The sequence below is a fragment of the Humulus lupulus genome, chromosome 8 (assembly GCF_963169125.1).
Source record: "Humulus lupulus chromosome 8, drHumLupu1.1, whole genome shotgun sequence".
NCBI lineage: Eukaryota > Viridiplantae > Streptophyta > Magnoliopsida > Rosales > Cannabaceae > Humulus > Humulus lupulus.
Genome location: NC_084800.1, coordinates 40,032,725 through 40,104,813, shown reverse-complemented (window position 1 = coordinate 40,104,813; position 72,089 = coordinate 40,032,725). Strand labels below are relative to the sequence as shown.

General features: G+C 38.2%; 5 protein-coding genes across 5 annotated transcripts; 4 read left to right on the top strand and 1 right to left on the bottom strand.

Annotated features, from left to right (window-relative positions):
- The first annotated feature begins 5,543 nt into the window (after positions 1–5,543).
- On the top strand, positions 5,544–6,725 carry LOC133795293 (uncharacterized). Its single transcript, XM_062232748.1, has one exon. The coding sequence runs from the start codon at positions 5,544–5,546 to the stop codon at positions 6,723–6,725; it is 1,182 nt and encodes a 393-aa protein (XP_062088732.1).
- A 505-nt stretch (positions 6,726–7,230) lies between these two features.
- LOC133795292 (uncharacterized) lies at positions 7,231–8,163 on the top strand. Its single transcript, XM_062232747.1, has 2 exons — positions 7,231–7,692; positions 7,837–8,163. Exons 1-2 carry the CDS (start codon positions 7,231–7,233, stop codon positions 8,161–8,163), a joined length of 789 nt encoding a protein of 262 aa, XP_062088731.1.
- An 11,027-nt stretch (positions 8,164–19,190) lies between these two features.
- Positions 19,191–19,858, top strand: LOC133793721 (putative RING-H2 finger protein ATL19). Its single transcript, XM_062231018.1, has one exon. It carries the CDS (start codon positions 19,191–19,193, stop codon positions 19,791–19,793), a length of 603 nt encoding a protein of 200 aa, XP_062087002.1. The 3' UTR covers positions 19,794–19,858.
- Positions 19,859–43,069: 23,211 nt separating this feature from the next.
- Positions 43,070–43,846, top strand: LOC133795290 (putative RING-H2 finger protein ATL19). The gene has a single exon (XM_062232745.1). It carries the CDS (start codon positions 43,070–43,072, stop codon positions 43,844–43,846), a length of 777 nt encoding a protein of 258 aa, XP_062088729.1.
- A 2,630-nt stretch (positions 43,847–46,476) lies between these two features.
- Positions 46,477–46,872, bottom strand: LOC133795289 (uncharacterized). The gene has a single exon (XM_062232744.1). It carries the CDS (start codon positions 46,870–46,872, stop codon positions 46,477–46,479), a length of 396 nt encoding a protein of 131 aa, XP_062088728.1.
- Positions 46,873–72,089: the final 25,217 nt, after the last annotated feature.

The following is a 72,089-nucleotide window of genomic DNA, read 5'->3' as shown; positions in this document are numbered from 1 at the left end:
TTTGTTGGCTTGCGTGGATCACGCTAAGGCTGTCCTGACTAGTGAGTTAGCATAATGTGACCAGTGCCCAGTACCACTGCCGAACCTGACTAGTGAGTCACAGCTTCACAGTTGATACTGACACCTTTGCCAATTCTGACTAGTTAGTCAGAGCCATGCACAAGTAAGCAATGCTATCAATATGTCATTTATCCAAGAGTAGAACATTCAGCATGCTTACCTAACAGTTGCGAGCATAATAATGATCGTGCACAAACACAGAGGCTCAAGCTCTGACCAATCCCATATTCATCATTCATGGCATGCACTAATCATATGTTTCTCGTGCATCACATGCATCACACTTAATCATCCAGCATGCCTCAATAATAATCATATGCAAATGGGAAAAATTGCCAAGCATTCATTATGCTATCAATGTTTACATTTAAACATCCAACATGCATCAAACATAACCATGCATGTCACACATGGGGTGCAGTTTTCTTACCTTCGGTCCAAGCACAGGTTACCAACAAATGAGCCACAAGCAAGATCCTGATTCCAAGCCTCTAAAGATAACCTAGTCACAACCATAATACAAAATCTCATCAAAATGAGTAAATAAATACTTCCAAGCCCAACCCAAGCCTTTGGGACAACAAATCCCACTCAACTAGGCAGTAGGATCGATCATAAGCCCTTAGAGTTAAGTTCCCATGCTCAAAACATTAATTTGCCAAAAAAATGACCACAAGCGCCGCGGCCCTCCCGGAAAGCGCCGCGAACCTTAGGCAAAATAGAACCTCCACTTGTTTCTTCAAGCCTGGGCCGCGGCGCCCAAGAACAGGGCCGCGACCCTACCTCGAACCAGCCATTTTTCTCCGTTTTTAACCTTTAAAACCTTCCAAAAACCTATCCAAACATTCCCAAATCACCAAATCAAAGTTCCCAAACTCCCCAATGGTCCAAAACCACCAAAACCTAAGGCTCAAACGAACTAAAAACTCAACGATTCACAAAGTCCAATTCAAGCTTAAAAACTTTTAAAAACTTAAAACTTAAACTTGAATTACCTCTGATTGAGTTGTTTCCAACTAAATCCTCTGGCTAATAATCTTCTAATTCTCCTTAGGATTGCTATGCCTCGATCCTCGCTTGATTCCGAGTCCTAGAACTCAAGTTATCTTCGAAAACGCGATCGGGAGACAAAAAGGGAACTTTTCGAGAGAGAGAACGTACAGAACGTTCTTTTTATTTTTCTTAAAAGGTTACTTCAAGCTTAAGTAGCTTAGTGCTCGGGGTCCCGAAAACACCCCCGGGGATATTATAGTTAAAACTTCCAGAATTTCCTCCTGATCTTACTAACTCTCAATTTATCACCAAATATTAATTCCCATTACCCAATAACCCGATAATGCTCTAAATACCCCTTGACTTACTCCAAGTCAAGCTTAAATCCCATTGTGACTTTCCACTAGCTTACCTCCTAGGATCGTCTTGTGCTGGGTAACATTGGCATAACCAAATAAAGTAACAAAGCACCACGCCCATTTCACATATATGCCAAAAATGCCCGAAATGGCCAAAATATGAAAATCACCAAATTAATCACAAATGGGTTCACATGCATATTTAATACACCTAAACATGCATATTATCATTAAATAACATAATAAGTCAATTATGGCCCTCTCGCCCTCCTAATAAAGGTCCTAAACCTTATTAGGAAATTTGGGACATTACAACAATAGTCGAACCATTTACAATGGGGTATCCCCGCCCTATTTATAGTGGGTGGGGATAATTAAATGGGGTATTAATAATTAACATCTCTTATAATTATGGGAATTTAGTCTCAATTATTACAATTGTCATGATACTCAACTGAAAGGCCCGTACAGATCACACTGGGCTCATTTACGAGGTATCAGCCCACCACTTTTTGGGGGACACATTGCTGACAGTGTCAGAGAGTGGCTACACATCTTCCCATGTCAGGCGGCGCATTGGGACATGTTATTTGTCTCGTGTACGCAAATGACACCACTACACGCGGAGCATGGCACTTGTCGGGAGGCTGGTGGTGGTCTCAAGATGTTGTGCTTGACAGTTGGCATCGTTCTCTGGGGTGGAGAACCATCATGCTATAAATCTTTGAGTAAGAGACTAAAGAATACTTCATAGGACCTAAGGAACCTTCTCCGGGGATGGAGCACGCATATCTCCCGAGAATCTTCAGTTAACTAACTTCCCGAGAACCATGAACACTCAACGTGTACCACGTGTCGTCTTGACGAAAACATGGACAACATCTATTTTATAAATCTCTCCGTAGTTAAAGTTGTTATATTAACAACTATAGAGACTAAAATGCTCAAGCCTTTGTAGAATTATTATGTGATAATTTTATTGAAAAAGATGGAAAGTCGTGGTATTTATTTCACTCAAAATTAAGTATCGGATCTGACTTACTCTAATTGGAGTTGAACTTGTTTTGTTAAAGGTAGAGATGCACATAGATTCTATAGGAATTCGCTCATAATAGGGCAAGGATGGGGTTGATTTCCCGTCCCTGACTCAAGGCCGAGGCACAACCAACAATGTTACTCCTTGTACAGATTTAACCCTGATTAGATACATATAAATAAAAGTTTTTTTATATAATATATATAAAAAATGAAATACATATATAAATGTAATAATATAAAAATAAACCCTATTGTTTTTTTATGACAAATAAAAAAACCCAATTGTTATACAATACATTCATGCCGCCACCCTCTCCTTGTAGAGGGGAAAGCTGAAACATCGCTCTCCTCCTTCTCATTTCATCTCTGTCTCTTAACCTATGTTTGGTACCAATGAAAGAAAATATGGGAGGGATTAAACATTAGAAAGAAATAAATTAAAATATATTTCTTTCTTAGTTGTTTGGTATGTAGGAAGGAAATAAAATTAGTATATTGTAAAATACTATATTATCCTTAAAAATATTAGTATAATAATTTTTTGTAAAAATATTAAATACTATGTTTGGTAGAGAGGAAAGCAATTAGGATTGAGGGAAATAAAATTTCTAAGATAGAAAAAAAAGATTGTTTTCACTATCATTGTTTGGTTAAGAGGAAGGAAAGAAAATTAGGTTATTTTATAATTACTTTTATACCCCTTTATTATTATTTAAAAATTAAATGAGTAAGGATATAGTATATACTAGTAATTTAATCTTCTCATTAGTAAGAAAAAGTAGGGGTGTTTAAAGTTGCGGTTTGTATTTTTGTCAAACTGTGCGGTGCGGTGCAGTTTGCGGTTTTAAATTTTATAAATTCGGTTCCAACCTCATTGCACCGCATCGTTATATATATTTCATTTTTTATATATTTTTCTTCAATTTTACTACATTTAAACTTAATGCATATATATTTATATAGTATAATATACACAATATCTAAAAAGTTATTATGTTTTATAGGATGCTAATGCAAATTATACTTCAACCTAAGATGTTCCTCCTTAATCGAATTATTTACTTCTATATCACATTTTTTCTTTGTTATTAGTTTGTTGTATTTTTATTGTTTTGCTAAAAGTTTATTAATTTGTTGTATATTTATTGTTTTGTTATATACTCTTTAGTTATGAGTTTTATTATGATGTTTAATTGTTAAATTATTTGGTTATAGGTATAAACCGCCCACAATGCACATCATTTTTAAGGTGCAGTTTATGCAGTTTGAGGTTATGCGGTGTAGGTTGCGGTTTGGAAAATTGCTCAAACCGCATTTGGGGTGCAATCCAAAAATTTGGCAAAAAATCGCACTGTGAACACCCCTGAGAAAAAGTTTTCCACTCATTTTTCCTTTCCACTATCTTTTCACTTTTCTATCCAAAATTTTATTTCCACTCACTTTTTCTCCTTACCAAACATAAGGTAGTCTTTTTACTTTTATTTATTTGTAGGAGACTTTTACCTCCATTTTTCTTTCTTAATTTGAGAGGAAAAAATTTGGTGGGTCCCACTCACTTATTTCTTCTTCCCATTTTTATTTCTTACCAAACAACTCAATTTTATATTTCTTTTCACTTTTCTCTCCTCTATTTTCTTTCCTCCCACTTTTCATCTTCACCAAACATAGGGTTAGTCTCTTCTCTCTCTCTAACTCCTCTGCAACTCTTTCCCGCGACCAAGGTCCATTCCCTTCCTAGTTCCCAAGGTCCACCCTTTGTCCACTCCCTTCCTAGCTCCCACGATCCACCCTTTCCCATACCAAGCATTACGTATTAAACTGACCCAAATACACCAACATTGACGAAGAGGAAACAATCTCGTCTCCGATTTGTGCACTGGTGAGTAGTGGCTCCAAAATGCTGCGAATATTTGAGGGAAATCGTTGGGGTAAGTGATGTATTGCATTAATGACACGTTTACTAGACTGTAATCAAAATCAGAATAAATCAATAGAGAAATGAATGAGAATAAAATTTTGAGGAAATGAAATCATTATTTGTATAATGTTGTTTACTAAAGCTTATTGGAAATAGAATCATAATTATTTTATCTTGTTTACATAATCATAAAATGGAAACATAATGCTAATATTGACTAAATTGTCCCTTTTTATTAAAAAAATATAGTATTTTGGTAATATAGGGTTTTAAATGATAAAAATGTATTTTGATTTTTAATTTTTAAAACTTTAAAATAAAAAGAAAGAAAAGTCATTGAGGATAATGGGATTCATGTTTGGAGAGAGAGGTATTCCCATTATTTTCCCTATTACCCCATATAATTCTCATTAATTTAGTAAACATATGAATGAGAATATTACCACATATATTATTCTCATTCCTGATAGTTAAACATTCCATAGCTTTTTTTGTTTATGAAAAAGTGTAGACTTTTGGGTTTAAAAATTGTGGGTCAATGTATGTGGTCCCTGGCATGAATTGCGATGTGTTTTTGGGTTATTTTCAATGCTTCTAGTCACTGGTTGATTTTTTTATTTTTTTGGTATGTGATGAAAATGCTTGTTTTATTGTTTAGGGGTGTTGGGCCCAAAATGCTCGGCCCGAAAACACTTGCCTCATTTATCAAATATTCAAAACGGAGCGTTTATACACAGGAATGATCCGAAGGCAGAAGCTGTAGGTCAGAGGCAATCCGCGCCTCTGACCTCTGAGCGAGACATTTTAAAAGTTGGTATTTTTGGAGGGAAATTTAGTTATTCTCCTTCCTCCTTTTCAGGGTCCACTTGAACCAACTAACTGTTTTGTATATTTCATCCTATAAATATGAGATTTTAAGAGGAAAAAGGGGATCGAACTTTGAACTGACTTAAGCATCGGAATGTCTTTCTTGCAGGAAATCCCGACGAGTCAAAGGCAGATTTCACCACCGGAGAAGAAGCAAGTCGCCAAACGTTGTTGGGTCTTTACCTCCATATATAGAAAGACAAATTGTTGCTCCAACAATTGGCGCCGTCTGTGGGAAACGATAAACGTATTGGCCTTAGCCACGTCGTCGAACCAAGAAATCAAGATCCACTGCAAACCCAGAAATTATGCCACCCAAAGGCAACGGAGTTTCGGGCCCAGTTGCACAAAGCGTCCCTCCGACGGACATGAGCGACCAGATCGAAAGGATGTGTCGTCTGTTGGAGGCAAGCCAGCAGCGGTCCGACGAGGCAATCAAGACATTAACCGAAGCCCAAGCTAGGCTCGAAGCAGAGATTGCTGAGCTGCGTAGGTCCGCTGACACAACTTGCAACACCCAAGCCCATGAGAATCTTGATTCTAACAGATCTGACGTTCTAGTCGACCGTGTTAATTCCCCACCTCACAACATGAACCCGGGTAATGGGCAATCACAAGCCATCCCCCCATCCTCTGGGACCGACAGGCGACGAGCCCCAACCTCTGGCACGCAAGGGCGGGCCGAAGCAGAACCCACTGGACCCACTCAGCCAACAACCGACGTCCGGCCTCAACACACCGTACCTCAAGTCGCACACGATTCTCCCTCTGAAGGTCGCGTTCCCTCGATCTGTTTCTTGGACAGTTGGAAAAAAGACATGATGAGGGAAATGATGCAGAAGTTCTCAGATGGGCGATCCGCCTACGCCACCGAACATTTGGATCTTGTATCAAGAACCACTGAAAAATCGCCTTTCTCGGAATGGATTCTGAATGAGCCAAAGCCTCGGGACTTCATCATCCCTTCCCTGCCTGCATTCAATGGAAAGGGAGACCCGCTAAACCACCTATTACAATTTCAACAAAAGATGGCGTTAGAAGCTAATAACGAAGCCATACAATGCAAAGTCTTTTCAACAACTTTCTCCGGGCCGGCTCTATTATGGTTCCGACAATTAAAAGTCGGATCACTCAACAGTTTTAGTGATCTCCGACGGTCCTTCTTACAGCAGTACAGCGCGAACCGAGAGGCTCCCAGAACAATGGTCGATCTCTATCGAATTGAACAAGGGGAGAATGAACATCCAAAGGCATACTTACAGCGTTTCATTGACCTCGTGCATCAAATCCACGACGTCGACCCACTCACCGCAGCAAATCTCTTCGTCAAAAGCTTGCAGATGGGGTCACTCTTGCATGAGAATCTCACTATAACACCACCATACGACATGGCAGACGTGCAAACCCGAGCCGAGGGCGTCTTCAGGGTATTAGAATTTCGAGCGTGCGCAGAAGAAGACTGCACTCATCTCTGCTCCCCCAGCAAATAATCCTCCACCACCTGCCAGGGATGACAAGAGGAAGCGGAACCAAACAGATCATACGAAGGAAGGAAAAAGGCCAAGACAGGATCGACAACCATCGTGGTACCCATCCTTCGAATACACCGTCCCGCAAGAAGTCATTTATGAAGAAAATAAAGATAGGCCTATCTGGCGAGAGCCCTACAAAATTAACACTCCATCTGACAGAAGGGATAAAAGCAGATACTGTCTCTTCCACAAAGATCACGGTCATACGATCGCTGAATGCCACAATCTGAACAATCAGATCCAAGCCCTCATGAGGAGTGGGCGGCTTACCCAATACATCAAGGAGACAGGCAGACCGAGCGCCTCGCGGCAGAACACAGCTTCTGCCCCCACTCCGCAGGCGTCAGACCCCGTACACACAACCACTGACAGCACCCTGGAGCCTCATAAACAATTCCCTATGATCCACGGGATCATAGAATCCACCGATAATCAAGAGCACGCAACTAAAATCCATAAGAGGATGGAAGAACGAGTGAAGCGGTACAAATCATTAGGCCATGTGGTCAATCTTGTCACTTCAATAGAAAGAAGCTACACAGCCTCTGCTATCACCTTCACTGACGAAGACCTGAAAGGCGTCCACCTGCCTCATGACGATCCACTCGTCATTTCCTTACAAGTTAACCACTGCCAGCTGGGCAGAGTTCTAATCGATGGGGGCAGTGGGGTTGACATCCTCTTCTGGGAAGCCTTCCAGAAAATGGGACTGGAGGAGAATCAGATCCGACCCTCCGCCATGCCCATTTTGGGATTCAATAGCCACAGAGTCTATCCGAAGGGCGTCGTTCGATTAACTGTGGTAGCTGCAGAACGTGCCCTTCTAGTAGACTTCCTCATTATAGACTCCACCACGAGCTACAATGCCATCATGGGGAGAGGTTGGATCCACCGGATGCAGGGGGTAGTGTCCACTCTACATCAGGTGATGCAGTGTCAATCACTCAACGACCGATACACCGTCGACATCAAAGGCTGCCAGAAGCAGGCCAAAAAGTGCTTCCTTACCTTAAAAGAAATAAATAGCTCTGCCTCCCATGAACACTCTCCTGACAAATAACAATTACAGCAGTACCTATCAGCGTGCCTAAAAGGAACCAATCTAGAAGAGGACCAAGAAAAACCCCAAGTTACACTAGATACCTTAGAACAAGTGGGTCTAGACGACGCTGACCCTACAAAAACAGTCCTGGTAAGTACCAAGCTCTCTGAAGATGAGAGGCAGACCCTCATACGATTTCTCCAAACCAGAATGAGAACTTTTGCCTGGACACCACATGACATACCCGGAATAGACCCTTCTGTCATGAGCCACAGCTTGAATATCTCCAACTACTTCCCACCCGTCAAACAGAAGCAGAGGCGATTCGCTCCAGAGGTGAATCAAGTCATATAAGAGGAGGTCCAACGGCTCCTGAGCACGGGGGCAATCGAAAAATGTTTATACCCCAGTTGGCTTGCCAACCCCGTCGTGGTCCCAAAGAAGAATGGGAAAAAGAGAGTATGTGTAGACTACACAAATCTAAACAAAGCCTGTCCCAAAGATAGCTACCCTCTACCAAAGATCGATCAGATGATAGACGCCACGGCAGGATATGAAAGGATGAGCTTCCTCGACACCTACTCTGAATACAATCAGATCCCCATGAAATCAGAGGATAGGATTCATACAGCATTCATAACAGAAGATGGTTTATATTGCTACAAAGTTATGCCCTTCGGTCTAAAGAATGCAGGCGCGACATATCAGAGATTGATGCACAAGCTGTTTTCCTCATTACTCGGGAGAAATATGGAGATTTATATTGACGATATGGTCATCAAGTCCAAACAAAGCTCTTCACATATAGACGACTTGACGGAATGTTTCGACATCCTTGATGCTTATAAAATGAAATTAAACCCCACAAAATGTGTCTTTGGGGTGTCCTCCGGACAGTTCTTGGGATACATCGTCAGTCAGAGGGGCATCGAGGCGAACCCAACACAGATTGCGTCCCTCTCAGAAATTAAGGAACCCCGAACCATCCGAGACATACAGGCTCTGACCGGCAAAATAGTAGCATTAAGTCGATTCATATCACGAATGTCAGACCGCTGCCAACCCTTCTTACAGTGCATAAAGAAGTCTACGAACACCACCTGGGGACCAGAACAGCAAAAAGCATTGGACGAGTTGAAGACTTATTTGAGCTCTCCTCCTATATTGAGCTCTCCTATTGCTAATGAAGATTTATTCTTATATTTGTCTGTCTCACAATTCGCTGTAAGTTCTGTTCTTTTTCGAGAAGAAGCCAATCGTCAGAGGCCAGTGTTCTACTGCAGTAAGATGTTGTTAGATGCTGAAACCCGATACAGTATGATGGAAAAATTGGCACTCGCACTCCTCACGGCCAAAAAGAAGTTACGACAATACTTCGAAAGCCACACGATCATCGTATATACGGACTATCCATTAAAGCAGGTACTGAGTAAGCCCGACCTTTCTAGAAGATTATCTAAATGGGCCATTGAGCTTGGGACATACGATATTCAGTTTTTGCCACGAAAAGCTAAAAAAGGGCAGGTACTCGCTGACTTCCTGGTTGAAATTCAGTCATTCACTCCTGACGCCCTGCCAGAATTATTAGAATCAGAAGATCAATGGCTGTGGACAATGTACACTGACGGAGCATCCAATTCCCAAGGGGCTGGTATTGGCGTCGTATTAGAAGCTCCCTCAGGACTCAAAATCGAAGAAGCTATCCGTTTAGAGAAATCCGCAATGAATAATGAAGCAGAATATGAGGCATTAATCTACGGTTTGGAACTCGCACGAGAAATGGGAATCCAACGTCTGAACGTCAGAGGCGATTCGCAGCTTATGATAGAACAAGTGGCTGGAAATTTCGACACCAAAGCACCCCATCTGGCTAGCCTTCTACAGAAGGTAACTGACTTACGATCGCATTTTCGCCAGTTTGAACTCATACTAGTACCCAGGGAGAAAAATCAGAAGGCCGACGCCCTTGCCAAATTAGCTTCTGCAGGAGGATGCACACACCAGTCCTCCATATCCATAAGCCGATCAAGCAAAGATATGGAAGTCTATTCCACTTCGTCAGAACCTGAATGCTGGATAGATCCGATCATCAAGTACTTAACCACCTCCGAGCTCCCACCTAATCCAAAAGATGCAAAACTTATGCGCCTTCAGGCACAACGCTATTCCATGATCCATGGGACGTTGTACCGAAAATCCTTCAATGGCCCATACCTACGATGTTTGCGCCCATCAGAAGCTAAAAAATTGTTAGAAGAAATACATGAGGGGACATGTGGAAATCACACAGGGGGACGGAGCTTGGCACACAAGGCACTTACAGCAGGGTATTACTGGCCATACATGATGACAGAAGCGCGGGATTATGCCAAAAAATGCGACAAATGCCAACGATTTGCACCCACCATCCATCAACCTGCTCAAACCCTACACTCCATCGTTGCACCTTGGCCATTTGCAAAATGGGGTATGGATGTGGTAGGTGAACTACCTAAGGCTGCTGGAGGAAGAAGGTATGCTCTTGTAGCCACTGACTACTTCACAAAATGGGTTGTGGCAGAGGCGTACGTCACGGTCAACAAAACAGACACTATGTCCTTCATCTGGAAGCATATTATATATCAATTTGGAATACCCTGGGAGATAGTCGTCGACAACGGTACTCCATTCCAAAATGCAAAGGTACAAGAGCTATGCAACACGTACAAGATCAAGCTAAGCTTCGCCTCTGTCACTTACCCACAGGGCAATGGTCAAGCAGAGGCTTCCAACAAAGTCATCTTTGCCAACATTAAGAAGAATTTGGAAGACAAAAAAGGAGCATGGGTAGAAGAATTACCGAAAGTGTTATGGGCTTACAGAACAACAAAAAGATCCTCCACGGGGGAATCTCCCTACGCCATGGTTTATGGAACAGAAGCTATCATCCCAACAGAAGTCGGTCTGCCTACACTTTGGACAGAGATCGCATCTGACCCAACAACGAACACCATTCAATTACTGCACAACCTAGACCTTCTAGAAGAAACACGTACAATGGCACAATTGCGACTGGAAAATTATCAGAAGGTAGCAGAACGCTACTACAACAAAAGGGTCCACTTACGCACATTTCGAGAAGGAGATTGGGTTCTGCGTAAGGTCATAGGCAATAAAAAGAAGCTAGAGCCTAACTGGGAAGGTCCTTTCCAAATCATTAAAGTATTAGGCAGAGGGTCTTACACTCTAAAGAATGTACGTAGTGGGAAAATTGTACCCCGTACTTGGAATTCAATGTCTTTAAAGCAATATTATTGCTAATAGTTGTACTGTGCAATTCAAAAGTAATACAACAACTTTCCATTTTTTCACATTCTTTTAAATTTCTCTTATGTACTCAATTCCTTGGCATTATTATCAACCATATTTCACCAAGTCAGACGCGTGACAATTAACTTTTTATTCGAAAGGGTTCCTCAATAATATCCTCACCTAACTTTGTAGCATTATTCACGTGTACTCAAACACCACCTACCACAATGACTATAAATAAACAATCATCTAATGTTTGAAGTTGCCAACACCCCCTGGCAATACACCGTATGTCTTTGATCTCAAAACATACACCTACAATTCAATAGACAAAGAGCAATGATGAAGTATAGCGAGGATCACGCCCCACACGTTGGAACCAGGCTGAATCTCAACAGTTTGTGGCAACAAGGCCACTACACACAGTCTGCGTGCAAGATCCTATCGCTTCTGCATGCACGTTTCACTGGGTTTTATACCGCATTCTAATCTGACTTGACTAAACTCACAGGAAACTACGGCCAGCCATTTTGCAGTCTAATCTGCCCTGACTACACCGATCTGGTCGTCCAATGGAGGTGCACTGCAAACCCTACCCTCTTACCCGCATAAGAGGACCACCTCCTACAGTCTAATCTGCCTTGACTATCACAGCAGAACCATCTGCTGTCATGCTTCGGATCCCCCACCGATGTACACCAACTGGTTTGGCAATCCAAGGCTGGGAGGAACTTTTCCCGCAGTCGCACCCATATCCTGCACAATGGGTGCCTCTGAGAGGATGCGTGACAGCCCAAACGACCCCCACCACACTATACGGTATGGGTGCATTGGAAAGATACCTGCCTCACAACCCTCACCTCTTTGCATCTGCTTCGATGCCCTGCTTTACGCTTTGTCCTTCGCATTCGGTCTGGATCACATCAATCCCTCTACCCTAATGGGAAAATTTCCATCCCCGGGGGTCGGACCAGTCCCGAATAAGACCACTACAACAACTCCACGTGCGTAAGAAGGTCCGCCACCCAGCAATAATGGCAACATCGCAGGAGTAAGACACACCTATCACAACAATTTAAATTGACGGATGCTAAGTACGGGCACACATATTTACTCAATTCCTCTCTCAATATTTGTATAGTAACTTAAATTGACAGATGCTAAGCATGAATCAAAAGGCAATGTATACTCAAAAATAACAATAAATCAGAAGTTGTTATTTATAAGTTATATTACATTGATTGATTTTCACTCCTGATTTTATAATTGATCTATTTTCTTGCCCATAATTAATCCCACTCAATACGACGCATGTACTCTGCTATCGCACTCTCTAGCTTCGGATAACCTAACCCATAGCGTTCACACGATATATAGTATGGGATGCCACTTCTGATAAGCTCTTCCATCGCCCACGTTGAGTAAAGCCACTGTGGGTTGTCAAAGATTCTCCTCAAAAAGGGAACTTTCGTCCACTCACGGTGCTCACCTGCAACGACAATGTTGTCAGCCCCAACCCATCACCAAAACACAAAGATGGATCAATCATACAACACTTAACTGGGCATCCTCTCCCACCATCTGTATAATCTTTCGCTGTATTTCGCACGCAAAGGCCTAAAGGATCTATGAAGCTTCTGATCCAAGTACATCATACGACATACACCTGTCATCACGCATTCAATTAAGCCCTAAACGACAACAAACCCATACAGTACACACACCAAGACAACTAACAAGAAACAAAGTTCTACTTGTATTAACAATGTGTTCTATTACAATCAATTACAAACTAACGGCCTGAAGAGCCCAAAGAATTTATATACAGAAGTTAATGACAAAAGTTAACAAAACAAAAGTGAGTCGTTCATTCTACGGCACCTCTTTCACCCTCTGACTTGCCCTCAGCTACAGAGGCAGAACCTGATGCTTTTTTATCAGAAGCCACGTTGGCAACAATATCTTCAACGGCTTCCACGTTGGCATTATACATCGATCCCAGCATATCGCCCCTCAGCTTCAATTTCTTCAGATGACACGGCGGATAAGACATCTGCAAATCCCCAAGCTCGTTCAAATACTTGTCGATGTCATACTCTTCTATCTTTACATCAACGCTCTTACAATACATCTCCAGTTTTGCCCATTTCTCCTCTGGGGTCTGCTTCTTATTACGTAATGCCAAATCCAGATACTTGGTAGTATCTACCTCAGCCACTCTCGCAAGCTTGCGTTCGGTGAACTCTCGATCTCGAATACGCTGCCTAGTGGCTTCAACAGCTGCCTCTGCTGCCCTCAGCAAAAACAAAAAAAAAAACATCACGAAATCAACACACATGTTTTATGGGCCCATTAACTTTCTAATGCATCAATAACAAAAGAAGAGTCACATACCTCTTCTGCTTCTTTCAACTTCTTCCCTAAGAGGAGATCAGCCTCCAACTTCTGCTTCTTGGCCTCCGCTGCGCTGGCCTCAAGACTGTTCGCCCTTTGCTCCAGCTCTTTTTTCTCCTTCTCTAAGGTCTCCTTATCAGTCTGCAACGACACAATATCTTCTTCAAGGTCGCTCATCATACTGCTAAGCTTCTCCATGCGGGCTTCATGCTGAACGCAGAATTGGCTTTTCTCCATCCACTTATTGGTCATATCCACCAAGTCAGCTTTCAGTTTGTCTCGCTCTACTTCAAGCCCGACAGTGCTTACCAGCTTCTCCTCCGTGGCGTCCACCCTCTTTTTCGCCTCTGCCAACTCTGTTTCTAACCTCTTGATGGCCTCCACCAGCACATCTCGATTCGCCTCAGCCATCTTTCTCCCCGACCGCTCCTCTTCTAATTTCGCCATCTGCTCTGCCAATTTGGCTCCATTCTGCATAGCCGCCGCATACTCTCGCCTTGCAGCCGAAGCACATACATAGCTCTGTGACAAATCGATTATGCCCATTACAAATAACATTACACACATATAACGAAATGCAAAAAGAGCCTAATTTTTTAATTAACTTACCATCCAGATATGGTCTGATACTTGCTGCAACAAATCGCCTTGTCCACTTAAAAATCCGATTGCTTCCGTAGGTAGATGGGGTCTGCTTATACGTAGCATTTCCTCCATAACTTCGTTAGACGCAGAGGGGCCATATTCCGACATTACTCCTGTTCTGTCACTTGCTTCTCCTCCTGCAGATGCAGCCGCAGAAGCAACAGGGGCAACTGGCTTCTCACCTTCTTCTAACGTCGATACCATAATGCTATCAGACGCCAACGCAACTGTCCCCGTGCCAGAAGAATATGTCTTCAAAGGGCGTACAAACAAGCTATCATCCTCACCCAAATCACTAGGGAGGTACACTGGCGTCTGCACGGCAGAAGACGTGAGCTGCTCCAAGAAAGCGCTAGGAGATTCAAAAGAGTTAGTACCCTTCGGGGACACAGCAGTGAGATCTCCTGGATGAAACTCAGAAGCGGTAGGTAGCAATGAAGAAATGTCAACACCAAGACTGTCAACACTTGTTACTTTGACAGCCCCTGATTCCTGGCCCCCAGGGATAGTTTCGGGCTCAACGACCTTACTTGCCTCAACTGGCAGAGGAATGATATCCGCAGATTCAAAACCCTCCCCGAAGGCATCCTCTAGAAGCTTGTTTTTACGAGAGGCAGAGGAAGGGCGTCTCCCCTCTGAGCCACGTTTATGGCCAACGGCAGACCCTTCAGCTAAATCAGAAGCAGAGGTCAATGCCTCTGACAGCTTCGCGCAGATAGCAGGCGACTTCACCTCCATCGGTAAGCCATCCTGCACTCCATCTCCAGTCGCCTCTCCTGGTAATTTGGAATAAGAAGAGGAAGCGCCCTCTACATGAGCCACCCCTTCTGAGCCCGCTGCCAAGAAGGATCCAATTACAGGAGTAACAGAAGATGCCCCAGGTAAATGCCCAACAGGGGCAAATCCCCGTGGATTTTTGCACAACGAGAGGGCCTGACCTGTTGGTAATTTACCGGGGGAAAGTTTGGGGATTGCTAGAGCAGATCCTTGAGGAGTGGGGGCAGAGCCTTTCGGGATCCGAAGCTTCGACGAAATGCACTTCCCGTCGTCCGAATCTTCGGAAGAGGACTCCTCACGCTCCTTTCTTTTTCCCAAGGCGTCTGTAGGCAAAGGCACTTGCTGAAAAGGCTTAATTTGCAGAGCGTCAGAAGGCGTGGACGACCGCCCTTGGATGCGAGAAGACCTGCGCGATAAGCCGGATTTGTCAGGGGAAGACTCTGCAGCCAGGACAGAACCCTCCTTCTTTTTACCCTCTGGGACCCCCTGACGCTTGGCACACGCAGCGAAGGTTTCGGTGCACGCCCTTTCGAACTCGGCTTTCGTCAGTGACAGAGTTGAAGGAGTAGGAGGAGATTTCTTCAGGAAAGCTCCCAGCTGCTTCACGCATGCTGCAGTAATCTTGCCTAGGGTCATATCACCCTTCTGCGATCTAACCCGCACAGCTCCAGGATCGACTCGATCCACGAAGCAAAGCCGAGTCATAATATGCATACAGTAGGAGTTCAGTACACCCCTGATGCTAATGGCATTCTCCTTAGATTCATGAAGGAGCCCCTTCTCTGTCAGCTTGCTCTGTCGCTCAGAAATCATGCTGACCTGAGGCCAAGAAAAATCTGGTACGAAAAACTGAAGCAGCAGTTCAGAAAGTTAAACTACTTGACAATCATCCAGATTTGATTAATTCACATTAAAATTACTGAAAAACATGACTCACCTTTTATAAACACCCTGGCCAGAGGAAAAATTTCCTGAGGCACGTACTCAGGGTACCATGCTCCTCCAACAGCAAAGAAGTATTTATCCCAATTTCGATGGGAGCTATCGAAATCGGTGAAGATTGTCCGATCCTTTTTGGGAGAGAGGTAGAAAGTTTTCCAAGGCTTTCCCTCTATCACCTTGCTCGTAGACTTGGTGAAGCATGCATAAATGTCGTCCGATTGGATATTGACATTCCTAAGGCTCCCTATCATTTGAGCCCTGACTATAGACTGAATGGCATTTGGGAGAAATTGCGAAATGTGAGCCCCGGAGTTTGAAATTATCTGAACAAGTAGAGCTGGGAGAGGGAAACAGAGCCATTCAATGTGTCTCAAGCTCATGACTATCTCAGTAGGCTTCACTACGTCCTTAAATCGCCATTCTCGAAGTTCGGCCTCCGAGAGCATCCTCACCGTGACATTATCTGGAATGTCGAACGATTTACGCATGCGTTCGAACGCATTTTTTGTATCCATCACGATCCGTAGGGTCAGGAGATGAACGAGAAGACATTATTAAAGGTTGAGCTGAAGAAAATCTCTAGGGTTTCTTTGAAGCTTCTCTCTGGAAGATGGAACAAAGTTTGGGAATTTGAATGAGAATTATTTTGAAACAGAATCTACTTAAATGAGAGGTGAAATTTTGAGCCAAACGTTTTACTCGATAATTGTGTATGCATTAAGTATAACTTGTCAGGTAATCAAGTAATCATGTACCTACGGATTGCCTCGGTTTACGGAGAATGACGGCTTTAGCCGAACCTTTTGGTATTGAAGATTCGGCCCAAGATTCTAACAGATTAACATGCCACACTTGTCCGAAGCTTGGGCCAGGGGGCATCTGTTGGGCCCAAAATGCTCGGCCCGAAAACACTTGCCTCATTTATCAAATATTCAAAACGGAGCGTTTATACACAGGAATGATCCGAAGGCAGAAGCTGTAGGTCAGAGGCAATCCGCGCCTCTGACCTCTGAGCGAGACATTTTAAAAGTTGGTATTTTTGGAGGGAAATTTAGTTATTCTCCTTCCTCCTTTTCAGGGTCCACTTGAACCAACTAACTGTTTTGTATATTTCATCCTATAAATATGAGATTTTAAGAGGAAAAAGGGGATCGAACTTTGAACTGACTTAAGCATCGGAATGTCTTTCTTACAGGAAATCCCGACGAGTCAAAGGCAGATTTCACCACCGGAGAAGAAGCAAGTCGCCAAACGTTGTCGGGTCTTTACCTCCATATATAGAAAGACAAAGTGTTGCTCCAACAAGGGGTATTTAGACTGTGGGTTTGTTTGTTTTTTTTGTTTTTTTTTTCTCAAAATATCTAGCTGATTCTTATTAAGCTTTACTATTCATATAACAAAGAGCTTGTTTACAAGGATCTTTATATGTCAAGGGGGTTGTTGATGAAGGTGTAAATGAAGGTCCTGCCATCGTTTCTTTTAAGTTAGGTTAAGTTAGTTACTTATATTTTAATGTTTAAAAAGTTTTAATTTTTTTAATTTTTATGTTTTAACTTAATTTTATAAAAAACCATTGCAAATAAAAAATGAATTTAAGAAATATCTTTAAAAAAATAAAATTTTAAAAGAATTTACACAGTGAACAAATTACACGGCGTCACGTATCTTTTGACTAGTCAAATTTAACACTTAATTGAGTGTATCTCTAATGCAAGTAAACTTAACATTTGAGTATTTTAGCCACCAAAAAATCAATTTAAATATTTAAATGTTAATAATCAATAACTTTAAGTATTTTAGGCGCAAATATCCCTTCGAATAAAAAGATTGGTTGCAATGCTCTTTAATTGTGAATTACACCCTTAATTAGTCAATATTCTTTTTAAAAAATAAAAACAAATCTCTATTATTGGAATATTACTAAAGGGCACTAGCCGTGCCTAACACTATAAATATATCCCTATTAGTACAATTCAATATTAAATTTTATATATTTTAATTTAATAAATATTATAAAATATCGCTAATAAACTATAGCACGTGGTACTTCATTTTAAGAGCACTCTCAATAGGTATTCCTCTCTATCCATTAAAATATGTCACTAAAACTCAATTTTTTTTTATTTTAACTCAAATTTTTACATCATATATCATATTCTTTATATTTTTCTTACATTATTTATTTATTTAAATAGAAAATAATGAAAGAGAAAGAAAGAGACAAAAAAGTAAAGTGCAGAAAATTAATTAAAAAAATTTGAAAAATGCCGTAACTTGTCTCCAAACCTGGAGATGTAATTATAAAATCTCTCATAAAGCATGCTTTTGGCCATGATTCTTCAAAATTTTAAGGATGATGTACACCCATTGAGAATGCTCTAAAAAGTCAAATATCAACACTCTTGCTATAGACATGAATGCCCTTTTTGAGAATTAAACGGGGACAAGACTAATTAAAAGAGATAAGAATTTACCGTGAAATGGCAAAATATTACTAAAAAGGCCTAATTAATGCAAGTAGTTGTTCTACATGTCCCCTACTTGCAAATTCACGCCAGTTATTACTGTATTGTAATTGATATTATTTGGCAGAGATCTTGGCAATATTCTAATTGGACTCTTTTGTTCTGTTATACTTTCTTTTCAGCCTTCGTTATTATTAGAAGGTTTGGATGGTGCCAATCTAGTTCGATCTTCCCTTTGATCTCAAAAAAATAGAAGATTAAACATGAAACCTAATCTAATCTAATCTCATTTATACCATACCAAACATGGAATCTTTTCACCAAAATCTTATCCGACCTAATCTATAATTATCAACAAAAACTGCCTATTTGACTAATGCCGTTTTAAAGTTCATAAAAAAAACTAAAAAAATGAATACTCACATGTACTTGCCACAAGAATTGAGCCAAAACAGGCAAGCATGGCTTCTTTATCACCCTACCAGATATTTTTTGGTTATCCCCTTAAGGATTAGTTGGAGGGTTTTTTTAATAATTTCGCAATTATCAACTCAACCCAATTTTTTTCCCTTAAAATCTCCGAAAAGATTATAACGACACTAAATGCATACGTGGGCTCAATCCAAATACTTTGTTTTATATTACTTTAGGACACAACAAAAAGATTTGATCTTTGACAAGTCATCATCATAAGATTGTTAGCTGTCATCTTCAAGCCCAAGTTTCTATACTTGGTAAAATCTAGATTCTCAATCGGTCCATTATCACTTTTAGCACTTAACTCAAAAATGTTATAAAACCAAATATGTTATATCTTCTCATTGTGATCAACATTACATTCAAAATTGGCATTGGACAGAAAAACAAATGGGCAACATTCTGTTCATAAATTCAACAAAATCCCAATTCAACGACATGCTTATATTTTCTCAAGGCCTTTCAATCCAATACACCATAACCTTGGATCTCCTAACCACTCTTACTCTATGCCTCACAATAGCTTTGTGCGTCGTTCTTCTCTACCAAATTCTCTTCAACTTCCTTTCATGGCTTCTCGACGTGAGGCCAGACCGATCAACAGAAGACGTAATGTACACCCCAAGGTTAAACCACACCAACATGTCTCACCAGGCAGCGTTTTATAGAACTTTTGTCCAGTACAATGTCGTACAGGTAGTTGACATGTTGGAGAGGTTTGTTCGAGACATTGATGAAAGACGAGGACCAAGGTTGAGGGCCTTGAACAGGTTGCCTCCATTGATAAGTTATGGCAGCCATGAAAGAATGTGTGGTAGGTCTAGTCGAGGGGACGATGATGAGTGCGTAATCTGTTTGGAGGATTTTGAAGAAGGCGAGTCGTGTCAAGTTTTTCCTGTTTGTAACCATATTTTCCATACAAATTGTATCGATCATTGGTTGAAGAACAGGCCAACTTGTCCTGTTTGTCGCCATTGCATCTTGGATGTTTGACTTTGCAGAATATTATTTGTGTATATAAATACACGTGTATACGTGTATAGTAAGGAAATTATTCTTTTAGGACTTATTGCCATATATTTATGGCTTTATTATATATTCTTCTTTGATATTATTAATTAAAAATAGTTGAGTGGCGAACCTTTTTCCAGATCATTTTTCATATGGTGTTTTTGATTTTTAAGATAACGGCTGTGCTCATAAGCTTGCAAAATGGGCATTGATGAACTACTGAATTCTGAACCTTATTCTTCTGATATTTTTTTTGTAATCCATTGTCATTAAAATCTCAGATTTATGAAGGTTAAATGATGAACTTTAATTAAAAAATAAAGTCTTTAGAGTCTGAATTAAAATTGAGGTTGACGCATTCATGGATTTGTGTAGCATGATATGAACAAGCAAACATTGAGAGCAACTTCAACAAAACTTTGCATAGTGAGCATACATTGGCATACATACGATAAAAATGGAAATATGTGCTTCAATGATAGGTCCACCGCATAAAATAAGGTAAAAGAGCCATAATATTACTCTTCTCTCAATTTTAGCCATAGAAGGATTTTTTGGGCACGGTGAAAAATTAAAAATAATACACCACACCACCCGTTAGCTCAGCTCGGTCGGACGGCGGCGGTGCGCGTGTGTGGTGGTCAAGTGTGTGAGTCCTCACCTATTCACACAAAACTGGGTACCCCTTGGGACACACCCCAAGACATAGACTTTGCAACTTATATACACTCTATGAAGAGTGTTCCAATTCCATGTGGGACTTTTCCCATATCACACACAACTCAATTGTTTCAATTTTTTAAATAATTCATAATAAGTTCCAACAATCCCCCACTTGAATTTTTAAAAATATTTTCTCGAGCAATTTCAGAATCTATAAGATTGTGCATAAACAAATGTATCTTTCGATTTGAACATTTGCGTAGTGAATACGATTTAGATTATACTAGAGTGACACGTAGTCTTGAACTCTATTTCTAACATCGTACCACGCACAAACCTTTCAAGGGTATAATAAAAAAAAGCCCGTGCGTTAATGGCCATGCACGTCTATCCCAGTATAGTGAATGCTCTAGAAATTTTGCCCAAATTCCATAGGAAGCAGCCCCACTTCCACATTCACATAGGTGAGTCTATCAAGAGTACTCCTGTAGCTCGGTAATCCACTCCACATAGAGTATAGATCTCATTAAGAGTTTCTATTAACTCATCCTCTCATCGCTTCAGGAATTCATGCTTCTATTTGCTTTAACGTAAATAGCATGATTCAACTCATATCACTTCACAACTTGTTATTACCCATTGAACCTAGTTCTTGGGATCTCCAGTCTTTAGGTTGGGTTACCATCATGAGTGATTCATCATTCCAAGGGAAATAGTCCCATTCCCTTCGATGTTTTATGGACTTTCTCTCTAGCTAATCCTTTCGTCAAAGGATCTGCTAAGTTATCATCAGTGCGTACATGATCCACTCTAATAGCTCCTGTTGAGAGAAACTCTCTAACAGTACTATGCTTACGACGTATCTGTCGTCTCTTACCATTGTAATAACGGTTCTGAATTTTTGCAATAGCCGCGGTACTATCGCAGTGGATCAACACAGCTGGTATCGGTTTTTCCCATAAAGGGATCTCAGCTAGCAGGCTTCTCAGCCAACCTGCTTCTTCACTAGCTGTAGCTAGTGCTATCATTTCTGACTCCATGGTGGACTGTGCCAAAATAGTCTGTTTCTTAGATTTCCAAGAAACAGCTCCACCAGCTATACTAAAGATATAGCCACTTGTTGCTTTGGAGTCATCAGACAGAGAGTTCCAGTCTACATCACTATAACCTTCGAGAACAGCTGGAAACTTCTGATAATGTAATCCAAGGTTCATGGTTCTCTTTAGGTATCTCATGACCCTTTCAATAGCATGTCAATGCTCTATACTAGGTCTGCTAGTAAACCTGCACAATAATCCCACGACATAGGCAATGTCGGGTCTCGTACAATCAGTGGCATATCGAAGACTGCCAATGATGCTCGCATAGTCAGATTGTCTTACACCGTCACCAGTGTTCTTAAATAACTTTACACTTGGATCATATGGTGTGCAAGCAGGTTTACAATCAAAGTAATTGTATTTCTTTAGAATCTTCTCAATATAGTGAGATTGATCCAAAGAAATTCCCTTTTCGGACCTAGTAATCTTAATACCAAGGATTACATTCGCTTCTCCGAGGTCCTTCATATCAAAGTTAGCACACAACAGAGATTTCACAGCATTCACAGCATGGATATTCGAACCAAATATGAGCAAGTCATCCACATATAAACATACAATAGTGCAAATGTCATTATCAGATTTATAATAAATGCATTTGTCACTTTCATTCACTTTAAATCCATGTGAGATAACTAAATTGTCAAATTTCTCATGCCATTGCTTAGGTGCCTGCTTAAGACCATACAGAGATTTATCTAACTTGCAAACCTTATGTTCCTGGCCATGGATTACAAACCCTTCCGGTTGATCCATATAGATCTCTTCTTCTAATTCACCATTCAAAAATGCAGTCTTAACATCCATTTGGTGTACAACTAGATTGTGAATTGCAGCTAGGGAAATCAAAACTCTAATGGATGTTATCCTCGTAACAGGTGAAAAGGTGTCAAAGAAATCTATGTTTTCTCTCTGCCTAAAACCCTTGGCTACCAAACGAGCCTTGTATTTTTCAACAGTACCATCGGGTTTCAATTTCTTTTTCAAGATCCACTTACAACCTATAGGCTTACAACCAGGAGGTAAATCAATTAAGTGCCACGTTTTGTTAGACTCAAGAGACTCCATCTCATCATTTATTGCTTCTTGCCAGAGGTCAGCCTCTAAAGAGCACAAGGCTTCTTGGAGGTTAGCAGGATCTTCCTCTAATGTATAGACACAGAAATCAGAACCATAATCTTTAGCAACTCTAGTTCTCTTACTTCTCCTAGGTTCTGATTCTCTATCCTCAATATGTTCATTATTCCTAATCACAGGAATGTTGCTAGTAGATGCGCCCACACTATTTCTCAATTTAAAAGGGAATCTATGTTCATAAAAATCAGCATCATTTGATTCCACAATAACATGCGCATTTAAATCATAGAACCTATATGCTTTACTATTAATTGCATATCTGATAAATACACATTCATAGGCTCTACTTGCTAGTTTAATTCTCTTAGGATCAGGAATACGAACATAAGCCAGACAACCCCAAGTTCTAAAATAAGACAGGTTAGGTTGCCTATTTTTCAAGATCTCATAAGGTGAAACTTTACTTTTAGACTTAGGAACTCTATTCAGCACATAACAAACAGTCAAAAGAATTTCACCCCACCAATGAGATGCAGCACCAGAATTCAATAAAATAGCCACAACAGATTCAGTGAAAGTTCGATTCTTCCTTTCAGCTTTACCGTTCATTTCAGGTAAATATGGTGCAGTGGTTTCGTGTACAATGCCATGTGAATTATAAAACTCAATAAACATGTTTGAATCATATTCAGTTCCTCTATCACTACGAAACCTTTTAATTTTCTTATTGAATTGATTCTCAATTTCAGTCACAAATAATTTGAACATGTCAAGCGCATCACTTTTATTTTTCATCAAGCACACATAAGTAAAGTCAGAACAATCATCAATAAAAGTGATAAAATAACGTTTACCATTCCTAGTTAATGTTCCGTCAAGTTCACAAATATCTGAATGAATTAAATCTAGTGGCTCAGATTCTCTAGTAACAGATTTATGAGGAGTCTTAGTTATTTTTGCTTGACTACAAAAATCACATTTTTCAAAATCGTTATCTGACACTTTAGGAATCAGTCCTATGTTACTCATGTTCTTAATAATGCGCTTATTAACATGACAAAGTCTAGCGTGCCAAACATTAAAATCACACAACATATAAGCAAAAGGAGAAACTTTATTGGATTCAACATTTAACTTAAACATACCATCAGTAGCATAACCCTTCCCAACAAAAATACCATTCTTAGTGATGGTGTACAAATCAGCCCCAATAGTTTGAGTAAACCCAACCTTATTAAGCAGAAAACCAGAAACCAGATTCTTTCTCATCTTAGGAGTATGCATTACATCTTTCAGTAATAAAGTCTTTCCTGAGGTAAACTTAAGCTCCACATTTCCCATCCCAGCAACAATAGTGGTGTGGGAATCTCCCAACAGCACTTTCTTATCATCAGCAGCAGTGTATGTTTTAAACATAGCACGATCATAGCAGACATGGCGAGAAGCGCCAGTGTCTACCCACCACCCATCTGATCCACCAATAAGGTTGATCTCAGAAATCATAGCTATAAAAGCTTCTTCAGTCAAGTTAGCCTGTGGAGCAGTGCTTGGCTTGTTCCTACACTTACGTGCCATATGACCTGGCTTGTTACAAACGTAACAAAGGAATTGTCCAGAGTCATTCTATTTAGGTGGAGGCTGCTGCCTTCCATGTTGGTTCCTGTTATGGTTCCAATTCTAATTGTTGTTTCGAGGATTGTGCTGGTTGTTGTGGTTGGAATTTGAATTCGCGTTGCGGTTGGAATTTGAATTCGAGTTGCGGTTCTGATTCTTAAAGGTTTTGCCATTTGGCTTCAGAACCGCAGGTGTGGGCTTCTTAGGGATGCTGTTAGAGACAACAAGCACCTCTTCTTTCTGGTCTTGTTTCCTTGCTTCCTCCTCGATACGAAGGCGGGTGATCAAACTTTCTAAGGAAAATTCCTTAGTCTTATGCCTGAGAACATTTTTAAAGTCCTTCCAGGAAGGAGGTAATTTGTCAATTAAAACAGCAACTTGAAACTGTTCATCAAGGGCCATACCTTCTGAGATAATCTCATGAGCAATTTTCTGAATTTCGTGAGATTGGGCCTCCACAGATTTATCATCAACCATCTGATACTTCAGGTAGCGACTAACAGCGTATTTTTTAGTCCCCGCCTCCTCTGTATCATATTTCTTTTGCAGCGCCTCCCAAATCTCCTTTGCTGACTTGTCTGAGTTATAATAGTCATAAAGATCATCAGATAAACCGTTAAGAATAAAATTCTTACATAGGAAATCGTTTTCCACCCAGGAGTCCAAGTCCTTCTGTTGCTTCTCACGTTCAGTCTGATTGTCCTTGTCGGTGGAGGCTTCAGGGACAACCGGCTTCAAAGCAGTGAGCACAAACGCCACCTTCTTCATGGTCAGATAAAAAAGCATCTTCTGTTTCCAACGCTTAAAGTGCAATCCCTCAAAGCGAAATGGCTTGTTAATATCATCAGAGGTAGAACCAGAAAAATCATCGGTCGCAGCCATAGCAGAACAGAACGTCTTAAAATTGATGTTCCACAATAGAAAAATAAAATGGAACGAAATTACCGATCAATATTTCTGGCTGAGTCACGGACAAAGTTGCTCTCTTTAAGACGTTTCGCGGCTCTGCCCTAAGTGTGCACGGCAGTCTATCAACCACACCGTCCCCAGGATATAACAACCTCTGTACGATCCCTCTCTACACCGAGAATATCGTTCTTGTACACCCTTTATAAAAATTGCTCTGAGAAATATCGTAGAACCAAGAAAGAACAAAAAGAACTCTGTATTTTTTTTTCAAAAGAACTCTATCTAACTTATACACAGAAGAAAATCCCAAAACGTCTAAAAACGTTTTTTCATTAAATCAGAGGAGGATATAAACGACAAAAAACGTTTATCTTCATTTAATCAAAATAAAAACCGTTTTGGTATTATTAAAATGAACGTTTTTTTAAAATTAATTTAATTAAAAAATGATAAACGTTTAGATATCGTGTTGAAAGAAAAAAAAATTAAAACTTAAAAATAATACACCACACCACCCACCCGCCAGCCAGCTCAGCTCGGCTCGGTCGGACGGACGGCGGCGGCGGTGCGCGCGCGCGTGTGTGGTGGTCAAGTGTGTGAGTCCTCACCCAAAAAAAAATTAAAACTTAAAAATAATACACCACACCACCCACCCGCCAGCTCAGCTCGGCTCGGTCGGCGGCGGCGGTGCGCGCGTGTGTGGTGGTCAAGTGTGTGAGTCCTCACCCATTCGCACAAAACTCGGTACCCCTTGGGGCACACCCCAAGACATAGACTTTGCAACTTATATACACTCTATGAAGAGTGTTCCAATTCCATGTGGGACTTTTCCCATATCACACACAACTCAATTGTTTCAATTTTTTAAATAATTCATAATAAGTTCCAACAAATCTCAATCCTGGGAAGATTCAATATCATATCCTATGCCTGAGCTACATATAATATTACGCACGTATTGATCAGGAAATCACATTATGGACATTGAGAAAGGGTTTTCATCACTAATAAACAAGTTACTGCAGAGGCAAGGCATTGTAATAGAGCAGAGGAATAGGGTGTGGGAAACGAGTTTTGATGGATCAACAATTCCCTGTCACCGTTATTACCAAATCATTTTATTCCCAAGCAAAACAAAGTAAGAATTATGTGACTTATAATCAACTAAACAAAAAACACAGGTATAAAAAGACAACCCAGATCATAATTTACCTTTTGAAGGAAAGGTATCTTTCATTCTCCCCCAAGTCTTTTTCTAATATCATCTACATAGTCTTGGCATTGCATACTTAATTTTAGCACCACAACCTTCGGCTGGGGCTATTAGCAACCAACCAACCGAAAAAGTTACAAAATCAGTTAGGCCTTTTTAAGAACCCACCCATAATTAGGCCATGTTTAAAAACTATAAGAATATATTACACAAACTTTAGAATAAATAGGATTTTTATCCCGAATTATTATCACTTTCAAATCGTGCCCCTCAAATTTTTTTACGTTGTTAAAAGTTCCCCCAACTAAATTATGTCCCTTTGTTTGAAATTCGGAGGACACATTTTGGTAGTTGTAATAATTCGAGGGGCACAACTCTACATTTCAATAATAATTTAGAGAGCACAACTCTACAATGTGATACTTCAGGAGGTGTGAAAAAATTATGTGTCAATTCCTCAGTATGTCATGTCATCTCATTTAGACAAGAGGATACGATTTGGTAGTGGTAATAGATCGAATATAATTTTTAACAACGCAAAAAATTCAGGGGGCGCGATTTTAAAGTGGTAATAATTCGAGAGGTAAAATCTTATTTATTCTAAATTTTATAATGTGTTTTAATTATGTAATTGGACATAAAAAAGCTTAATCCCGATCTAGATAATTCACTAAGATGATATATTTTTATCTCGTTAAAAATTAAAAATAGTTTTATTTTACTTACTACATCTTCATAAATGTCATCAACAAGAAATTTTCTCCAAAATGTAATTGACTAATTAAATCAAATATTTTGCTATATAAAAGGGAAATTTCACTATTTATGCTTAATAATCTCTATTATTACCAAAAAATACCACCATTATTCACTCTTTCATTTTGATGCCAAACATTCCTCATCTACCCAAAATACATCCCCCATTATATCAAGAACACCAAAACCCTCTCTCCTCTCTCTTCTCTCTCTCTCTCACGAAACCCTCACCAAAACCCACGATGTGTGCCAAATTTCTTGCTGAAATAGATTTTAGTTTTAATGGCCCGAAATCTCTAATGCGGTCTAATGGTTGGATTAGTAGGCCGGGAGAGCCATAATTTTTTTTATTATGCCATTAAACTATTATATGCATGTTTATGTGAATTATATTATAATATGATGTTAAATGCATGCATGTGGGTCCATATTTCATCGCAAGGATATTTTGGTAATTTGGCCCGTTGAGGGCGTAATTGTACATTTGTATGCATGTCGTTGATCTATTGTTGAGGCCACATTATAATGTGGATTTGTTCGAGCTATTCGGCATGAGACGATCTTGAGTGCAGATTAGCGGTCTAGTCATAACGGGATTAAGTTCGAGGCTCGAGGTGAGTCTCGAGGTGATTTTAATGAATAAAGTGTTGCCGGGAATTAAAGGGTAACAGGGTATGAATCATTGGTAATTGAGAATATCGAGAATAGCGGGAATTGGAGGGTGTTAATTATGATTAACTAAATAGGTGGAAAATGACGATTTTACCCTTGGGAGCCTTTAGAAAACTATATATGACCTAGGGGCATTTTAGTCGTTTCACCCCTAGGATTGATTTAAGCCATTGAAGGCTGTAGAACTTGTAAGAAACATAGTATCAAAAACACCTCTCCCATATACCATTTCTCTTTCTTTTCTTCTTGAATTTTTGAGCTTAATTTGAGGAACCAAGCAAGGGAAGTAAGTCTTGAGGGCTTAGGAATGTGTTCCACCATTGAAGAGGGTCCTAATTTGAGCTTGAGGTAAGTTTCTAGCCATTAAAACTCTAGCTTTGCTCTGTTTTTGCTATATTTTTTAGCTTGTTTTTCTTGATTGGTTGATGGGAGTTTTTGGCTAGGGTTCTTGGGGTTGTGACGCCTAGGACATGTGGGGGTGGTTTTTGGGTTCATTTGGGACTTAAAATGAAGTTGGGAAGCTTTTGGTTCAGGTTGGAAATGGTGGAGTCGAAGGGGAAAGATTTCTGGCCATTTCAGTCTGGGTGTAGCGCTCTAGCGCCCACTAGGGGGCGCTACAGCGCTACTCAAGAGGCTCTGGGTTTGAGTATAGCGCTGGGGCGCTAGTGGGGTAGCGCTGGGGCGCTACCTTGTTTCATAAAATTCCCATTTTAGGCATTTTTAAGGGTTTTTGGCTCGGGGATTCAATCCTTAAGGCTCAGGATCGAATTTACTCATTGTTTGGGTACAATTCGGGGTCCCGAGAGTGAGGTTTAGGTGAAGACCCTATTATTGTTGATTTTCATTAATGAAGGTTATAATTGGTTATGGCTAGGTAACTGCTAAGGAATCAAAATGTCGACCGTTCTCAAGGGTCATTCTGTTACTATCTCTTGCTCGAACCAGAGGTAAGAAAACTACACCCCATATGTGACATGCATGGTTGTTCATGAGGCATGTTGAATGTTTAAATGTGGACATTGATTTCATATCGAATGCTTAGCAATTCTTGCTCACTTGTGCATGGCACTGACTAATTAGTCAGAATTGACAATGGTGTCAGTATTAACTGTGAAGCTGTGACTCATTAGTCAAGTTCGGCAGTAGTACTGAGCACTGGTCATATGGTACTGACTCATAAGTCAAGAACGATCTTAGCATGTTTAACGCAAGCCGACAAAGATTATATCTAATCGACATCTGCATTGAATGACTCAAATGAGCATTAATGCTAGACTGACCTCAAGTTCAATGGATATTAAAAGCGTTTGTCTAGCCTAAGGCTAGTCACTTAGAGCCAAGGCCAGAGGGCTCCAGTGACGGTTTAGTCACATGGCTATGGGTGCTGAGCCCTATAGTGACTTACTCATCAATCACTCATCTGTTTATGCTAGTGACTTACTCATCAGTCACTCATATGGTTTACGTTAGTGACTTACTCATCAGTCACTCATTTGATTAGGGCTAGAAACCCCATTATGGTTAAATAGAACCTCAAAGTGATATTCACTCATCTGTTCAGGGTTATAAGTTCTGTATGATTACAATGTTCATCATTTGATAATATTTATATGCAGTATTGAGTTTTCTTGCTAGGCTTTGGCTCATGGGTGCTATATGGTGCAAGTAAAGGGAAAGAAAAGCTCACCCAGCCTTGAGTGGAGAGCTTAGGTGGCGATGTGTACATATGCGGCCGCTTGACCACCACGACCAAGGAGTTTCTCAGAGGAACTAGGGGATTTACCCTATTTTGTCACTTAGGTCGGTGGGTTGTAAATTTTACACTGTATTTACCATTTTGTATTGTAAATAACTTGTAAACGCTTTTATGGGTCCATGAACAATTTTATGTTTTAAATAAAACATATCATTCCTTTTTTATTGGTTTTCACCTTAACCTATTAATGATACCTAGATGCACGTTTATAACTAAAGAACTCGATTAGCGAGATAAGCACAGTTCAAAGATCACAGTAACGGTCTTGGAGTAACCAGGGCGTTACATTAGTCATCTCTATTGTCTCTGTAAATATCACAATATCAAAGGCAACATCCATTTTGATGAATTTTGGAGGAGAAAAACAATGGGTAAGAAGATTGTTCATTTTTTTGTGTTGGGTATTGTTCGTTTACTTTTTTTTTTCTTTCTATTTCAAACAGATTTGAGTCTATATTGGTGTGTTTTTTGGGTTTGCTAGAGAGATTTTGCCATCTACATTTTTCAGGGTTTTCTGCAACATTTTTGCTCGATAGGGGCTCGATGATATGTAGAAGACTGTTAAGTTGTGAGCTCAAGGCTGCTCGATAGTGGCTTGATGATAGCTCGATAGGTTTAGCATTTATTTCTCGATGGTAACTCGATAAGAGTTTGATTGAACCCTAGACTATTTGGTTTAGTAGTTTCTTGATATGTGCTTGATGTGAGCTCGACAGGGGTTCGATAATGGGCAGATGGTGTAGGTTCTGTTAAGATATCGATGCTGCTTGATTGGTGCTCGATATATGGTGCTTGATAGGTGCTCAATGAAATTTTTGGTTAGGGTTATGTTCGGTTTAAAAACTTCTTGCTCGATGTAGGTTTGATAGAAGCTCGATAAGAGCTCAATGTAGGTTTGATTACAGCTCGATAGATTTCTTTTTAAAACCTAAAAAAAATACAATTTTTTTAACAATTTCTTGGTTTTTTTTTCATCACAGGTTCCATTGTTTACGTTTTTGTATCTTACAATCGTACGGACAACATCATCAAAAATGTTCGCTGCCTAGGCAACCTGAGAAACCATCTTGGCCATTTTCTAAATATCAATGGCCGCCTCCTCCTCCCTACCAAACTCCTCGAGATCCTGGCCATGCCCGGGATACAGGGGAACATTTCCCAGAGTCAAGGAGCTTTAATAATCAACCTTTGATGGTCGGGGCTTCAACAATGGAAGGACGATCAACTGCAAACAACATAAAACATTGACTTAGCTCAAATAATCATAAAAGATAAATATATAGCTAAACATAACCACTTAACTTCAATAAAATAAAACTTACAGTGCTCTTTGATAACATTGGTGATAGGACAAACTTGGTGAAATCCTTATTCTTGATGTGCGACTAACTAAGCATCATCGGGACCATATTTCCCAAGCTCACAACAAACTCCATCGCAAGCTGCGGAATGACCTCATATGCCCAATATTGTAACGCGAGGCATAACCATAAAAACTGTACTTCGATTCTTGTTTCACCTTCGCATCCTTCTTCTTTTCATAGTTAGCCTTCTGGCGTTGCATGTCCTTCTTAGAAGAATTTAAAAGCCTCTTGTAAGAGAGCTTCCCCCATGGATAGCTAAAAAATTAGTATATGTCCTCAAACATCTTCAGTATATCTCGCCATATATTCAACTTTCCCTCTATGGCATTTTGATACCCTCAACCAACTACAAAGACTCATCTTGTACACATCTTCGACAACAGTGCAAGTTTTGAAAGCATTCTCCAACTCTAGAAGCTTTACTTCCTCAGCCTCATTAAAATACTCCTTTATCAAGCGGTCACTAGTCAGACACTCATCCAACTCTGCTTGTGATGGTGCAGAACTGAAATTCAACCTCGTCACCAAAGCAAACTCTCCCACGCTGAATCTACAGGACTTCGAGCCCAAAAAGAAATGCACCTCATCTTCTTTTTGACTTGCTATTTTCCTCAACATTAGCCCATGCGCCAAAACTCATGAGAAATGAAACTCTGAAGCCAAGAAGAACTGCTTGAAAGAGGATTCCTTAGCCCTTTCTATCAGGCCGAACTCTAGAAACCTTTCCTTAATATCAACCAAAGTCCTACCACCACTATATGTGTAACGACCCGAATTTGCTAATCGGGCTTAGGGCCTTGACTAGTCTGCCTGGAGGGCAATAAATGGATTAATGTGCTAACATGTGGATTTGTGTGAATATGTGATATTAATGCATGTTTAGTTGAGTTAAATGTGCATGTGGGCCCCGTCTAGATATTAGGGGCATAAATGTGATAAATGCGATATATATGTTATATGTTTGCGTATCATGATCCGAGACAGTCCTAGGGAGCGATTAGCCAGAGAGTCACAACGGGGTTGAGATTCTGACTTGGGGTGAGTCGAGGGGTAATTTGGGTACTAGGTGTGTTATGGGATTATCGGGACATGAAAGTAAATATTTGGAGATATATTTGAGGATAGAATGTCTAGGCGGGAATATTGGGGAAATTTACCATTTTGCCCTCGGGGAAGTTTTGGTACCCCGAGCCTTGAGGCAACCACATAGACTAAGTTAAATAAAACAAAGGAAGGAATTTTTTAGAAGACTTAGGAACCGACTTACCTCCTCCGAGCTGAAGATAATCCTTATCTCTTTTTCTCTTTCACTCTCTAAGACAAACTCAAGGGAAACTTTGGGAAACAACTTGAAGCTAAGGGATTGCAGCTGGGATTTAGTGGGAGCTTGAAGCTTGGGGCATATGGAGCTGGTTCAGAGGTTTATTTCAGCAAGGGTAAGATTAAATTATAGAGATTATGTCTAGAGCTTCTGCTAGTTATTAGAGATTTCATGTTAGCTAAGGTTGGGATGTTCTTGATTGTTTGGTTGAGTTTTGAAGCTGGTTCTTGATGGGTTTTGATATTGGGAATGTGTTAGAACTTCTGTGGTGATAATCTGGGACTGTTAGTTAAGTTTTGGGTGAATTGATTTAAAGAAAACGCAGGGAAAAAGGTGAGAAATCTGGGTTTGGAGGCGAGGGCCGCGACCCTAGGAGGGGCTCGCTGCGGCCCGTGTGCGTGCGTGGCCATGGGAGGCCAAGTTGGTTGAGGCGCGCCGCGGCGCTTGGTGATGCGCGCCGCAGCCCGTGTGTGCTCCAGGGAGATGCTAGCCGCGGTGCTTGTGGGTAGGGCCGCAACTCTTAGTGTCAGTTAGTGTTTTTTTAAGAGTGTTTAGGCTTGGGAACTCAATGGTTAAGGCTCGGGATGGAATTTATCACCCGGATTGATAGAATTCAAGGTCCCGGAGGTTAGGGTTATGGCTCAAAGTTATTTATTGGGTTAGAACTTAATGGATGGTTATTGTTAATGTGTTGTGACTAGGGTTCTGGCGAGGCTTGAGTTAGAGGACTGCGCTTGGGACATCGGTGCTCGGAGAGCTCGGGACTCAGGTAAGAAAACCCTTGTTCCCATAGAGCTTGTATGTAGGGCTGAGCCCAATGTGTTGAAATAGAATTGGTATGCAGGGTCGAGCCCAATATATTAGAACTGCGGGGCGTAGCCCTTTAGCTGAGTATGTTAGAATTCTGTATTTGCTTGCTATGCTATGTCTGCTATTATGTGAATGTTCGGCAAGAGCCAGGAACGGTGTAGGCAGAGACTGGCTAGGGCCGGGAACGGCGAAGGGCCGGGAACGACGTTAGGCATGTTGAGTGCAAGGCCGAGTACGGCAAGGGGCCGGGAGCAGCGTTGAGCACGTGGAGTGTGAGTTGCCAGGGCGAGTCCCTAAAGGATACCTGGGATATCCTCACGGTGTGGACCGCGAACCCAGGGCTTGGTAAATGCCTGGGACGGCTAGGCCGTATGTGTTTAGCCCATTGGTGGCTTGTTTATATGCTTGATATATGTGTTGCATATGTTATCTGTTGTGGGTTTTCTTGCTGGAATTCGGCTCATAGATGCTCTGTGGTGCTGGTAAGGGTAAGGAGAAAGCCAACCAACCACGAGTGTAGCAGGCATGAAGCGGCGTGTACATGTTTGGCCAGCCTGGCTGCCACAGCCAGTGGAATTTGGGAGATGTTTGTAAATAAACCTAGATTTTGTCGTTTAGTCGACTGAGTTCAGTTTATATGTTGTAAATGTTTCTAAACCGTAATTTGGGATCCCATGTGTTAAACTTTTATGATTTTCAATGAAATGAATTTATTTCTAAAGCTTTTCCTTTGTTTATGGCTTAGTTACACTGTTTGATCTAAAACCTCGATTAGCGAGTAAAATGCACGTTTTAAACTCACTTAGTAACGGCTCTAAGGAAGTAGGGCGTTACAATATGTGACTCAGCCAGGAAAGTGATCTTGAAATAGAACAAGAGACTTCGGCATCTGCATCGACATATGAAAAAAATTGGTAGGAAACAAAATGTTAAATAGAATTGGGCAAAATTAAAAAAAATCATAAGAAAATTGAAGTAAACACTGTCATCGAGCTTTATCGAGCTACAACATAACTCTATCGATCCATTTTTGAGTCTATCAAGAAAAGCATAATATGTCTACATAAAGAACCATGGAGCATGCATCGAGTTACAATCGAGCCTATCGAGCAACATTATCCCTAAAATTATCAAGACTATCGATACACTATCGAGCTCCTATCGAGCCCTCGAGTTCTAATTCCTCACTCATATCATGATCTATCTTAATAATGGAGCATCGAGCATGAATCGAGCCAAAATATATCAATCCCATCGAGAAAACCCAGACCCTATCGAGCCTAATCGATTACTATCGAGCTACTCCTATCGAGCTTATATTAAGCCCTCAAGTTCTAATGCCTCACTCATATCGAGCCACTATCGAGCATTATCGAGCTTATGATTTTTCAAAACTACCATGTTCTTGAGCAACCGTCGAACACTCATCGAACCTATCGAGCCTATATCTAGAAACCTAGGAAAAAACACCCAGGACTTAAATCAACACCCACCCCACATGTCAAAAGGAAAACATGAAGAGATTATCAGAACGACACCCACCCTATGCATTTAAGCTAAAAAAAAAAGAAGAGAGATTCAAGTTATTACCTTTTCGATTTGGGTTTAAGACACTCGGGTTGTTCCGTCTTATTCCAGTCGCTCTGTCACCGAGGAGATGTTGCATTGGTTGTCAGTCTGGGTGGGCGTCGTCAGTATGAGAGAGAGTTGGGGTGAGTGTTTGCGATTTGGGGGGTTATCTTATTCGGGTCTAACAGAGCGAGTGAGAGAGATTTTGGAGGAATAGTTTATGGGAGGGAAAAAATGAGAGGGGTATTTTTGGTACTTGCTAAAAGTTTAGCATCAAATTGAATTGATGTATAGTGTTAATGTTACCCCTCACTAAGGTTCACGAGCGCGGGCCTGAACACCAGTCAGTGTGTGCGTAGTGTGAGCGCACGTCAGGTGGTGTGCGCGCGTCAGCACAGGGGTGCGCACGCGGCAAGGAACCGAACTTGGAATGTGGGCACACCACGAGCTTAATTGATAATGTCTCAGAAAAATTGGGTTCTAGAGGTCCTAAATAAGACCTTAGAATGATTGGAATCAATTGGGAAGTAAGGTTACACGATACGACCGAGAAATGGGAAAATATGTCTCCCAAGCAGAAATCATATATACTCCTGGCAAAAGGCTAAATGTCCAGAAGTCACCTTAGGGGGGTGGTCTTTGTACCGCCCCACGTCACTATGGCTGCTTCCTAGAATGACGGCTTACCCTACAAACCAACACAAGTATTTTCAGCGTGCTTTGTTCGCACTCACACACTTCCTGGGAAAACTTCCCAGGAGGTCACCCATCATAAGATTGCTCCAGGTCAAGTACACTTAACTTTGGAGTTCTCAAGTGATGGGCTACCGAAAAGAAGATGCATCTTGTTGGCATAGGTAGTATCCATCAATCCATTTAAGCCATCTTCAACTGTGTAGTCCCATACTTACACAGTCTTAGAATCATCACACTTGACCTTCCCCAAGCGGTGTGGGATAACACAGTTTTACCCCGTCTTTTCCTTTACGAATCACGGGATTCTGACTGTCACAATCACCCCCCTTAACGGGCCTGACGTCCTCGTCGGCCACATTTCTGGCTGGGTCAAGGCTTTAATACCATTTGTAACGCCCCACATCACTATGGCTGCTTCCTAGAATGACGACTGACCCTTCAAACCAACACGAGTCTTTCCAGCATGCTTTGTCCTCACTCGCACACTTCTTGAGAAAACTTCCCAGGAGGTCACCCATCATAAGATTGCTCCAGGTCAAGCACGCTTAACTTTGGAGTACTCAAGTGATGGGCTACCGAAAAGAAGATGCATCATGTTGGCATAGGTAGTACCCATCAATTTATTTAAGCCATCTTCAACTGTGTAGTCCCATACCTACACAGTCTTAGAATCATCACACTTGACCTTCCCCAGGCGGTGTGGGATTGCACAGCTTTACCCAGTCTTTCCCTTACAGATCACGGGATTCTGACTGTCACAGTCTTGGTGCCCCAAAGGGAAGTCATGGGTGTGGTCCTAGGATGGTGTCCAGATGTGTATGCGGTGCTTTGGAGCATTGTGGGAGCTTGACTTAAGTACATTTGGTTTTGGCGCTAAATGGTGCCAACTTACACTGATGCGCGTGCGCGCCATAACAATGGTGTGTAGTGCACGTGGGCAGCGCGCGCATATCAGGCACACGTGGGCAGATACGAGCATATGGTTACCAACGGTTACTAGCGATCATCAAGAAGACTCAACGTGGTGTTCTCGCATCTGTTGAGGAACAGATGTCAAGGGTGTCTTAGTCAAAGCTTGGCCTTGCAATATGTGGCGACTGATGATGGAATTAGCTTGCATAGTGTATGTGTAACATGTTGATGATCCACCAAGGTTCCTAGGCGGTTGGGGATGTCAACTACACCGTGTTGAGTGCTAGAGGCATCAAGGGTGTGATTTTCAACGCATAGACAATTTGTATTCTTGTTATTGTGTTGAATACAAGGTTGGGAAAGGGTTCTCGTATGCTAGGCGTGTTTGTGTTTACTTGATAGGATTGTGTGTGTCATTGTGTGTTGTGTGCAAACTGTGATTTGTGAGTGTGTGTTGTTTTGTGTGTGTGTTTGGTTGACTAAGTTGAGAACCTAGGCCATCACAAGCGAAAATTTAAGTTAAGAAATTGACCCTGACAATTAGTATTTTTTGGTCATAGGAGACACTATTATGCATAAAAAGTGAAATTTCCCTTATAAAATATATTATATGTCGTAGGCTTCATGCACATAGTGGGAGATGTTAGGAAAGATCATACTGCCCTTTTCAGCCAACATTTGTGCATGTATAACGCTTTTGCTCCACCATAATAATGTGTACCCTGCATACAAGTGAAAGCCTCCTTACTTACTAATTTATCAAAGATGGAATTCTATATATAGTTTTTTTTTTTGGGTATTTTAGCCTCAAATAAAATTTTTGGGTATTTGAATATAATATTTAGCAAATATTAGGTATTTTTCTAGTTTTAAAAAAATAGTGTTTAAATGCAATAAAATATAAAAATTGAGTATTTGTAACGCCCTACTTCCTTAGAGCCGTTACTAAGTGAGTTTAAAACGTGCCATTAGCTTACTAATTGAGGTTTTAGGTTAAAAGTGTGACTAAACTGAGATAAAACCCGTTCCAAGACATTAAATACAAAAATTTGGTTATTCATTGAAAACATAAAAAGTTATACAGTTGGGATCCCAAAAACTTTGTTTAGAAAATACTTTACATCACATAATATATTTAGGGTCGACTTAGGTGACAAAACAACTATTACAATACATTTCCCCAAAATAATCGTACCCGTGGCGGCCAGGCAGGTCAAACGTGTACCCATCGCTCCACACTCTCCGTACTTATGGTTGGTCGACCTTTCCTTTGCCCTTACCTACACCATAGAGCACCCGTGAGCCGAAGCCTAGCAAGAAAACTCAACACCAAACAAATAACATATGCATATCTATCAACAACATATAACAAAGCAGCCAACAAGCTAAACACATAGCAGCTGAGCCCTCCCAGGCGCTTTACCAGGCTCTGGGTTCACGGTCTTCACCGAGAGGATGGTTCCAGCATCCTAGGAGGGTCTCGCCCTAATGGCTTGCACTCTGTGTGCTCAACGCCGATCCCGACCCCTTGTCGTACTTTGCTTTGCACTTCGCGTGCTCAATGCCGTTCCCAGACCCTTGCCGTACTCGGTTTCCTGCCGTTCTCGGCCTTCACCGTTAATTCAAAAATATGCACTACATAGCATAATATCAACAAATATTTAAACATATACTAAACATAAACAATAGGGCTACTCCCTGCAATCCAATCAATGGGGTCATGCCCTGCAATACAAACAATAGGGCCACACCCTGCTCTACGGGTACAACAGTTTTCATACCTGTGTCCCAAGCTTCCTAAGCACCGCAATCGTGAGCACATTCCTCTAACCTGAGCCTCGTTGAAAACCTAGTTACAACATATTCATAATGGCCATCCATCAAGTTCTAATCCAACAAATAACTTCAGAATATAATTCTATCCTCCGAGACCTTGGATTCTACCAAACTGAGTGGTAAAATTGTAACGCCCTGGTTACTCGAAGACCGTTACTGTGAACTTTGAACCGTGCATAACTCGCTAATCGAGTTCTTTGGTTATAAACGCGCATCTGGGTGTTATTAATAGGTCAAGGTGAAAAACCAATCAAAAGGAAATGATATATTTTATTTTAAACATAAAACTGTTCATGGGTCCATAAAAGCGTTTACAAGTTATTTACAATCCAAAATGGTCATTACAGTTTGAAATTACAACCCGTCGACCTACGCGACAAAAATAGGGTAAACCCCCTAGTTCCTCTGAGAAACTCCTTGGCCGTGGTGGTCAAGCGGTCGCATATGTACACATCACCACCTAAGCTCTCCACTCAAGGCTGGATGAGCTTTTCTTTCCCTTTACCTGCACCACATAGCACCCATGAGCCAAAGCACAGCAAGAAAACTCAATACTGCATATAAATATTATCAAATGATGATCATTATAATCAAACAAAGCTTATAACCGTGAACAGATGAGTGAATATCACTTAGTGGTTACGTTAACCATAAATGAGCGTATATCTCTAATCATATGAGTGATTTAACACTTGAGGTTCTGGTAAACCATAATGAGTGACTGACGAGCAAGTCACTACGGGGCTCGGCACCCATAGCCATGTGACAATTCAGTCACTTGGACCTTCTGGCCCTGGCTCAAATCAAATGAGTGACTGCTGGGTAAGTCACCCCGGGCTCAACACCCATAGCCATGTGACTAAACCTTCAATGGGGCTCTCTGGCCCTGGCTCTAAGTGACTAGCCTTAGGCTAGACAAGCGCTGTTTAGTTTTCATCAAACTTGAGGTCGGTTTGACATTAATGCTCATTTGAGCCATTCAATGCAGATGTCAATTAGATCTAATATTTGTCTACTTGTGTTAAACACGCTAAGACCGTTCTTGACTTATGAGTCAATACCATGTGACCAGTGCTCAATATTACTGCCGAACTTGACTAATGAGTCACAACTTCACAGTTAATACTGACACCATTGCCAATTCTGACTATTTAGTCAGTACCATGCACAAGTGAGCAAGATTTTCTAAGCATTCGATATACAATCAATGTCCACATTTTAACATTCAACATGCCTCAAGAATAACCATGCATGTCACATATGGGGTGCAGCTTTCTTACCTCTGGTTCGAGCGAGGGATAGTAACAGAACGACCCTTGAGAATGATCGACCTTTTGATTCTTTAGCGATTACCTAGCCATAACCAATTATAACCTCCATTAATGAAAATCAACAATGAAAGGGTCTTGACCTAAACCTCACTCCCGAGATCCCGAATTGTACCCAAACGGTGAGTAGATTCAATCTCGAGCCTTAAGGATTGAAACCCCGAGCCAAAAACCCTTAAAAATGCCCAAAAAAGGAATCTGATGGAACAGGGTAGCACTGTAGCACAACCCCACTAGCGCCCCAGCGCTCAAGTCAGCATGAACCACCCCCAGAGTAGCGTTGTAGCGCTACACCAAGACAGAAACACCCTGAAACTTTCCCCCTTCGACTCCACCATTTCCAACCTGAACCAAAAGCTTCCAAACCTCATTTTAAGTCCCAATTGAACCCAAAAAACATCTACACATGTCCTAGGCATCACAACCCAAGTAACCCTAGCCAAAAACTCCCATAAAACACCCCTTAACCAATTTAGAAAACCAAGCTGAAAACTAAACCAAAAACAGAGCAAAGCTAGAGTTTTAATGGATAGAACCTTACCTCAAGCTCAGATTAGGATCCTCTTCAATGGTGGAACACAATCCTAAGCCCTCAAGATCCACTTCCCTAGCTTGAATCCTCAAGAACAGCTCAAAAATCGAAAAGAAAAAGGAGAAGAAAAGAGGCACGGGAGAGATGTTTTTGGTACTCTGTTTTTCTAACCTTCTACAACCTTCAATGGCTTTTATATGACTTAAGGTGAAAAGACCTTTTTGCCCCTAGGTCATTTAAGGTTTTCTAAAGACTCCGAAGGGTAAAACAATCATTTTCTACCTATTTCGTTAATTATAATTAACACTCTCCAATTCTCGTTATGACTAAACTGCTAATTTGCACTCAAATATCGTCTCATGCCAAATGGCTCGAAAAAATCCACATTATGATGTGGCCTCAACAATATATCACCGACATGCATACAAATATACAATTACGCTCTCAACGGGCAAAATTACCAAAATACCCCTATGATGAAATGTGGACCCACATGCATGCATTTAACATCGTATTATAATATAATTCATATTAACATGCATATTATAGTTTAATGGCATAATAAAACAATTATGGTCCTCCCTGCCTACTAATCCAACCATTAAACTGCATTAGGGATTTTGTGGCATTACAAAAATCCTTCCTGAGCCTTAACATTTGGGTTCCCGAGTTAAAAACCTTTAAACAGCCAATATTTTGAATTTGAGTCGCGGTCCAGCCCCTTAAGGATTGCGTCGTGCTCAAGTCAGAGACAAAATGCCTCTCTGTTGAGGGACACGGGTCGCGGTGCTCCTGGGCAGACAGAGGCTTCCAGCCTCTTCGACACACCCGGGTCGCGGTGTCAGAAGAACAGGGCCGCGACTCGAGCCTCCAAACCCAAAAAATCACAATTTTTCCTGTGTTTTCCTCAAGCCTAAACCTCAATTTCATAATTCAAACATCAATTAAACTCATAATTGAACCTGGATTCCTCGTTTACATATCCTAGTTAACACAATAAGTCCATTAACAACCCCATAAACTCAGCAACCACCCAAGATCACACTTAGAACCCATTTTCATTCAAGCCAATATTTCCAAGAGAATTCAACAGTAGAACCAAGTTTAAGAGCTTACCTCTGAATTGTACTCGACCCTGAGCTGATTTCCTAAGTCCTTAAGCTTCCAATCCACCAGTTCTTCAAACTAAATCCTTGAGTTTCTCCAAAATTCTCCAACACCAAAGAGAAAGTGTAAGAATCGACTGAGAGAAAAAAGTGTGAGAGTCTTCCTTCTGTTGCTTCCAATCCCCTCCTAGAGCCTCAGCAGCCAAAACTTAAGCCTATCCCTTAGCCAAAAAGTCTAAAATACCCCTAAGCCTACCCAAATCCTCAAGTGGCACCAAGGGTAATTTCGTCAATTGCCAAGTCCTGCTAATTCCTCGAGTGTTCCTATAAATCCTCGTTTAATCCCGAAATTGTCCAAATCATTGCTAAATTACTACCCGTTACTCGGTAATTCCTGAACACATAACATTCCCAAAATACCCCTAGGCTCCTCCCGAGCCAGGTATTTGACGCCGTTGTGACTTTCTAGTTAAACTGCTCCCTAGGACTGTCTCGGATCGTGCATCACAAATAAATCTCCACTCACTCGTTGTATCAATCACAATATACATAAATATTGCAATTATGCCCTCAACGGGCACGCTAATCAAGACCCTAAGCCTTATTAACAAATTTTGGACAATACAGTATTTTTATCACAAATTTCTTATTTATATATAATTCTATTACTAAAAAAATTATTTATCAGCATGATAACAAAATGTATTAGATGTGTTTAAAGGTGTGGGATAAGAATTATGGGATGAGACTATTGGCACTTCCATTTTTTCCCTCCACGGATCTTTAAATTATTATCATATATTCATATTTTTTAATTATTTAATTATTATCATATATAATATTTTGGTGAATTAATATAAATATTCTTATTAAATATTAAGAAATAAAAAATAATTATTTTACACTTGCAAAATATATAATATATCATTTCTATATTAATTAATTAATTATTTTTAATTAAGAAATAATTTTTGTAATATGATAATTTTTAGAAGTATAAAAATTTAATATTATAATTTTCCAAATAATTTTACTAATGATTTTGATTCTAATACAATTTTTTTTTAATTTCAAATTATTTATATTTATTTATGTTTATATTTGATTCAAAAAATAAACTTATTCTTAAAATGTTATTATTTTTAATTAAGAATGTTAAAAATGTATTAATTTTTTTAAAAGAATAAATACATAGAAGTGATTTTTTTTTCGGAAAAATAAAAAAGCGAGCGTGAGGAGAAAAAAAGAAGAGTGTAGATTAGAATCGCCCATAAAAAAATTATTGCTTATATTTAATAAGGTAATTTATGTCCCCACAAAAAAAAAACAATTTATGTCACGCTATATGCATTATAAATACTCATATAATGATCTTGTCAAAAAAAAAAAAAAAAAAAACTCATATTAGAGCAACTCTAATAGGAGTTGCTTTGGGGAAATGCTTATGTGAGGTGGAGGGGTTGTTTTATAAGAAAATTGGCAATGTTGCCCAGCAGCAGCAACGTTACCTTCATTTTTTTTTTATTGGTAAAGTTTATTAAAAAAGTCATGATTTCACAACTTAAGCAAACATTAGAGTTGTTCTTAGGATCTTGTCAAATAAAAAAGACTCATATAAGGAATAAAAAAAGCAAATGATAGTATCCACTCTACATTATATGTTCAAAACATAAATGTGCAGTGAAGCCAACGGTGTATTAAACATGTAAAACAAACACGTTTTAGGAGCTGTTTACCAAGTAATTTGTTATAGTCATATCTAATATCTGTTTTTTGTGTCAAACTAATAAACTAACCAATAAACCCAATTTTTTTTCTCTCTCGTTTCTTTGGGTTGGGTTGATACCCAATGTGAATGACTGCTTTTGTATCCGGTATCTTGTTATGGTGTTTTAACTAAATTTCTATAACGGGGACTCAAATGTAACCAATTCTTTTTTATTGCCTAACGCAAATAATATGCGTATATACATTTGTTCAAAAAATCAACAATAAAAATAAAACGTTCGTTTAATTCGAACAAAATGAAAGAACTCTTAGATGGATTTAACGACTTTTGGCAACAACTTACATGGACAAATACCAAGCAAAGCAGCAGCCAAAACCAAATTCTGAACGTCAGCAGCTTTGCAGCTCAACCAAAACATTCGAACATTATTATGGCTCCTCCATCGCCACAAACTACTCCTCCTCTAATCTTTATTTCTCCATCAATTACCACCACTCTTTTCTATATTCTCACCGGATTCGTCATTCTACTCGTGATCTTCGCCTGCATTGTCGCTTTTTCCATCATGGTTTCCTTGATCATCGTCTCCATTGTGCACAGTTGCTTCGAATTTTTCAACGAGGTGCGTCAGAACGACCTGGAAGCAGGGAATACGTCCCGTGAATCCACTCAGGATTTTCATCGAACGAGTGGTGCGCAACGTGGAAACTACGAACATTTAATGCTGGAAAACAATGTACAAGTCTTGGAAATGCTAGAAAGAATCCTTAGACATTTAGGGGAAGGGCGAGACGGGACATGGCGGCACCGGCGAGCCTTGGAGAAACTGCCGCCGTGTGTCATTTACGGGAGCCATAGTACAGAATTGAAACCAAGTAGTTGCTCTTCATCTTCATCTTCTGGAGATAACGATAACAATGAATGTGCAATTTGTTTAGAGGATTTTGAGAAAGGGGACTCGTGTCAGGTATTCCCAGTTTGCAACCACATTTTCCATTCCATCTGCATTGGAAATTGGCTCAGGAAAAATCCCACTTGTCCGCTTTGTCGACATTGTCTACTTAGAATATGATGATGAGCTTTACCCAAGTTCATTTGACTGTAAATATTCAACATTAATTAAATTTAGATATAATTTTTTTTTTGAAACGTTTAATTACAAATTGCTAGCTTTTAATTTCACTAAAAAAAACATTAATAATGAATATTTGAATTACTTCTGCAACTAGTATTAAAAAGAAACTTGTCAAATCATGTGTAATTTTTTTTCAATTTTATGGTTTAATTCATTAAAGTGAAAATCAATAATTAAGAAGAAAAGTGAAATAATAATCCAACATAAAAAAGACATATTATATATAGAATTGTATTACATATTTTCCCTTGTGTAAGGAATAAACTTATACCATTTCAGTCTTGCTAAATTTAAATACTGTGTTTTATTTTTTTTTATTCTTGTATCTTATAAAATGGTTAAAATTGGTTTCTTAGATTCAATTTTAATTAAAATATTAAAAATATGATCAAAGTATTCTCAAATTTATGATTTAATTAATTAAATAAAAATAAACATATTTTTAATCAATTTTTATTTAAAAAACAGCTTAATAAGAAGGGTCGAACCTTCTCTCCATGTTGGGAAGCTTGTCACTAATGTCCTCTGCCCAACACCTAAAGAAGAAGCTGAGGAGTTGGGTTGGAGCTGTGAAATAATGGTGATGGCTATTGAGAGATAAAATAGAGAAATTATAAAGACTCAAAGCCAAGGCCTATAAAACTACCTACTTACTATACTCTTGAAAGTATCATCCAAGTCTTGATACATATCAAAAGACAATGTCATCCAAACAAATACAAATATTACCACTAACGACTTAGTTATGAAATAATGACAATGAATGAACTTAGTTATATGCGAAAAAAAATCTGCTGCTCCTAATTGTCTGTCTTCTCCATGTCCCATCAATTATTTTAAGACACTTCATTTATTTATAGTGTTAGTATAGCTGGGAAGAGAAAAAATTGTAAATCAATTTAAATATATGTTAAATATATTAACGAGATATCTTAAAATAATTGGTGGGATATGGAGAGGACATCAGATTTTTTTTCGCTAGGCGATGGCGTGATACCACGAATCCCCTTTGATCTGAGCAAAAAAAAAAACTATTACCACCAAACTAAAGGATCACGAAAGTTGTTTGAATTGGAAGGGTATAAAATAAAAACATTTAATAAGAGCCAAATCACATAAACTACAATAAACTAATACATCATTCGAGTGACCCCAAAGAAAAAAGTATAAAAACAAAGAGACACACGTAGAAAAGACGGAAAAAATTAGATAGAAGTAAAACAAAGAACTTAAGTGACCCCAAGTAGCTAAAATAGACTCTAAGAAGATAACTAAGTATATTTTTTATTAGTAAGTGAATAGAACTCAAGTATTGATATTTTAGTCTCAATAATGGTGACCAATGAAAATGGTTGAACCTAATGTATTTGGGGAAGAAAAGAAATAAGGAAAATAAGAGAGGGAGGAGTGGAAGAAAAATAATTATTTTTTAATAATAATTGAATTTAAAAGTAATTAAGTTTTTCTTTTATATTTTGTTTTTATTTTAAATTTTTTGAATAGCTCTTTTCACGCATAATTGCGGCGAAAATTTATAAGCACTTAGTTTTATAATACTTAAATACTTATGTAATTGTTTAGACGACAATAATAAGCAAGTAGTTAATTTTGTAGGATCGTTGATCAATATATCTAACCACTTATCCTCTTTTTATATAGTTAATTTTGTAGGATCGTTGATCAATATATCTAACCACTTATCCTCTTTTTTTTATTAATATATAATTTAAACATCAAGCTATTTTAATTACATTTGAAATTATTTTAACTCAACTTGAGTCACTGGACCATTTTTAACATCAAATTAAAATTCAATTCAAACTTAAAACAATTTTTTTCTTTTTTCAAATATATTCACGAAGAGTTAATAGTTGAAAAACCATCCAAACAATGTTTTAATCATGTGAAAATAAGACTTCACAATATGCGAAACAAAAATGCTAAAGGACAGTCAAATTATAACTAAAAATAGTTTTGATCATGTGATTGGATAATAGATTGCAAAAATGAATCCAACCCCTTATTTTATTGAATATTGAATACTGCTACGAAGATTCACTAGGAGGTTGAACATAACTCTCCTCTTATTATAATTATTGATGTAAAGTCTTTTCTCTCATTTATCTAATTCTTCTGTTTTATTTTGGTCTCCTTTTTTCGAAGTAGTTAATAACAAAATCCAAACATGTTATATAGATTGAGGTAGAAGTTTCATTCAATTTTTTCCAAAATACTTTCATTTGAAAAGAAAGGAAATGGATTCAGCTGGCATAAAACACACATCAGATAAGATAACAAAGAAAGAGCCAACTCACACTACCATTGTTATTATTATCACACCGCCAATAATCATGAGTATGTTCATCATCATCATCAATATCAATTCTAACAATTTTCTTCAAAAACAAAAATTACAACCGAGAAACGACAGATAACCAAAGAGTGGTAGCATTGTTCGAGATAATAGGTCCATTTTAAACACTAAAACACACACTGTATCAGCCTATGGCTATGCGAAACCCAATTTAACACAATGAATGATCATGATGACCACACCGTATCAGCTTTCACCTTCTCTTTTTCACTACTTCTTCATCAAAATCATCGTCGTCGTCGTCATCTTCGTCGGATTGGGAGTCAAAATCTCCATCATCAACATCGAAATCAACATCATCGGAATCATCGTCCTCGTCTTCATCACGATCAACTACGCGCTTTGATCCCCGAGCATGCAAACCAAAAGCGGATTGAAGATCGCAGCCCTGGACCTTAAGAGAATCAAAGTTGTAGGGATAGCGGGAGGAAAGAACAGCGGGTTTCTGAGCCTTCGTAAGAAGCAGGGACTGGATTAGGTCGCCGTTGGAGGGAATGGTTGGGGACGTGGCCCGGGCTGCCGCTAAGACTGAGCTGCGAAACAATAAAAGAGGAGCTTTCGCTTCCTTCAACACCATTCTGGTAGCCATTTTTCAACGGCTTCCGAGCGTGTGTGGAGGGAGGCGACGGAAGAGTCGTTGGGTTATGCCATTTTCGTGTATATATATTGCCAAGGGTTTAGGGTTTTGCCGTACTAGAAGGACTGTGAGAAGTTGGTTCTAGAAAGTTGATTTGTTCTATAGACCGGGCTTTATTCCAAAGAAGAGGCCCTATGTTGGGCTTTCCCCCAGACTTACTTGGATCGAACTGGGCCTCAAATTTCTTTTACAGGCAAAATTGACCGTCAATAACATTTCCACATTTACCCAATACAATAGTATTTTACTAATTGAGTTTTTAAAATCTGGTCTTTTTGTAAGGATATTTTATATAATATTTTTTCCCAAGAGGCTGAAATATACAATTAATAATGATTTGTATGGCAGGCACAAACAAGGGAAAAGTTGAGAACTACCCATTTTTAGGAGTAGTTAACTAAAATTAGACACTAAATATATCTAGTTGAACTTTACCCATTATTATCATGAGATTTCCCAAATTACTCTTATTTGAGTACATGATTCTAAGTGTTATTGTAATGTGTATTATATGTGTCATATTATAGTTAAATTAGAAATACATTCTAATTGTAGTGTGTTTAAGGAGAAAAAAAAACATGTAATTGAAGGGATATAATGGGTACATTAATTGAAAATTTGGGTACTAAAATAAGAGTTAAAAATAGTAGGTAAAAATTAAAATGGATCATTTAAAATGGGTATATGATCTAATTTCCACCACACACGCAAACAACTTGTAGAACAAATACGACAATGAAAGCCTTGGGATATTAGGATAGTGGATAGTGGATAGAGACTCTAACGGTCAAGTCAATAAGTGATAGTAAAGGTTTGCTTTGTTAATTGGAGTGTGAGAGAATCTCCATCCCATTTCGCTAATTTTGTATTAGTTCAACATAAAAATTATGACATTATATTAATTATCTATTATAACCACGACACTTAAAATAACACAAAAAATATATTTTCTTTTAAAATATAATATTTTTTTCTTGAATCATATAATAGTAATATGTATATATAAAAGAAGTTTTATTATTATAATATTAAAAAAAATAATAAAATATGTTTTGGCGTGGTCTACAATGCCTGTCAAATATGTTCGGGCACTGTAGACGTCATCATATGTTATATTATTTATATAATATAATATTTATATTAAATAATGTGACAAAGTGTGTCACATATTATAACATAATATATATATGAGAGTTGCATTTTTTTTAGATAGTGTGAATATCCAAATATGTAACATAATTGGGGCTACAAAATCAATTACAAATTTGTAACTCCCAAATATTACCTAATAATGTGTAGATTATGTGTTACATATTTTGAGTTTGAATTTCACAAAGCCATAAGTGATATGGCTATTGAAGATGTGATTTTAACTCCCACAATGTATATGGAGATTACAAAATCATGTGGGAATGTTATTGAGGCGTTTTGGAAAATGCAAAGTTGGAATTGCTGAAAAAACCTGGTGGCCGCGACCACCAGTGTTCCAGGTCATGGCCTAGGGGTCCGAGACTAGCGGCTGTGACTAGGAACATCCCTAGTCATGGCCTGGGACGCTGACAGCCAATTCTAACTTCAAGTTTTCAAATTTGAACGATTATAACACCTCTAGTAACTCCCAAAACTCTTTTTTAATTTCATAAACATCCAATTAAACATTGACAACAGCCATGTGCGTTGGTGGAATTTGAAATTCAAATGGTATTTCAATACTCTATAAATATGAGCTTATTGCCCACTTCTAAGACACACCATTTCTATCCACTAGAGCACTTGGCTAGAAATTCACCTAGATGCTTGCTTATTCTAGAGAGCTATTTCCAATTTGTGAGAGTTCCCTTAGTGCTTGAGATAGGGGAAATAAGTTTTTGGATAAAGGTTGTAAACCTTGTTCAAGTCGGTAATCCCCAATGCTCTTCACTTTGGTTGTGTGAGTGAGGGCGCTTTATTTCTTCTATTGTTCTTTTGTCATCTTTCATTTATTTCTTCTTTATATGTAGTTGTATCTTTTAGCTATTGAGTTGTATCTTCTTCTAGATCTTTCGTTCTACTACTTCTAGTTTATTTGTAACTTTTGTTATAGAGTTACTATTTTTTTTTATTCTCTTCATCTTCTTATTTCTTTATTTACTTGTATTTTTGCAATATAGTTGTAAACTTATTTAATCATCATATTGTCTTTTGTATTTATTTGCTTAGAGTTATAATAGTTTTTCTATTTTCCATTGAGGCAATATTTATATCTCTAAGAGCATTTATAGTGCATCTTTTGCCGTTCACTTGGGTAATATATTGTGCAATATTGACAATAAACAAGTGTTTTACAATTGGGTTGAAGAAGCTTGAGTAATGTTAGTAATGATTAGAGCTTTTATGACTTAGAAAGTTTATGTGCAAGATAGGAATTTCATTATGAGAATATTTTATTTGATGCCTCACTCTGGGTATTTATAGGCCCCATAAGTGTTGTTATTCAAACCTTTGGCAAGGAGGCTAGTGAAAGCGATCATTCTTATATTTCAATAGAAGAATACTTCAATCTTTAACTCGTGGGGCTTGATTCATGTGTTTCTTGCGTCATTTCTTTTGGGAAATTTGAGTTTTAATGCAATAAGTGACACTCCGTTTGAAAAATACCCTATCCTTATAAGCCTCTCGTTTTGGTGCTACTAATGTCGTTACTACCCAAAATACCCCTGGCATAATTTTCTCAAACTCTCCGTATTCTCTCCCAAAATACCTGAACCAAGCAAACTTTGAAATCGATAGGCCTTGATTGAATCCGTAGAACCCAACCTTCATTGTCTTCCACAACCACGAACAAGGGCTCCTAAAGGGTGACAATCGGAGAAGGGGAAGGAGAAAACGTCGAGCAAGCCGACCAAATTTTTAGGAAACAACCTCAAAGAAAGCGAAGGTAAGGGATTTTATTTTTAATCTGCAATATGTGTATGTGCCTGATTTTTTTTGTTGATTTTTGTTCATAGGATAGATCGGGGCTGGCAATGAAGAAATCTGGGTTTTTTTCGATATTTTCATGAAACTCGATAGAAATCGATAAGAATCGATAGGACTCGATAGTATAGGATGAGGAATGGATTAGACTGTGCCTCGATAGGACTCGATGATACAAGGCTTTGGGAATATTTAGAACCTACCTCGATAGGAATCGATATGACTCGATGATACACGACTTTGGGAATTTTTAGATTCTACCTCGATAGGAATCAATAGGACTCGATCATACACGGCTTTGGGATTTTTAGGACCCACCTTGATAGGAATCGATAGGCCTCGATAAGACTCGATGATACACGGCTTTGGGATTTTTTAGGACCCACCTCGATAGGAATCGATAGGCCTCGATAGGACTCGATATGACTAGACTTTGGTTTTTTTGCCTTACCTCGATAGGCCTCGATAGGACTCGATAGTAACCCGATGATATTATTCTTTGTGATTTTGGAACCCACCTCGATAGACATCGATAAGGCTCGATAGAACGCGATTGTTTCTGCCTCGATAGTAACTGCCTTACCATATTGTTTTACATTTTTAACATTTTTAACATTTTTTTTGTTTTTTTTTCTAGATGCCTGAACTTATTGTGCCGTTGGAGAAACATTTTGTAATGACCCAACTACTCTAGACCTTGGACCATTAACGAAAACTATACATAGACACTAATCTTTAACAAAACTTACAAGTGAAAAGATCATAACTTTATTAAAACTTGTAAAAACCATTGTTAGACTTACATAAAATCTCAAGTAAGATATGGGATCCCATTGTTTTAAAAAGGAAAACATAACTTAATTGTAATAAAAAGGAGATTACATAAATAGGTGCGGAAAAATACACATAAACCATAAAACAAAGACTACATCCTCGAATCGAAACTCTCGACTCCTTGAATGCATTCCGCCTCAATACACATTCCCCAAGCTGCCAATGTAATGCCCCAAATTTCCTAATAAGGTTTAGGACCTTGATTAGGAGGCTGGGAGGGCCATAATTGATTTATTATAGTATTTAATGATTATATGCATGTTTACGTGAATTATATTATTATATGATGGTAAATTCATGCATATGGGTTCATATGTTAACTATAAGGGTATTTTGGTAATTTGGCCACTGTGGGCGTAATTGTATATTTTGGGTGCATGGTTGTGATTAATTAATATAGCCACATTATAAGGTGGGTTGGTTCGAGCTTATCGACATGACACGATCATGAGATGTAAGTGTTCGGTCTAGTCATAACGGGTTTAAGTCCGGGGCTCGGGGTGAGTCTCGGGGTGAATTTAATGATTAGAGCATTACCGGGAATTAAAGGGTAATGGGATATGATTTATTGGTATTTGGGAATATTGAGAATAGCGGGAATTGGAGAGCGTTAATGATAGTTAACGAGATAGGCGGGAAATGACGGTTTTACCCTCGGAAGCCTTTAGAGGGATTTATTTGGCCTAGGGGCATTATAGTCTTTTGACCTTAAGGATTTATATCAGCCTTAAGGAGTTTTAGAAGGCTGTGGAAACAGAACAGAAACAGAGAGCCCCATCCTCATCTCTTCTCTTTCTCTCCCGTACAAGTCTTCCTTCATCATTTTCTGTGAATTTTGAGAGCCACCTTGAGGAGTTAAGCTTGGAGATCAAAGGGGGAAGCTAGGGAACTTGTCACAGCCATTAAAGGGGATTCAAAACCGTGTTTGAGGTGAGTTCTAGTTATGAATTTAATGGTGGGCTCTGTTTTTAAGCTTTAGTTTTCAGCTTGTGAATTTCTTGTGGAAAGCTTGGATTAATAGAAGTTTGGGTGATGTTTTCTTTGGGCTTTGATGAGGGAGAGTGGTAGAGGATGTTTGGTGGTTGAATTGGGTGTTAAGTTGTGATTTGAGACAGGTTGGAGGGGCTGGTTTTAAGGGAAAATGCAGGGGAAAGATTCAAGTGCGTGTTGGATTTTTGCCTGGTCTGGGCTGAGCGCCGCGGCGCAGCTGTGGTGCGCCGCGGCCCTTGGCATCTGGCAGGGAGGCCCTCTCTGTTTGAGGGCGTGCCGCGGCACAGCTGGGGAGGGCCGCGGCCCTTAAGGTCATTTTAGCCCAAAATGGTGTTTTTAGCTTGGGGATTCAAGCCATAGGCCTCGAGGTTGTACCTAGTACCCGGTTAAGTGGGGATTGATGTCCCGGAGGCTAGATATTGATTTGGGAATTTATGTTGACCATTTTTATTGATGGTATCTTATATTTGGTTATGACTAGGTGACCACTAAAGGACTAAAAGTTGATCGTTCTCAAGGGTCGTTCTTTAAATCATTCTAGCTTGAATCTAAGGTAAGAAAACTGCACCCTGTGTATATGTTACATGCATGGCTATTATCGATGCATGTTGGTTGATTATTGAGTATGACATGCATGGTTATTATTGATGCATGTCGGTTGATTATTATGTGTGACATGCATGGCTATTCTTGATGCATGTTGGTTGACTATTAAACGTGACATGCATGGCTGTTATTGGTGCATGTTGGATTGTTGGATATGCTGCATATGATGCATGAGAAACATGTGATTAGGACATGCTTTGTATACTGGGTATGATAATTTTCAGAGCTTGTGCCTCTGTGGTTGTGCATGGTCATAATTGTACTAGTATCTGTTTAGTAAGCATGTTGAACACCTTGTTTACGAGTATTGGACATGTGATATATAATTGGTGGCATGACTTACTTGTGTATGGCACTGACTAGTCAGGGACCGACCCTAAGGTCAATGAACACGCATTGAATGGCTCTATGGAATTAATGCTGGACCGACCCTAAGGTCGATGAACATGCATCGAATGGCTCTATGGAATTAATGCGGGACCGACCCTAAAGTCGAAGAACTTATAAGCGCTTGCCTGGTCTAAGACCAGATGATTTCAGCCAAGGTATATAACCCCGGTGATTGCTTGTCACATGGCTGGGGACGCTGTCCTTAGTTACGACTCTAGAGTCGGGAGGATGGTTATGTTGGTGACCTATCACCATGCACCTATCCTGATCAAGCTTATGAAGGAACCACTTATCAATTAAGCCCTGGTGACCCTATCGTCACATGGCTAGAGGGAGCTGTACCCACATCTGTGACTTTTGGCTATTGTCACCTACCTGTTTTGGACCGTTGGTCCTGAATGGCTGTTACAATTACTGTTGATATTATATCATGTTACCAGATGATATTACATCATGTTATCTGTTGATATAATATCATGTTATATTGTGTTTTCTTGCTGGGCTTCGGCTCACGGGTGCTACGTGGTGCAGGTAAAGGCAAGAGGAAGCTAGACCATCCTTGAGTTGGAGAGCTTAGGTGATGACGTGTACATATGCAGCTGCTCGTTTGCCATGGCCGAGGTTTAAAGTGGAACTAGGGTTGAACCCTGTTTTGCTGCTTAGAACGGCCTGTTGTAAATGTTTTTCTGTAATAGACTCTAAAACTATGTTTTTGGGATGCCAATGTATATATTAAACGTTCTAGTGAAACGTTACATCTTAACCAAAGTTTTTAATCCCTAAACCGCTAATCATACTTAGTTCACGATTTTGGCCAAATGACTCGATTAGCGAGTTTAGCACTGTTTACAAGGCACACCGTAACGGTTCCTGGAGTTTGGGGCGTTACAGCCAAGAACCTTACCCGCCACTAAAACTATTTTCCTGCACATATAAACATAAAAGGAATGAGCCTAATGCCCAACAAGGAAAATCTAACATATAGCCATATACATAAAAATTCATAATGCAACATAAAACATACTATATCACTTATGTCACATACATACTATAATGACCATTATTACTTGGGGTCCCATAAACTAAACAAGTCATATGCCCATTAGATTAGTGGGGTCTTGCTAGCTAAGCAAGTCATATGCCCATAATCTATTTGGGGCTTGTTAGTCATATAGGTCATATGCCCAAGTCTACAATCATACTTATCATAACATATTACATAACATAAAATCATAAGATAACATATAAAAGCATATAACACATAAATCCTATCCTATTTTCCTTACCAAAATAACCGGGATATGAGAACTGATTTGGGACCTTGGAACACTCCTAAAAACCATTTATAATAGGGTGAGTATATTGAAGAAAAAGGGATGAAAGTGATGAGGGAACCATACTATCAAAATATACTTACCAAAAACCTTGTGCTCAAGAACCTAGATTTCCTAACCAAGAATAGGAATAAGGTTAGAATATGAGTAGAAGACTATGAGAACTTTAAAGAAAATAGAAATGGACTAGAGTTTGGGATACCTTGAGTACTTCTATGACCAATCTACACCTTGAATCGAAATGTGAATAGATCCTTACTTCCCCAAGTGTTTGATAAGCTTATAATGATCAAGCTTATAATTCCTAACCCAAGTGTTTACACTCTCACACTCACCTAGCAACTTGCAGCCTCTGAACTTAGAGTAATAGATAAATAAATGACTGGGTACTAGGTCCTATTTATAGAGTTTAGGAATGAAAAGATCTCATTTAACTTGAATAAAAATAATGGCTTTTTAAGTGAAAATAATTTGAATTATCATTCAGCAGAGGCTGAAGACTCGTTTAGAAAGGTGCTGGACTTATCAAGAGGTTGAAGGTTTTAATGGAGAACATTTTTGAAAACTTTCAAAATATGCTGAGAGGGGCGATATATCGCCTGGGCCATTATGCCCGAGGCAATCGTGCAACGTTTCGTGTTTTCCATATCTTCGTACTACGATATATCACCCCCTATAGCTGCGATATATCGGCATACATGAATATTTAAACACGAAATTAGACATTTTTAGCTTAATTTAAATTGAGTAAACAGCCTTGACTAAGCCCTCTAACGTTTTCAAAGCTGCTGACTGACCTTAGAATATTCAAATTTTAACCTTAATAAATTTAATCCTCAAAATACTTAATCATTAATAAACCCATACATAACATGTGTTATTATCTAATTGGTTCTTATCTAAACCTTATAGTATAATAAATATTATCCTCAATATCAGTCATATTAATCAAACCTTAGGTTAAAATTAATATTCCTAAACTATAGGTTAAACTTAGAAAATCTACAAGTACTACTATGAGTGTCCAAATAAATCCCGGTCTGAACCAAAAATCCACAGTCATAAAGACAATACTATTATTACTATCATACTACTATCTAACTTAGCTAAGTAAAGTTATTGGACTCTACACACTTTCCTGGCCATGTCACTTATAGGGTAGTGCCTACTTGGATACCCTTATAGAGCAGTTTAAGAGACTGGTCTTATTGAAAGGGCACAGGCATGCCCGTTGGGACAGTTCTTTAAGGCAAAACCATTTAGTTTTTCTGGGGTTCTGTTGCATCAGCTAATGTTGCGTAAGGTAGAAAGTAAGAAGCTTGAAGAGGGTCAGTTCAACCTGGGCAACACTCTGTGTAGATTTGGTATTCCAGAGTTTGCCCTAGTTACCGGGCTAAATTTTGGGAAATCACCGTCCCAAAATGAATTGAAAGAGCATCTTTCAAGTGATCGGATCATCCCGGAATATTTTAATGGTGATTCGAAGGTTAGTTTTGGTCAGTTGGAAGATGCATTGAAGGCCTCCACCCCAGAAGATGCATTTAAGCTGGGTTTGTGCTATTTGATAGAGGGGGTACTAAATGCCCTAGAGAAGACAACAACAATATGGGGAGATTCCCCGAGGATGGTTGGGGATATTGATTACTTTTTCAAGTATCCTTGGGGGAAGTTTTCATTTAAGAAGGTTAGCAAAGGCCTTCAAAAGGACATGAAGAAGCAATTGAAACACTATGAGGAGAAGAAGAAAGAGGGGTCAAGCAAAAAACAGAAGGAGGCGAAGTATAGTTTCCATTGCTATGCACCCGCGCTTCTTTACTGGGCTTTTGAGGCCATGCCTTCTCTCGGGAGTAAGTTCGGTGAGAACAGTGGGAATCAGATTCCGAGGATGCTCAGCTAGGCTACGAAGATTGATATCACTATTTCGATAGCTCTGTTGGTTCCTATATTCGCCAATCGTCGAGTAAGTTCCATTTTATCTTGTTAAATGTCACAAATTAATTGATTAACGATTTATTTTATTAAAGTTTTTCTGACACATGTTATTCAACCATGCAGTTAGTGGTATTTTCCATGCTAAAGCCACGTCCCGGTGAGGTAGTCTACTACAATAGCCTCCCAGAAGTTGATGCCAGGTTATTCCCTGAGTTGGAGGCTGGGAATGTAGTGGATGAAGTAGTGGTACCTGGGAAGGAGGCAGAGAAGCTAGCAGAAGTTGCAAAGGAAGCCTCCATTTTTTATGAGGATGTCCCGAGGGTTGAGGGCACTTCACAGGCCTGTGCAGCTTCATCTAGTCAGGTTGCCCAGCCTGATTATGAGCAATTGATGCAGAGGCTCAAGAGGGTTGAGGAGGGCCAAGCAACCTTACTACAGAATCAGACCACGATCATGGCTCAGTTGGCGCAGCTGCTTTCACTGGTCTCAGGTCGATCCACCGACGTAAAATCAGATACAGAGTCTGATATCTTGCTTGCAGACTACGAGCGCGATGATCAACCCTCCACTCCACAGGCCCAGACATCTGTAGCTGCCAGTGATGCTGACAGTCCCAGTGTACGAGTACTGCAGCCCGATGAGGCAGCTGGCCTTGAAGTTGTCAAGAATAAACGCAGGCCCAAGCGTTTTGATGATTTCACCGACCCAACAAAGAAGATTAGACTAGATAAACAGGGGCTAGTTGCTGAACCACTGAGGAAGTGTGACCCACAGCAGGAGAAGAGCTTCCATAAGTGGATCATCGGGAAGATCGATAATAAGAGAGACCGCAACGTGTATACTGGGACGCACGGTGTGGCATGGTTCTTACAGTTGCACACAGTCCAGACTTGGCTTTGGGATTCGGTATGTAAATTACATTCATGTTTTCAATTCAATCTTAAAATATATTGATGGTACTAACGAAGTTTAATGTTTTTTAGCATATTGATGCCGCTTTGCACATGCTACGCCGCCGACGCCACTTTTACCATGCTGCATTTTGGCAGGATGCTGCGATCATGAACACCACCTTCCCCTAGGTGTGCCTAGGTCGTTGGAATCATTTCAGAGAGACCGACACTAAGTATACATGGGACGACGATGTGCTGAGAATGTTGAAGGGCGATGATAATCAATTCCTTGTATCATGGCAAAATGTGAGTGAAGTATATTTTGCCTTGCACGTCGAGAAAGTCGCACATTGGATCGCCATTGAAGTCTCCATTCCAACGTGGTGCATCAATATTTATGATTCCAACCATAGCGTGCTCAGTCCCACTCTGATGGAGGAAGCGATCAAGCCTTGGTGCTTATTGTTGCCTTCGTTGTTATGGTGTTCTGGCATGTTTGACGACCATGAGGACCTCCAGGTATATCCTGAGCAGAATGCAAAGCCTTTCTCATATTGTCGTATTCCTCCAGAGGAGTGTCCTCAGACTAAGACAAGGTATTCCCCTATTTAATTAGTGGATTTTGAAATCTGAAAATTAAAGTTATTTTTATCTTCTATTGACACAAAATCGATTATATGCAGTGGGGATTGTGGTATGTTTGCCATCAAACATATCGAGCATCTGGTTGCTAGGCTACCACTCGATACTGTTATCGATGAGAACATCCAGCATTTCAGGATCAAGTGGTGTGTGGACCTGTTCTATCAGAATTTGGTCCCGTGATGCTCTTTACATTTTTGTCTTACACATCTTGTATAGTATAGCATATAGTTAGTTTTGTATATTATTTTTTATCAAACAATATTTTTTGAAAAAGTTATTGAATAAAAATATATTAAATTCACATAATGTGTCTGCCTCGACATCCAAACACACAAAGTATTAGAAGAAGTATTCCATGTGATAAATGCAGCAAAATCAATTAAATAATTACATAACACAATATTTTAAATCCTAGCCTTACATGACTTCCTATTGTGCCCATTACCATCGACCACAAGAAATTCGTGATAACCAAGGACTTGGACATCTAAAAAAATTGCTTTATCACCTATTTGCTTCAAATCATTTTCCATCTCAGGTGATAACACAGTTGTTGCTTTTGCAGCTCTTTTCCATCGAGATATGGGTGATGAAGAAATATGGTGTGTGGGATTCTTGGACTAAATATCTTTACGTGGACTTGGCTAACCAAACTGTGTCATCATCCTTAAGAAAACACTTCCGGCCATTAGGTGTTTCACATAATGGTAACCTCTTACTTGAATCAAGAAGTCTTCATGAGAAGAGCTGGTATGCTCTGTCCTTTTATGATCCCAAGAGAAGGACAGTCCACTATATTGGTGAACGGGAGTGTCGTTCCTACTTTGCTACTTATGCCGAGAGTATCTTTCTAGGTTAAAAAGAGGCAAAGTTTGTACCTTTTGTTCTTTAAAGTATTGTTCTTTGATGATTAATATGTTTCCTCTTAATTCTAATTGTGTTGTTTGGGTGTCTAGTACTTTGTATTTTTGGAATATTTTTTAGCTTATTCTAGTTTCTATTTATATTTTTTGTTATTTGTTCGTTAAAATCTTTTCATGCTTACTTTTATATTTTTGTTTTATGGGCATGCATACTTTTTATCTACATACAAGTTGAATCTACGATATGATTGAATTGAACAACCAAATATGAAACAACAAAGTGAACTGAGTAAACAGAGAGGTTGAGTTTATAAAAAAATTCTTATTCTGCTAGTTTTGTTTATCCTATTTTATCATACTTCATATTTACCAAAGCACAAAGCAAAACATGTTTATATCAAAACAACGAGTTCAATAACATGTTTGGAGTAAAAACATTTATCACAGCCTATAAATAAAATTCCATTGGAATAGAGGAGAAGCAAAATCAATTAAATAATTACATAACACAATATTTTAAATCCTAACCTTACATGACTTCCTATTGTGCCCACTACCACCACATCTGCTACACTTACGTGGCTTGAAAATCTTTTCCCCGCGTGAAGCATAGCGATTTGTCTTTCGCCTACCCACTTTCTGTTTCCTGGGCCTTCCTACAGGGGTTTTCTCAGCGGGGACGCCGACAACCGTATCTCTGATCTGATCAGGGATTACCCATTCATCCTCGTTCCCAACATGGTAAATAGTATCTTTATAAGTGTCCTTCAATGCCTCGATTCTATAGTAAGGGGAACACAATGAGTAAATGTTTATGCTTCTTTTTCTGGCTGCAGCAAAAGCATGTACACAGGGTATCCCAATGGTTTGGAACATGCCAAAAGAGCATGATTTTGTGGCCAAGTTCACCTCACCATCACCATTACCATCGACCACAAGAAATTTGTGATAACCAAGGACTTGGACATCTAAAAAAATTGCTTTATCACCTATTTGCTTCAAATCCTTTTCCATCTCAAGTGATAACATAGTTGTTGCTTTTGCAGCTCTTTCACGTCTATCTGCAAACCAAGACTGAAGAGTGAATCTTATGAATTCAAGAAAAGTGGCGACTGGAAAGCTCCTTGCCTCCTTGGTCTTATTGTTAAAGCTTTCTGCGTAGTTACTCGTCAAGATATTGTATCGGTTACAAGGAAAATAAGCACTACTCCACCTTTCAAAGCCAATTTCCTCTAGATATTGAGCAATGGGTGGATCAATTACCTTAATCTTGTCAAAGAACTTGTGAAATTTCGTTCTTCGAAATGCGTACGCTGCACACCCCATGATGTCTTGCACGTGGTCAGTTTTGAATTTTGCCACAACATTCATACATATATGATGGTAACATGCACCGTGATACGCATTTGGGAACACAAGCTCCAAAGCATGATTAATGCTTTTATGCCTGTCCGATACAAAAGCAAGGTTCTCAACGTCCCCTATGGCTTCCTTCAATTTTCTCATGAAATAAGTCCAAGAGTTATGGTTCTCACTGTCCACCAATGCAAACGCAATTGGAAACAACTGGTTGTTTGCATCCAACGCAACAGCACAGAGCATGTGGCCACCATACTTATTCTTCTAGAATGTGACATCCACACAAATTACAGGACGACAGTACTGGAAACCACACCTAGAAACACCGAGGGAAAATAAGCAATACAAGAAACGACCATCTTCTGCTACAAAATCAGTAATTGTACCTGGGTTCTTATGCTCCAACTGACACAGGTATCCAGGTAACTTGGAGTATGTGTAATGACCCAACTATTTCTATGACCTTGGACCATTAGATCTACTATACATAACTACTATTTTGGGAAAGATACATAAGAAATAATGTAACTTTATTAAATCTCAAAATATTGTATCAAATACATAATAATAGAAAATATGTCATGGGTACCCATTGTTTAAAAGAAAAACATAAACTTTAATTCAATTGTTTAAAAAAACTAAATGCGGATAAACATGATCTAAAAGACTAAATATAAATAACTTCATCCTCGATCGACACGCAGTCCACTCAGTCCGTTCATCCTCAACACACATGCCAAGCTTCCAAGAATCCTTCCGCCTCCGTATCTAGTTTCCTGCATCACACTAAAAAATAAAGGAATGAGCCTAATGCCCAGCAAGGAAAACCTAACACATAACTCATATACATAAAATTCATAACGTAGCATATAATAAAACATATCATAAACATGTGTCACACATACTATAATGGCCATTATTACTAAGTCATATGCCCATTAGATTAGTGGGGTCTTGCTAGCTAAGCAAGTCATATGCCCATAATCTATTTGGGGCTTGTTAGTTGTATAGGTCATATGCCCAAGTCTACAAGCATACTTAACATAGCATTTTTCATAACACATATTCATAAGATAACATATAAAATCATATAACACATAAATCCTATCTTATTTTCCTTACCAATATACTAGGATGACGAGAACAAAGTCGCGATTTTGGAACACCTAAAATCCATAATATAGAGGTGAGTATACTAAAGAAAAGAGATGGAAAGAATAAACTACACCATCGAAACGATACTTACCAATGAAAACCTTAAGTTCGAAGAACTTAGATGCCTAATAATAGAAAATACTGAGTTAGGATTTGAGTAGAGAAGAACTATAAGAATCAATACAGAAAGGAACTAGAATTAGGAATACCTTGAATGCTTCTATGACCGAACTATACCTCGAAATCGAAATACACTATAACCTTACTTCCCAAGTGTTTATTAAGATTATAACCCCAATCCAAGTGTTTATCACTCTATAGTCTCACTAGCACATGGAAGGCTCTAATCAATGCTTGAAGAATGAATGAAAATGCTTGGTGCTAGGTCCTATTTATAGAGTTCTAGGAATAAAAATCTTCTTTTTGGCTTTGAATAAAAATAATAAATTTAATTGAAAATATTTGAATATCCTTCAGCCAAAGGCTTAGGAATTGGTCAAATTTTCAAAGAAATTTAAGGATTCAAAGCTTGATTTTTAAAATAATAAAAACAAATAGAATCCTTGGGCCTGTTTGGTATTGTTTTCTGTTTTTTGTTTTCAAAATTGTGTTCTCAGAAATGAGAACAGAAAACTGTTTTTGTAGTTTTCAAAAAACAAGAGGTGTTTGGTTAATATTTTCTAAAAACAATTTTTTAGTTTTATTTTTTTTAAATCTTAAATAAAAAATTAACAAATATATTTACAAAGAGAAAAATATTTTAAAAGTTTGCAATAAATAATGAGATAAAATAATTTAAAAGAAAAAATGATGAAAAATAAGAAGTGAGAAAATTTGAGAACAACAGAAAACAACTTTTCCTTGTTCTCAAAATTTTCTGTTTTTTGTAACTTTGTTTTTAAAAATTGTTTTCTGAAAACAATGCCAAACACCCACACTTATTTTCAAAAAACAGTTTTTAGCTTTTAAAAACAAAAAACAGTTTTTAGCTTTTAAAAACAAAAAACAGTTTTTTAGTTAAGGTGCCAAACACCCTCCTAACTTCTAACTTCCTAAATCTCGTAACTCTAAACTCCCCTGCCGTAAAATAAACATATTTGGAGCTTTAGAACTCAGATTTGGACTCTCTTTATACCGTTAGAAAGCTAATTAAATTATCTACAACTTTCTAGAATTACTATTTTTCGAAATTCATAACATAACTGGGTCAAAAACAGGTTGGAAGTTACAGTACCCTAAAGTTACGAAAAAAATCTATTTACAACCTAATTCACAAATAAATAAAATTGTGACAAATATCATGCTCCTATCAGATTTTGGTGAAGACTAAATCTTATATTTCTCTTATTTTATCATTAAAATAATAATTCATTAATAATCATAACCTTAGGAATAACCATGCTCATGACAAGTGTCATATTCTTATTAGCTCTATCTAAACCTTAGGTTATAATAATTATCATATTAATAACCAGCAATATTAATCAAACCTTATGTTATAATTAATATTCTTAAACTATAGGTTAAACTTATAAAATCCATAACTATTTCTAGGAGTTTCCAACTAAGTCCCGGCTTGAACCAAAATCCATAGTAATGAACATACTATAACTACTACTACTACTACTAATAAATAGCTAAGTAAATTCTGGGACTCTACAGTATGATTCCTCAGGTGTCCCTCTGACATACATAAGAGCATTTTCTCTGTATCTCCACGCCTTCTCATTGCTCATTTCAACCCCAAAATGGTGCTTCATATCCTCCCTTATGTTGTTTTCCATGTACCGAGTACCATCGGTAGAAAATTTCCTCTTGATTAGGTGCCCAACAACCCATGGTGATGCTTGACGGTGGTCCTTATCTCGAATTTCTTGTGAGCAAGTGTGTACTTCGTTGTATACAGTAATCTCGAACATTTCAGATCGCATTTTTTTCTTACCCCTCAATCTCCAACCACAATCAGGATCCTTGCAGGTAATGTACCACACATCAGTCCCAGATTTCTTCACCATAAACTCAAAATTATTCTTCATCACAAATATGGATGCTTTGGTTTTCAATTCAAGCTTGTTCTGAAAGAACTTCCCAAGGTGCAATTCTCATGAAGCTTTGCTGGTTGAGGAATGATGTTGATGTGAGGCCTCTATATGGGAGCACTCCATGTTCTACGATCTTCACCTAAGTCCAATGGAGAACTCCATCTATAACTATCATCGGTTTTACTTGGACCTGGATGACTACTGCTGGTCCTAGGTGTTTGCCGGTTTTCTATTATGCGCTCCTCATCTACCATAACATCTGAACCCTGTGTTGGAAAATCTGCCCTAACATCTGGCCCACCAAGATCTATTGCATCAGCAACAGGATCATCGTTGACATAAGGTTCGTAGCCATAGGGATCGTACTCCGCCGTGTCATGCACATATGAAGGATCTCTAACCGGGATATCATCATGGAAACCATGACATGGAGGAGAAATGTTCTCTTCAAATCGAACTTCTTTATTAACGCTGGCAGAAGCCGATGCATTTCTTACACCTCCCTTCTTAATCAATGTGACACATAGAGGAATGAGCTTCTCTACAGATTTCGATGCTAAGCTAATGAATGCACGCACATGCCTATCATTTTTTATAATGGTAGGTTTGATGGATTGTGATAGGCATGTGTACGGGACCTCAATTTTCAAGTCATGCACACATTTATCCACTTAAAGCTCATCGTACAGAATGTCAAGCAGTTGCTCATATGTCACACCCTTCTCCATGGGCAGAACTTGATTTTTAGCATCTCTGAAAATCCAATCCCTATTTTCGAGTTCCCAAACACCATTGAATGCAACAAATACGAAAACAGTCGAATCTGCAAAAAAAAAAAAACAAAAAAAAAGGTCAAAAAGTTAAACTACAACATAAAAAAGAAAATATCGATTTCTATCGATACATGTCGAGTCCTATCGAGGTCACACATATCGAATTTTATTGAGTACAGTCGAGGACTATCGAGGCAAACAATCCAATAAAATTTTTATACACCTATCGAGTTTTATCGAGTACAATCGAGGACTATCGAGGCAAACAATCCAATTAAACTCTTATACACCTATCGAGTTTTATCGAGAACAATCGAGTACAATCGAGGCAAAAAATCCAATTAAACCTTATACACCTATCGAGTTTTATCGAGTACAATCGAGTTATTAAATCCAATTAAACTCTTATACACCTATCGAGTTTTATCGAGTACAATCGAGTACCATCGAGGTACTAACATCCTAACATTATCGAGGCACGTCGAGGTCCATCGAGGACCATCGAGCCAGCATGCATGCAACACATCGAGAGCTATCGAGTTTTATCGAAACTCATCGAGGCAGGAAAAAAATCCAGAAAAAAACGCACGAAGTATCCAAAATTCATTCCGTGAAAAATTGCAATAAAACATGAAGGCATACACAGATCTGTTCGAAATAAGACAAGTAATGTAACCAAACAAGTTTCCTCACTACATATAACAAATATATACTTACCCATAAGATTTTTTCCCTAGATCCGAAATCCAAAATGAAGTTTCTTGACTTGAAATGACTCACAACTTGCCCCTAGATCCGAAATGCAAATTAATGGTGGCTGGATTTTTTTTGTGTGTACGAGAGTTTGAGAGACAGAGAGGGAAAACATAAGAGATAGAGAGTGAAGACTACGAGAAAAAGAGAGGGAAAATTATGCCAGGGGTATTTTGGGTAGTAACGGCATTAGTAGCACCAAAACGAGAGTTATATAGTGATAATGTAATTTTCAAACAGAGTGTCACTTATTGCATTAAAACTCAAATTTCCCTTTCTTTTTAACCACGTGGGTGGATGGGTTTAACTAAATAGCTTTGCGAAATTTCACATTTTCCTTTCACTACAAGAAATTTGCCATTTACTTATCAATTTTACCTACCAATATTTAATGTTGCGAACTATTAGTAGGTAAAAATTGAAAAATGTTATAATATTTTAAATTTATATTTAGCTGCCAATAAAAATTGATAAGAAAAATGTTTACCTACATATATATATTGGAGGGAAAAAATTCAGCATTTTGAGCCTTTTTTTTCCTCCAATTTTATTTTAATTTTTAACTTTTAATTAAAATAAATGCTGATGTGTCCTTGTGTCAATTCACATATCATTATATCACAATTTACAAAAACATTAAACCTTAACTTAAATATAATATTTTAAAGTAAAACCTAATATAAACTTATCTCTCAAATCCCTCCTCACTTAACCCCTTCTCTGAACCCTAACCTCACTCTGCTCTTCTTTCTCAAACCCAGCCGCACCTCTGTGTTCTTGTTCTCCATCAAACCCAGGCAAACCCAGGTGCTCTTGTTCTCCCGCACGAGTACTCTCTCCTCTCCTCCTCTCCTCAGCCGCACGAGAACTCCCTCACTCAGCTGCACGAGTACTCCCTCCTCTCCTCATCTCCTTAGCCGCACGAGAACTCCCTCCCTCAGTCGCATGAGTACTCCCTCCTCTCCTCAGTTGCACGAGTACTCCCTCCTCTCCTCAGCCGCACCACTCTCTTTAACAGCACCTGCCACACCACCCACGTCGATGATTGCTCAACCGCCGCCGCCGCCTCCAAATCTGAATAGTTGCCTCGGTTGCTAAGTTGTCTCACCCCCTGCAGTCTTCTCCATCTTTGAACCGCTACCTCCATGTTTGAATCTTCGAATATTCATCTCAACCCCTGAAACAGCTACCCGATTTCAATTATTTTCTGTAGGTATGAATAATCTCTATTTAATCGCTAATTTCTATATTTTCTATGTTGTTTAATTGATTGAAAACTAATAAGTTTTAACACTTTGGCAAGGGCACATATTGTGATTGTGATTCTGTTTTGACAGAGGTACCATATTGTGATTGCTGTTCTGTTTTCTTGCTCGGGTGGTATGAAATTTTTGATACACTTGGCTCTGCCTTTGTGAGTTTCAGATTGTTGGTTTGGTGGTTTAGTGGCTTTGAGTTTTATTGTTGGCTGGTTGGCTTTGAGGTATACTGTTATGATCCATTTTGATTAAATCCCCACTGTTATGAAGGATTAATGATGATGCATTGTTTTGAGGCCTTTTCAAGGATTAATTTGTATTTACTTGACTTAGATTTATGGTTTCGGGAATGTCTTTTGAATGATTTGAGTTTCATTGTTTTTTAGTTGTGTTTTTGTTTAGTCTTTAAGGGTGTTTCACTGTCTTAGTCTGCTTTATTAGTTTCATAGTTCTTAGGCTTTGAGTTGTGATTCATTATTTTGAAGTTTTGTTTTTTGTTTGATGATGATGCATTGTTATGTGGCCTTTTGATTGTTATTTGCAATGTGTATTTAGTATATGACTTAGATTTATGGTTTTGGGAATTTTTGTTTTGACTATTTATGCCAAGTCTTTGAATTTCATTGTTTTAATACCGTATATGTGTTTCATTGTCTTAATGTGCTTTATTTTGTTTCATAGTTCTTAGGCTTTGAGTTTCATTGTTCTAATACAATTTTTTTTTTTTGGAGTTGTGTTTTTGTTTAAAGACTTTGGCATTATTTTACTGCATTATTTTGTACTGTACAATGTCTGCTGAATACATCATTATCTCATATTCCATCTTTTTTTTATATTCAAGAATGAGTAATTTTTGGCTGTCATGATTTATGTTCCAAGGAAATGTCATTTGGTTTCAAGTTTTAATTATTTTGCAAACTTTACCATTGTGATTATTACTGCCTTTCTAGAATTTTTAAATGCTGAAGTTAAAAATTGGATTTTGGTCATTGATGTTCAATAACTGAGTATTTTTTGCCTCTGTCGTCCAAAGAAATGAAGCTTTCCTTGGTTTTATGCTTGTCTTTTTTCTTTTTTTTCCTATGATGTTAGAAAATAGTGATTATTATGTTGGTAATTATGTGACTTCTTGTGCTCATATTTATATATATATATGCTGGTATATCAAGTCATATAAATGCCCTTAATAATCGGTCTATTATAAAAATTCTGAAATCCTTGTGATGAATAAAGTGGGGATATTTTATTTGTAATAATTAAAATTATGATGTAATACTGTAATAATATAATAATTGAGATTTATGATGTAACATTGTATTAATTTTGAAGAACAATAAAGTTTAAATAATCAGAATATATATATTTTAAGTTTATCATTAGTTGTACAAGGTTGTATGTTTCAAAAGCCATCGTCGTTGTCCACCTCCCAAGCCATCATCGACATTCACAAGTTCAGTTAGAGAAAAAGGAGCCTCTCGTTCAATAATCCCAAAGTGAAGAATAAGAAGAATATCAATAAAATGACATTATTGAGTTTGTAATGACTTGTAATAGACTTGTTGATATTTTTTTATGAAATGTTATTAGTTTAACACTCATCATTAAGCAATGAATATTTTATAATATATGTTTGTTTATTTTATTATTAATGTTAATAATTTATTTGAGAAACATTATTAAATATTTTTAAAATTAATTACTTTCATTTATTATATATATTAATTTAATTTAAATATATAATTAAAACTACCTATCTAAAAATCTTTACTTACCAATAAATAAGTGTAGGTAAAAATAGGTATACCACAATATGCCATGTGGACCAATCATTTAGTGCCACATAACCAATAAAAAGGGACAAATTCTTGTTTGACACGTGGAGCAACCACAAGATGCCAAGTGGCAGTATTGACGTATGCCACGTGTATGCTACTATGGAAACCATGTCAGCAGACACATAGGATGACACGTCATCAAACACATCATCTGATGACTCATCAATTGATTTATAACTTAGTGGGGTCCACTGATTCTTTTACCTACCAGTATTAATAAGTGTAGGTAAAGACTCTTTCCTCACTAACCTTTACCTACCAGTCTCTACCAATTCAATATTGGTAGGTAAACCATATTACCCACCATTAGGCTAGTTTTACCTACACTTACAATTGGTAGGTAAAGACCCCATTTTCTTGTAGTGTTTTTCCCTTTCAAACATTCTTGAAAATCTCATTTTTCAAGGTTGATATTGATAAGTCTAGTTTAGGGTAGTTTTAGAGTGTGTTTTAGTCTTAGTTTCAAGTCAAATTGTGAGTTTTGTACGGTATTATGCTTGTGTTTGTTTTGTTTTTCAGGTTTTTGCTATGAATTGGCGAATGGAGAGGAAAAGAGCGGATTTGATGATGAAAATGGGTATTTTGGGCGCCTTCGGCCATTTTGTGTGAATTCGGGATAGTTGGGAATATTGGATGACTTTGGTGCGAAAAGAAGGTGAAAAAAAGAGTGAAATCAAGAAATTGGGAACAAGGAGTTGCGACTTGCCCTTACAAGTCACGGCTTGCATGAAGACGAAGGCGATTCGGTGAGGGGATTAAGGACATGCAGGTCGCGACTTGGTCTATCAAGTCGTGACGCTTGGGCTTTCAAAGGAGATTGGAATTTGCAGAAAAAGGACATTGGTCGCGACTCAGGAATGGGCAAGTCGCAACCCGCCTCACTAAAATTTGAACAAATGTGTTTAAGTACTATTATCCCCAAAATTTAGAAACGATAACGTGGCAATAAAAGTGACAAATGGCAAGGAATGGCTGGGTAATCTAGCTTAGGAGTGGTCCGGTAGACCGGTAAAGATTTTTGACTGACCAATCAAGTGTCATGACCGACCAGTCAGGTGCTTGTCCGACCGGTCATATGCTTGTCCGCCCAGTCAGGTGCTTGTCCGATCAGTCATGTCCTTGGGCGACCAGTGAGGAGTTTTGGCCCTTCAGTTCTCCTCCTGAGTGTGATGTGGACCGACTAAACAGAGTCGGGCTACGCAAAAGATCCCAGTAACGACTTCAACAAGAATCGGTCATACCTGCGCGGGAATCTCTCAGATTATCCCACAAAAATAGTGTTTTGTTGTATTTTGAATATTATTATTAATTGCATATAGTGAGAATAGCGAAATATCCCGATTATGGGGGATATCATTTGTATGATCCTGAGCCTATAAATACAAGGCTCATGGCATCATAAAGGGGGTTCGGATTTCAATTTTCCAGAGAGGGTAATTGTATCTTGAGAGAACTCTTGTATTCTTTTAATCTGTACTGAAGAAACTCAGTTGACTCAGGTTCATCTGATCTTGAGTGTAGATCTATAATCATAACTCTAAGTGGACTAGGCTATTACCAACACATTGGGGCTGAACTACTATAAAAATTGTCTGTGTCATATATTTCTCTTGAAGGTTTTTTGTCGTTTTGACGTCTACACGTCGTTGGCCAAAAACGCAGTCAACAAGTACGATTTTTGTAGGTCATTTGTAAGAGGAGAGTTCTTGGATTCGAGATTAGCACCTGTTTAGCATTATTGATCTATTTTTCTTCATTTTTCTCTTAGTTTTTAGTAGTTTAATTTTATGTTTTTGAACAATTATTTCATGATTTTAGTCATGTCTGATATGAACTAAACATATGTTCTAGGGTTTAATGTAGTCACTTGGATATTTGTTAATTTTCTATGAAGTTTATATAATTTATTCTTCTTCTATCATTTATCTATATGATTTGTGCTTAATGTGTATAAATAATTGATCACTATTTACATGATTTATGATTTTGATTCGAGATCCGAGAGGAGAGAGTTGAACATTCTATAATCATATAGACATAAATTGCATCTAGGACGATATTACCTATAGGGTTTGTGTAGCGTTTAGGGTTTCTATGTTTCATGACTGCTATGTGTTTAAACTTATCACAGATATATAGAAAGTTTGCATATAGGTTGAGATCTTTTTATTTTAAAAAAGAATTAGGATTGTTTTAGTTAACCCACTATTAGAATAAAAATTGAAGAATTATATGCGCTGATTAGTAAGATTAACAGGTTGAAAAGTTGATGAAGTTAATACCTATGTTTTTAAATTTTGAATCAATTTTTATAATTGCATAGTTTATTTCAATTTTCAGTTTTTGGTTGAAAATCATTATATTTTCGATAGCTAAATAGAATGTAAGAATTGATTATTGGTACTTGATTGATAGTCTCTGTGGGAACGATTCTTATTTATTATCTATATTACTTGAATCGATTGTGTATACTTATGCATTATATTTTCACTATCAAATATATGTATATATATATGGGAGCGACTACAGTGTATTCATTGTTTTGACAATACCGGTGTAGCCAGTTTGTGTTTCCTACACCTCGATAATTTTTTTCCAATTTTTTTCTATGACAATAATGTACACTTTAATCTTTTAAGACACCCTGCAAATTTTCAATAAATTCTGAATAATTTACAGTGCCGAAAACAATGTTCAAACAATTGAGTTTTACACATGTATACAAAAAAATAAGTACCCGTACAACAAACTGTTTGAACCATGTTTTCAGTGCCATAATTTATTCAGAATTTCTTGAAATTTTGTAGGATGTTCTAGATAGCTACAATGTACACCGTCATATACAAAAAAATTAAAAATTATCGAGGTGTAGAAAACACAAAATGGCTGCACTGGTGTTGTCAAAAAAGTGGATGCATTGTAGTCGCTCCATATATATATATATATTAATTTGTGTCTTAAAATTATATTTTGACAAATCAAATTAATAAACCATATATATGACATGTATAAATAAAAACTAAATAAAAATTCAAAAGCAAGTCATTTGTCCGAGGATTAATGCTATAAAGTACATTTAAGGTGCTTAACGTTCAACACCACAAGAGGTGGCAATGTAAGTATAATTGAATTTAAATTAAGTCTTACTTATTATAATTTAATAAGTAATTTCAAACACTCTAAACCAAACATAAAATGTTACTCTATATATTGTTGGACACTTTAAGTTAGCTAATAACCACACTCTTTTTCCAAGAGCCTTATGCTCCCTCTTCTTTTGGATTATTAGATGATTTCTTATTTTCAAGTAAACACTAACTTTCTACAACCATTTTTATTTCTTTTAATCAATACAACTTATATATAGGATGCCAAGAGATTAGGTGGTTGGATTGATGAGTAATTGGCAAAAAAAAATTAATGTTCTTTTACAAAATAGCCTTTTATATATAAATTTTCATAACATGACCTTCTAGATAGGGTCTGGGTTGTCAAATGACCTTCTATATGTTAAAATATATATTTTGTTACTAATATTTTTGTTTTAATTTTATTTCGTATTGATAGGAATAATATATGGGGAATAGGAAGTGGGAATTGATTGCTAAGATAGACGCCATAAGAGGTATCGGAGATGGAAGGACTAAGGTGATTACAGTAGTAATTCTTTCAAATATTTAGTTAAAAGCAATCAAAAGATATTAATTTTAGGAATGATCATGAAGCCCTAGTTGATCTTGCTCCTCCTCAAAGTGCTTGCTCTTTGATAACCAAAAGGGATCTACTTCGCAGAGATTTGATTTGGTATGAATTCTCCTTTTTCTTTATTTTTTTTGAAAATGTACTGTATTACTATTCAGATTGAGATTGAAAAATATTTTTCTCCAATCCAGTAACCATATTATCTAACCAAAACGTATGCTAAACTAATCTATGGGTCACTTGAAAACAAAGCGTTCAACATGAGAAAAAGATGTCTCTGAAAAATTAAACAATAAAAATTAAAAATAAAAAAAAATATACTAAAAGTCCGCAAGTTTGGTCCCATCTTAATCTCATCGAAGAAGCAAAGTAACCTCATGAAAACTAATTAAGATTTATTAATTATCAAAATAAAATTTATATCTCTTCTATATAAAAAGTGTGTAGATAAAGAAAATTATTGGTTTTAACGGTTTTTTATTTTTTAACCGTTAACTTTAACGGAATATTCTTATATTTAACAGTAAATTATAAACATGACTTAAACTTAAATAAATAATTAATTAAACAAATTAAAATAAGATATTTTTGAGATCTTTTACAATGATAATTATTTAAAAATAATAAATCCATATATTTTATAACTTAAATAAAATTTAATTAAACTTAAATTTAATATTATATTAAACATACAATAAATATAATATTTTGTTGTCACTTCCAAATTCAAAAACTAGAACAAACATAAACTTAAACAAAAATTAATTAATTAAAATATAATATTTTAAAGATATTTTATGATAATTAAAATAATTAAATCATATTTGTTTAAAAATAATAAAGGCGTAC

Excerpts from the sequence above, each read along its gene's own strand:
- LOC133795293 (XM_062232748.1), top strand. The coding sequence starts at position 5,544 with ATGCCACCCAAAGGCAACGGAGTTTCGGGCCCAGTTGCACAAAGCGTC.
- LOC133795292 (XM_062232747.1), top strand. The coding sequence starts at position 7,231 with ATGGAAGAACGAGTGAAGCGGTACAAATCATTAGGCCATGTGGTCAAT. Across the intron at positions 7,693-7,836 it reads TAGTGTCCACTCTACATCAG|CAGTACCTATCAGCGTGCCT; the intron begins GTGATGCAGTGT and ends TAACAATTACAG.
- LOC133793721 (XM_062231018.1), top strand. The coding sequence starts at position 19,191 with ATGGGCAACATTCTGTTCATAAATTCAACAAAATCCCAATTCAACGAC.
- LOC133795290 (XM_062232745.1), top strand. The coding sequence starts at position 43,070 with ATGAAAGAACTCTTAGATGGATTTAACGACTTTTGGCAACAACTTACA.
- LOC133795289 (XM_062232744.1), bottom strand. The coding sequence starts at position 46,872 with ATGGCTACCAGAATGGTGTTGAAGGAAGCGAAAGCTCCTCTTTTATTG.